This window comes from Macaca mulatta, chromosome 14 (genome assembly GCF_049350105.2).
Source record: "Macaca mulatta isolate MMU2019108-1 chromosome 14, T2T-MMU8v2.0, whole genome shotgun sequence".
Taxonomy (NCBI): Eukaryota; Metazoa; Chordata; class Mammalia; order Primates; family Cercopithecidae; genus Macaca; species Macaca mulatta.
The window spans coordinates 47,283,851-47,355,939 of record NC_133419.1 but is presented as its reverse complement, the minus strand read 5'-3'; the positions used below and the strand labels follow the sequence as shown (position 1 = coordinate 47,355,939).

General features: G+C 41.1%; 3 protein-coding genes, 1 long non-coding RNA gene and 1 pseudogene across 6 annotated transcripts in view; 2 read left to right on the top strand and 3 right to left on the bottom strand.

Annotated features, from left to right (window-relative positions):
• The window catches only part of SAAL1 (serum amyloid A like 1), a 26,503-nt gene extending 22,127 nt beyond the window's left edge, over positions 1 to 4,376 (bottom strand). For all 3 annotated transcript variants that reach the window (XM_001087433.5, XM_015114695.3, XM_028833579.2), the window contains exons 1-2: positions 4,206 to 4,376; positions 1,245 to 1,358 (exon numbers count right to left, since the gene is read on the bottom strand). In XM_001087433.5, the coding sequence (XP_001087433.3) occupies positions 1,245 to 1,358; positions 4,206 to 4,337 (246 nt within the window). In that variant the 5' untranslated portion in view covers positions 4,338 to 4,376. The remainder of the gene's footprint in view (positions 1 to 1,244; positions 1,359 to 4,205) is intronic.
• A 5,658-nt stretch (positions 4,377 to 10,034) lies between these two features.
• On the bottom strand, positions 10,035 to 22,505 carry LOC695134 (serum amyloid A-3 protein). The gene is made up of 3 exons (XM_028832904.2): positions 19,125 to 22,505; positions 15,400 to 17,250; positions 10,035 to 10,844 (listed from the first exon to the last, which is right to left on the bottom strand). Exons 2-3 carry the CDS (start codon positions 15,488 to 15,490, stop codon positions 10,702 to 10,704), a joined length of 234 nt encoding a protein of 77 aa, XP_028688737.1. The 5' UTR covers positions 15,491 to 17,250; positions 19,125 to 22,505; the 3' UTR covers positions 10,035 to 10,701.
• Positions 22,506 to 40,936: 18,431 nt separating this feature from the next.
• On the bottom strand, positions 40,937 to 54,124 carry LOC114672313 (uncharacterized). The gene is made up of 2 exons (XR_013403971.1): positions 52,388 to 54,124; positions 40,937 to 41,293 (listed from the first exon to the last, which is right to left on the bottom strand). It is a non-coding gene; the product is annotated as an uncharacterized LOC114672313 (long non-coding RNA).
• On the top strand, positions 45,331 to 47,536 carry LOC100423788 (mas-related G-protein coupled receptor member X3-like; annotated as a pseudogene).
• A 3,344-nt stretch (positions 54,125 to 57,468) lies between the features above and the next one.
• On the top strand, positions 57,469 to 58,437 carry MRGPRX3 (MAS-related GPR, member X3). The gene is given in 1 exon segment (NM_001040421.1): positions 57,469 to 58,437. A coding segment is annotated over 1 exon segment (969 nt).
• Positions 58,438 to 72,089: the final 13,652 nt, after the last annotated feature.

The following is a 72,089-nucleotide window of genomic DNA, read 5'->3' as shown; positions in this document are numbered from 1 at the left end:
CTGGAGAGGATGGAGGAAGGGAGAGGCAAGAGGAAGAGAGGACCAAGGACCATAAAGAAACTTTTAGGGGTGATGGATATGCTCTCTATCCCGATTACAGTGACAGTTTCATCTGCATACACATTGTCAAAGTTTATTGGCTGGGTGTGGTGACGCACACCTATAATCCCAGCACTTTGGGAGGCCAAGGCGGGTGGATCATTTGAGGTCAGCAGTTCGAGACTAGCCTTGCCAACAGGGTGAAACCCTGTCTCTACCAAAAATACAAAAATTCGCCGGGATTGGTGCACGCCTGTACTCCCAGCTACTCCGGAGGCCATGGCAGGAGAATCACTTGAGCCCTGGAGGCGGAGGTTGCAGTGAGCTGAGATCGCACCACTGCACTCCCGCCTGGGTGATAAGAGACTCCATCTCCAAAAAAAAAATTATCAGTGTCAATGATACTTCAAAACAATAGGCAGGTTTTTTTGTGTTAATTATACCTCAATAAAGTTTTAAATAAAATGACTGAAACAATGAATAGCCATTGACAATTTTTAAGAAAATGAGTACAATTAAGTCCGTATTTCTGGGAAAAAAGGTAACAGGGGTGGCAATGTAGAGGACAGAAGGGAGGTGAAAGAGACTAAAACAAGGATTTTAATCAGGAAGCTACCGCAAAAGTCCAGGCAATAAAACAAGAGAGATCACATAGGCCATTTAATCTCTTTTGGCCTCTATTTTCTTAACTGTAAAATAAGAGTACTACCTACATCACAGGGTTATTGTGAAGATCAAATAGAATACTATACATGAAAATGCTTTTGAGCTATAGAATAAAATACAGATATTAAAACAATGATTAATATTGCAGCTATAGACATATTATTTATTGTCCTTTCCTTCTAATACTATCATGGTATATTAGTGGTCTTCTAACTCCTAACCTGCTCTCAAATATATGGCCAGAGTTCTCTTTAGGTAGGTAAGTATCAGAACTTTCCTGGCCTCCACGTGTGTAGGAATACACTCATAAGAGCTATGTATTTAGTCCGAATCTATTGAGAGCTCAGATCCTCCAGCCTCAAAGACAGAAGTTTAGCACTATAGCTCATAGGATCTCATTCCCTGTATCATATATGAGTGTGATTACAGACAGGAGATAAAGCCTTTCCCCAGAGTGAAGGACTGAACCGTTTTTAAAACATCCATCCACCATCTCCTCACCCAACAGTCTTTTCAGAGTTTTGTTTCCAGCCTCATACCTCATCCATTGACATATCCCATACTCTGCAAATTTCATTCTCCATTTCTTCATCAAGCTCCGTCTGCTGATCCTCATCATCTGAGTTAGATTTGGTGTTTTCAGGGCTAACAATCTTCAGAAACACAAAGAAAGAAAACATGAATAAAAGTTGTCTACAATACTAACCAGGCACCCAAATACAGCAGGTGATCGAATAACATTTCCTTGTAACGTTGATGAGAAAAAAAATATTTGATTCCTGGCCAGGGCCACTGTCTGTGTGGAGTTTGCATGTTCTTCCCATGTGTGCATGAGTCTGTTCCAGATACTTCAGTTTCCTCCCACATCCCCCAAATTTGCACATTAGCATAACTGGTGTGTCTAAATGGTCCCGATCTGAGTGAGTGTGGGTGTGTGTGTACCTGTGATGGGATGGCATCCTGTCCAGGGCTGGTTTCTGCCTTGCACCTTGAGCTGCTGGTTTAGGCTCCAGCCACCCTCAACTCTGAACCAGAGCAATTGGGTTGGGAAATGGATGAATACAAATTATTATAAAACAAAAATCTGTAAAGAAGACAATAATCATGGAGATGTACGACAATAATTATGTGGTAGGAATGTGCTCAGTAAGCCTGCCTTATTTTTTTGTTTTTGGACTGTACGGTAGTAAGAGGTGGTCATTTTTGCTTTGTAAACATTTATTCCTTGATTTAACATAATCAAAGAATCACTACAACCACCATCACTCACTAACTCACCAAAATTAGGTAAATAGTTCTTGTGTTTATTAACCTTTCTTAAATGTATTTATAGCTCACATTTATTTCAATATTTAATACTAGACGTGTTTTGGGTCCTCATTTAGAAGTTTGGTGATGTTCTTCTGTCCAGAAATATGCCACAGGAACTTAACTCTTGTTTATATCAATTAGCTATGTAAAATTGGTTTCATTATCAGTAATTTTGCTTCAAGTCACAATTTCCAAGAACCTACTGATGTTAAGTGAGGACTTACTTTAATAATAACCCATAATTGTTTAGAAGACACAAAGAAGCTACCAGCAAAGTATCTTCTCTTGCAAAAATCTTCTTTTAAAAACTTAGTGCCTTGGGTAGATCTATTCTTTCAACATTCACAAAGTAAATACTGTTGCTAGGCACTGGGGTAGATATACAAAGACGAGTTAGATATAATCCCTTACTTTTAAGATTTTTTTTTTTTTTAACTTTTAGGATCTAGTGGGGAAAGACATGTAAAGGGATAGTCATATTAGAAAAGGCAAAGTGGGCAGGGCGTGGTGGCTCAAGCCTGTAATCCCAGCACTTTGGGAGGCCCAGACGGGCAGATCACGAGGTCAGGAAATCGAGACCATCCTGGCTAACACGGTGAAACCCCGTCTCTACTAAAAAAAAATACAAAAAACTAGCCAGGCGAGGTGGCGGGCGCCTGTAGTCCCAGCTACTGGGGAGGCTGAGGCAGGAGAATGGCGTGAACCCGGGAGGCGGAGCTTGCAGTGAGCTGATATCCGGCCACTGCACTCCAGCCTGGGCGACAGAGCGAGACTCCGTCTCAAAAAAAAAAAAGAAAAAAAAAAGGCAAAGTGATTCAAATGAATTGTGGACAAAAAGTTGTGGTAGCAAAAATGATGGACCAATGACCTATTCCTGGGAGAAGATGGGGAACTTTCTCTTAGGTGTTGATATTTAAGCTAAATTTTAAAGGAAGAATAGTAGTTTGTCATGTGAAGAAGGAGAGAAGTGAGTATTCAGAGGAAAGTACAAGAGTTCAGAGTTGAGAGAGGGCCTAGCATGTTTGGGGATGGTGAACAGTTCGCTGTTGATGGAACATAGTGTATCACGAGAAGATGAGGCTGGAAAATGTATAAACAGCCCTGGATCCCAAGCTTCAAGAAATATGCATTTTTCTCCTATGCAAAGGGAACTAAGCAGTGTCATGAATAGCGCTGTCTTTAAAGATTATTCTGGCAGCTGTGTAGAAAATTAACTGGAGAGGATAGAGAAGAGAAGCAGAGGAACCAATGAGGGAAACATGGGGAGAAGAAAACCCACATTTACTGACAGCCTCCTATAAGTCAAACACCATGCTAAGCACTCTATGGCCATTATAATCTCACTTAACCTACACAATGACCCTATATATAATAATATAAATATTATAATCCCATTTTATAGAAATTAAGAGAGAAATAGAGGTTCTGAGCCGTTAGGTGACCTGCAGCTAGTGGGTAATGAAGCTGTGTTTTTTGTTTTTTTGAGACAGGGTCTCCCTCTGTCCCCCAGCCTGGAGTGCAGTAGCTGGATCACAGCTCACTGCAGCCTCCAACTCCAGGCTCAAACGATCCTCCAGCCTCAGCCTCCTGAGTAGCTGGGACTACAGGTGTGCACCATCACGACCGACTTTTTTTAAGTTTGTAGAAACCAGTTCTGTGTTGCCCAGGCTGGTCTCGAACTCCTGGCTCAAGCGATCCTTCCGCCTCGGCCTCCCAAAGTGTTGGCATTACAGACGTGACCCATCGCGCCTAGTCAGAAGCCACGTTTTTTATATAAAAGTTGTATAACCCTAAAATCACCATTTATTATATTACAACTATAGTCCATGAAATATATAAACTAAGGACCTGGGCTTCAGAAATGACAGTGGGGATGGGGAGTAAAACCCGAGCAATGCAGTTACACGATCGTGTATTTTTGGAGAACTTGCGAAACTACAATAGAACCGCAAGTATTCCAGCATCCCTAACATTATACTTCCCTTTGTGTCGAGAGACCCCGAGGGGCCCCAGATAGTTCTGGGGTCCGCAGCGGCCGGCGAAACGCAACAAGCGAGGTCCCGCAGCGCACGCCTGGGGAGGGGTCTTTGTGGGGATGGCGGCTCCCGGGGCAGGAGGAGCCGCCAGAGGCGGAGCCCGGGTGCCTGGGGGATGTGGGAAGAGCCCACGCGTGGCGCGAGTTTCCACACCTGGATGAGTCCGCTGAGGACGCCGAAGAGCCAGTGTTTGCTGTAAACCGTGCTCCCTATGCAGTCTCCACCGGCCACCTCCTCCTCCTCCTGGTCGCGACCCGGAGGCGGCGGCGAGGGGTTGCGATCCATGACTGCCGCGTCCCGCGTTCGAAGGCCGTGCCGGAAGCTGCGGAGGAGACGACCGGCACCCTAGTGCCAGAGCGCCCGGCGCACCCGGCGGGACTCCCCCTACAGCGCCCCCTGCTGTTCGGAGCTTGGCCAGCCAGCCAAGATGGCTTGACCTCACCCACCCCATTCTACCCAGGACCCAGGCACGAATATACTCATAATTATTTGTCACCCTCACTGAATCAGGTGTTCCATTTCTCCAGGAGCTCTTAGCCTGATTGAAGAAGGAAGGGTGGGGGCAGGGAGGAAGCCTCAGGAACAGATGTGAATCTGAAAGCTAGCGAACTTACTCTATTCGCCCTCTCTTCCTACAATCCTCTGATCTCTGGTCACCATTGCCATTCCTAAAAATATCCGTGGGCGAAGCTGGATGACTTGTAAGGGATTCCAGGGATCCAAACTGATTTGTAAAGCTAAAGAGGCACCATTTGTCCTCATTGGAATGGCAGGTTTTGCAGTAGTTGCTGCATATGGATTATACAAATTGAAGAGCAGGGGAAATAGTAAAATATCGCATCACCTGATCCACATGCGTGTGGCAGTCCAGCTTTGTTGTAGGAGCAATGACTGTTGGTATGGGCTGTTCCATGTATCCGGATTTCTATGCAAAACCTAAACCTTAGAAGAAGAGATGTTGTCGTTGTCTTGTTGGAGGAGCTTGACTCATTAATGAGTCATCTCATTATTGAAGTTACATGTTTATATTGAAAATGAATTATTTGAGTAGGTTCAGATGATACTATGATATTTTGAGTTTTCACTTCCTTTCGTGTAGGCTTGATTTGCCTTGTGACCAAATTATTAGTGACTCTAGTTCACTAACTAGATCATTCAGGGGAGTCAAGTTAACACACAAGAAACACGTCACCTAAATGAACTTGATGGTGTTAAAATGTTCAAATTCTTAAACTGTTAAGATGAAATTAATACTAAAGAAGATAGCAGGCCAGTCCCAAAGTACTCCCAGTTTCCTCCTGAATCTTGCATGCTTTAAATGTTAAGAGTCCAATTTACTCCAGTTAATTTAACTTTTTTCTGTCTGTCTTGTGGACTGGCTGACTCTTTTAGAACTCTTTCAAAAAAGTTGCATGAAATATAACTTGTAAAGCCTCCCACAACTGGCAGTATTGTGTGCATGTGTTTAAACCAAATCTAGAAATCTTACAACAGACCTGCATAGTATTAGTATTGATTAAATAACCATAATTGTAAACATGAGAAAACCTTCATTATGAATTTCAGTTTTGCACTTTTATAATTGCAGAATTACATTTTTGCTGCTGTTATATTAGAATAATTTTTCAGTGTCATCTTGAAACAGAAATATGTATTTTAAGCACCTATGCAAAGGTAAATGAAAAACACTTTTTAAATGGTTGCATTGTTTATTTTCTCCATAAGAATCATAAACATTAAACTAAACAAATTACCTATGATGGAATTGATTTACAACTATCCACTTTGATTTAATGGAATTAAATTTATAGATGATATAACCTACTTCCAGATGAAATTTCAAAAATATCAATATAATGTCCAAACAGGAATGGAGACATGCAATTATTTAAAATAAAATAATGTCCACCTGAATATTTTAAATACTCAGTCATAACTATATTAGAAAACATAATGAAGGTGTCCAATGTTTGCCTAGAATTACTGTGATACTTATGTCAAAGTCAAATAAAACATAGAGGTGAATCTCTAAACTTAAAGCATTTTATTTAGGAAGTAAGAATTGCAATTCACGGCATACACACAGATGAGACAGGTGGTTGTCTTCGATATATAGGGAGAACAAAGAGAAGGTTGGGGGTTTTATAAAAAGGAGAAGTGTTACACATTGTTTTGAAAGAAATTTTATTGGTTTTAGTAAGGTCTGGGGGAGCTTGCAAGCTAGGATTGGTGAGAGATGGCAGCAGGTAAAATTAGTCTTAGAGGCACAGTAGGTTGTTTCAGCAGCTGTTAGATAAAACTGGTCTCCGTTTACAAGAGGCAGTTTCAGCAGCCAGGCTTGCAGAGAGTTACCTTTTTGGAGACAGAGGGTCACCCTATGTTGCTCAGGCTGGTCTCCAACTCCTGATCTCAAGTGATCCTCCCACCTCAGCCTCCCAAAGCGTTAAGATTACAGGCATGAGCCACCACACCCAGCTCATTTCTTTTATTATATACACACATATAGGTTATGTTTACCAACCATCATATTGATGTAAGTCCGCAGTTCAATACTTGCTGGTTTATGCTATATAATTTATGCTAAATGTTGACATATACTTGTGGTATATTATTCGTTTTATTCTTAAAAAAATTAAAATGAGTTTTTAAAAAAAGAGGCCTGGACTGGGCGCGATGGCTCACGCCTATAATCCTAGCACTTTGGGAGGCTGAGGTGAGCTGATCACTTGAGGTCAGGAGTTCAAGACCAGCCTGGAAAACATGGAGAAACCTGGTCTCTACAAAAAATATGAAAATTTGCCAGGTGTGGTTGCACACACCTGTATTCCCAGCTGGGAAGATGGCTTGAGCCTCGGAGGTGGATGTTGCAGTGAGCTGAAATCGCACCGCTGCACTCCAGCCTGGGTGACAGAGTGAGATCCTGTCTCAAAAAAAAAAAAAAAAAGAAGAGGCTAGTCTAAAATTCATTTATAAGTTGTTGACATTGCTGAGATAACCTCCCAATGTCTTCTCAACTTTTATTTGCGTCTGATACTCACAGCTAGGCGTCGTGAGTTTTTTTTTTTTTCTTTTCTCTTTGGATCTCAGGTGCAGAGAATTGGATTAATCATAATCCTTAGTTATTACAGAGTCTCGTATGTCATCAGTGTGCTAATGAAACAGAATTACATTTTATAACCAGAAATCAGTTTTTTTTTTCTTTTTTTTCTTTTGTGTGTGTCCCCAATGTCTCTCACTTTGATCCTGAACACAAGTCAATTCATACCTTCCCTAGTTACACAAAGGTTATTGAAAGTACTATACTGGCCAGGTACGGTCTCTCATGCCTGTAATCCCAGCATTTGGGGAGGCTGAGGTGGGAGGATCACTTGAGCCCAGGAGTTGAAGACCAACCTGGGCAACATAGTAAGACCCTGTCTCTACGAATATATATAGTTTTTAATTAGCCGGGTGTGGTGGGCAGCACCTGTAGTCGCAGCTCCTCGGGAGGCTGAGGTGGGAGGGTAGCTTGGGCCCAAGAAGTTGAGACTGCAGTGAGTGGTGATCATGCCACTGCACTCCAGCCTGGGCAACAGAGCAAGACTCTGTCTCAAATAACAAAACAAAACAAGAAAACAGTGTTACACAGGTAGTAATTTAAAGTCATGGGTTTGATGGCCTTTAGTTTATCTCAAAATGGTAACTAGAAAGTCCAGGTCCAAGTCATGATTTGAAGCTTCCAATTCATTTAAAATGAAAATTTCTCTCCCCTTTCCTAGTTCAGCCCACTATAGAGGGGTACTTCAGTCTGGAGGGGGGTGATGACTTTGTTTCTCTCCCCACTTTCTCCTCGCACAGATAGACAGCTGCTCTTTCTGACCTCTCCCCGATTAGCAGGGAAGGATTGGAAGTGAGAGGAGAGGGAAAGGAAAATGCTTACTTGACTGGTGTTTTCATAAGATGGTTTCATGTTCTTTGGACCCAGCAGGTGTTTAAAGCTGATTCTGTGTGTGTATGTGTGTTGTGGATTCTTCACATATACCACCTGTATCCCTGGAGACGCCTCTCCACAGCTCCCTTGAGTAGTGAGGCAACCTCCTCCATCTTGCTTGTTTTTTTCTCAGTTCCTTATTGCTCCCCACACATACGGATTTGATATGAGATTCATAGATTAGTAACTAGGGTAGTTCATGGAATATATTCATAGGAGGAGTGATTACATGAACTCATGTGCAAGTGTGTTTTATAAGTTCTAAACTCCAATGCAATTGCTAGTTACAGCAAATGGTTAAGAATGTTGACTCTAGCATCAAACTAGCAATGCAACTTGTGTATGTTATTTAAATTGTCTGTGCCTCAAGTTTCCTGAGCTCTAAAATAAGGATAATTAAAGTATGAGGATCCAGTGGATAACACAAGAAAACACTTAGACCAGTGCCTGGCCCCTGGTCACCGCATCATGAATAGTAACTGTCATTCTGCCACCTTTATCATGAGCACACTTTCTTTCACTGCCATTGACTAGTTTAGAGGAGCTTGAAAATCAACCAGCAGGAGGACTGCCATATTAACCACTGACTCTGACAAGGATGAACCTGGATTCTCAAGAAGGCATGAACAAAGTGCTACAGAGGCATTCATTATTACCCCAGGGTAAGGATTTAGGAGCTGACAGATCTGATTCACTGAGAAGATGACATTTTACCCTGGCACGAACCAAGGAGTAGGCAAAGAGAAGAGAAATAGCTTTGAAAGGTATTTCTTAGTACCATGGACAGGGACTGGTTGACACTGGGTTTGGCAAATGAAGTGGGGAAAGATTCCTAGGATTATGCCTCCGTGGCAGGGAAAGAGAACACTGAGGAATCCAGATTCCTGGGGGGAAGAAAAGAAGAAAAGACACAGCTGACTGGACAGAAAGAAGGCCTGGACATAGAGGGGCCTAGAAACAGTCCACTGTAACCAGAGATACTTGTGCTGGCAAGGCCCAGGAGAGAGGGTCCAACTTGGGAAATAAACTATGTGGAGTGTCTGAGAACACCCTTCTCCAAGAATCCAGGATTTTCTGGGATTATGAAAGGGATAGCCTCAGGCTACGTAGTGAACCTGCAGATGGTCGCTGCTGGGGCCAATTCATTGTAACTCCAGGTACTTTTGCTTTTTTTGCATTTTTATATGATTTCTTTCTTTCTTTCTAACTTTCTTCTTCCTTTCTTCATTTTTTCCTTTCTTCTTTTCTTTCTTTTTAGAGACAGGGTCTTGCTCTGTTACCTGGGCTGGAGTGCAGTGGTGTGATCATAGCTCACTGCAACCTTGAGTTCCTGGGCTCAAGCTATCCTCTGGCTTCAGCTTCCCAAGCAACTGGGATGATAGGTGCACATAACCACACCTGGCTGTTTTTTGTTTGTTTGTTTGTTTTTTGTTTTATAGAGATGGGGGTCTTCCTATGCTGCCCAGGCTGGTCTCAAACTCCTGGCTTCAAGCAATCCTCCCACCTCAACCTCCCAAAGTGTTAGCATTACAGGCATGAGTCACCATGTCCGGCCCTTATTTGCCTTTTTGAAGGCATATTATTTGTCTACAAAACCATCTGGGCCTGCTGTTTACTTTGTAAGACAATTCAATCTCTTAAAATAATTACAGGCTAATCTAGATTTTCATTTGTTCTTTAGTCAGTATTTGTAAATTGTATTTTTCTATGATTCGTTGATTTTTAATTTAGTTTTAGACTTCATTGCTGAAGTTGTTCATAGGATTCTCTTACTATCTTTCTATTTTATGAACCATATAATTATAGGCTTATAGTTGGTCCATATTATGGTCCATACAATGTGGTCCGTGTTTAGATATAGTTTTCTCCCCAATTCCCACTACTGTGCATTAGTGCCTTATGTTTTAAAACATGAAACAGTGATGTTTATTGGTCATCCCTGTGGTACTAAACAGGCCCATGATCCCAGGAAAACTGTCATATTCTGCTTCCAGATTCCAGTAACAAACTGAATTTCACAAGCATTTATTAAGCATTTTTATGTGTTCTGTATCAGGTACTAGGGATATAGAATTCAGTAACTGTAGGTCAACAAATGTCCCTGCCCTCAGGGCTCACAGCCAGGTCTCCTGAGAGCAGAGTGAAGAGGAAGCTCAGTATTTCTCAGGCAGGCCAGCAGGTCGGAAGTGATTGGGGTCTTTGCCACTCTGGCCCCATTTGTTGGTAGCGTGGCCAGCCAGCGAGTCCTCCTTATGGTCTCCTGTGAGTCTCTGGACATTCTCTCTGGCATTGCTACAGTCCAGGCAAGCAAAGAGATTAATCACCAGGCCAGTGAGCAACAGCCCACCTTCCCATTCTCCCTGTTCCAAGGGAAGACTCTGGGAGAAGCCCAGAAAGGCCAAGGAAGTGGTGGTGAAAACACTGACCCTGCCTGGACACCACCCCACTCAGCCAGGCTGGGCTCCCCTAGGCTGGATGAACAGCACCCAGAGAGGGAGGGTGAGGAATCACTCGCTCCTACCATCACTCAGACCCTCACACTGAGCACAGAGGCAAACAGAGAGCAAGAAGAGGAGGGTCTGCAGCCTCTAACTTATCTACAAGGAGCTTGCCTCTCTCCTGACTGTCCAAGGCAGGCAAGCTCTGCTCACCCATCCCCAGCAACATCAGGAATGTGCATTACTTGATCACTTCTGCAGCCCAGACACCCCCAGGCCCCCTTTGTACAGCGTCGTAGTTCCCCCAAGCATGGAAGTATTTGTCTGAATTTTTGTAATTGGCTTCTTTCATGTCAGAGTAGGCTTTCCACATGTCCGGAGACCCTGGAAAGGAAAGAAAATGATCAAAACAATTATGTCTGGGAAAATAGAGGAATGAGCAGTTTTCTTCTCACTAATTTCTTCCCGAAGATTTCAGCCTTTAACAAAGCCCTCCGAAATTATACTGGCTTGAAATAAATATTCTTCTACTTTTCACTTCCCTGGGTTAATGTAATGAGAATTGTACTTGGTGTAAGTTTAATTCTGTTTGATTCCATTCAAAGTTCTGTTATTACTTTTTTTTTTAACCATGTGTGATACACCTAAAGAAGAGATGAAATGGGCCTTAAGGGATGTTTCATTGTACAATGAACTTCTTCCTGGAAGGACCCAGGGAACCCTTAGACCAAGGTGTGAGAACACAGGGGATTGTGAGGGAGGCTGCAGACATACGGCACTCCTAATCTAGTCAATGGGAGAAATTCATGCCTGTAGTTAGAGTGAGGACTACTTGGTCCTGAGTACATCTGAATGTCCAGGCTATGTTTAGAAACTGACATCTGTCAAAATTCAGTCAACAAGTGATAACGGTGAGTTATTTAAGAAAGCTTTATACAACTGGGTAATCAAATTCAGAAAAAGGACAACTGACCCACTAGTTCAGAACCTCAGTGTCCTCCCCAGTGAAATGGAGGAGTATTGCCTGCCTCAGAGTGATTATGCAGAAGAACAGAGAAAATGCATGTATGATGCCTAAAACATTGTAGGTGGTCAATATATTATCATTTCACTTCTCTGGTCCTTAGGAAAGGTAGCATAAGAATAAAGAAGGGCTAAACTAAGATCAGGAGCAGGGAGTTATGGACCGAAGGGATCTGATCAAGCTAGAATTAAGTGACGAATAGTTTTTAAAAAATTAACTGATTACGGAAAAGGGGGAACTCAAATGTAGAGTTACAATCATGACTTATATAATTTCTCTATGAGATAATTCATCTTCATTTTATGCATTTATTATTCCTAGTGTCAAATTGATTGCTTTTATTCAGAGTTTATAACATTTTACTCGACTCATTCTTCTGAGTTACTAACTTAAATGGCTCCTTGATGTTCAGGTTGGCTTAATAAGTACTTCAAAAATTCCTGGCACATTTTATCACTTTGGGCAGCAAAACAAGAGGTAGTTGTTCTCAGCCCTTACTGTGTATAAAAATCTACTGAGGTGCTTGGTAAAGGCAAGATTTCTAGGCTCTATCCCAAGAGACTATGGCTGCTTGGGGTGGGGGGGTAGGGTATGGATCCAGGAATCTTCATTTCATTTCACAAAGCATCCCAGATGCCAGGTGAGTCTCAGGCAAGTGGTCCCAGAACAACCCTTTGAAAAATATTAACCTAAGGAATGAAAGATATTTGTAAGTGAGTGTGTGAACATGTAAATAGGATTAAAAGCAAATCCTTAAAACCATTTTTCAGAGGCTCAGAAAAATAATAATACCTGAAATTTAAAATACTGCATTCTGAAAACAAAATTTTGCCACTTTATTATGGCTAGGGGGGTATATTTCTCTCTCTCTCTCTCTCTCTCTCTCTCGACGGAGTCTTGCTCTGTCTCCTAGGCTGGAGTGCAGTGGTGTGATCTCGGCTCACTGCAACCTCCACCTCCCGAGTTCAAAAAAGTCTTCTCCCTCAGCCTCCCGAGTAGCTGGGATTATAGACGCATGCCACCACACCCAGCTAATTTTTGTATTTTTAGTAGAGACAGGGTTTCGCCATGTTTGCCAGCCTGATCTCGAACTCTTGAGCTCAGGTGATCTGCCCACCTCGGCCTCCCAAAGTGCTGGGATTACAGGTGTGAGCCACTGCGCCCAGCCTTGGGTTATATTTCTCTTGCTAGCAGTTTTCTGGCCACGTATAAGCCCCAACAGAACCACCATCAAGGTAATTCACTGTATCTTTTACTGGGATAAGTGTAGCTAGACTTACCTTCCAAAGGCATCACATCCTATTTGCCATTTCTTAGATAGAGGATGAGCTATGTGTTTACAAATGCAGAACTCTTGTTTTGAAAGCAGCAGAGTACCATGATTAAGAGCAAGGTCTGCAGAGCAAGACTGCCTGGGTTAAATTCTGCTCTGCTTTGGAACTTCGCTTGGTATCTTGGGTTGCGTGTGTGTGTGTGTGTGTGTGTGTGTGTGTGCGCGCGCGTGTGTGTATGTTAGCGTCTCTGTTAAGGGTTTACTTGCATCATAGGACTAAATGATGGAAACCAATTCATTAGTACATTTAAACAGTGCCTAGTAAGTATTAAAATCTCAGCTAAGCTTGGTTGTTTTTATGGGGACTGTTGGCTCCATTCTGCTTCCCCGTGGACTCGCCTCACACGATTCACACGATCGCCTCACACGATCAAAGCAGGTTTGATCTACCTGCTTCCTGGCTTCCCAGGAGACATAGACATGAGCTGTCCCAGATTTCCCACTAGGAGGCAGTAGAGCCCCACGGGTGTTATGAGAACATGCACCCCTGAACTCCGCATCTCTCACGCTCCTGCTGAAAAGAGGCAGCTCGATTGCAAAAATTTTCTCCCATTCTGTAGGTTGCCTGTTCACTCTGATGGTAGTGTCTTTTGCTGTGCAGAAGCTCTTTAGTTTAATGAGATCCCATTTGTCAATTTTGGCTTTTGCTGCTGTTGCTTTTGGTGTTTTAGACATGAAATCTTTGCCCATGCCTATGTCCTGAATGGTACTACCTAGGTTTTCCTCTAGGATTTTTATGGTATTAGGTCTAACATTTAAGTCTCTAATCCATCTTGAATTAATTTTCGTATAAGGAGTAAGGAAAGGATCCAGTTTCAGCTTTCTACTTATGGCTAGCCAATTTTCCCAGCACCATTTATTAAATAGGGAATCCTTTCCCCATTTCTTGTTTCTCTCAGGTTTGTCAAAGATCAAATGGCTGTAGATGTGTGGTATTATTTCTGAGGACTCTGTTCTGTTCCATTGGTCTATATCTCTGTTTTGGTACCAGTACCATGCTGTTTTGGTTACTGTAGCCTTGTAGTATAGTTTGAAGTCAGGTAGCGTGATGCCTCCAGCTTTGTTCTTTTGACTTAGGATTGTCTTGGAGATGCGGGCTCTCTGACAAAGGGCTAATATCCAGAACCTACAAAGAACTCAAACAAATTTACAAGAAAAAAACAAACAACCCCATCAAAAAGTGGGCAAAGGACATGAACAGACATTTCTCAAAAGAAGACATTCATACAGCCAACAGACACATGAAAAAATGCTCAACATCACTGGCCATCAGAGAAATGCAAATCAAAACCACAATGAGATACCATCTCACACCAGTTAGAATGGCAATCATTAAAAAGTCAGGAAACAACAGGTGCTGGAGAGGATGTGGAGAAATAGGAACACTTTTACACTGTTGGTGGGATTGTAAACTAGTTCAACCATTATGGAAAACAGTATGGCGATTCCTCAAGGATCTAGAACTAGATGTACCATATGACCCAGCCATCCCATTACTGGGTATATACCCAAAGGATTATAAATTATGCTGCTATAAAGACACATGCACACGTATGTTTATTGCAGCACTATTCACAATAGCAAAGACTTGGAATCAACCCAAATGTCCATCAGTGACAGATTGGATTAAGAAAATGTGGCACATATACACCATGGAATACTATGCAGCCATCAAAAAGGATGAGTTTGAGTCCTTTGTAGGGACTTGGATGCAGCTGGAATCCATCATTCTTAGCAAACTATCACAAGAACAGAAAACCAAACACCGCATGTTCTCACTCATAGGTGGGAACTGAACAATGAGATCACTCGGACTCAGGAAGGGGAACATCACACACCGGGGCCTATCATGGGGAGGGGGGAGGGGGGAGGGATTGCATTGGGAGTTATACCTGATGTAAATGACGAGTTGATGGGTGCAGCACAGCAACATGGCACAAGTATACATATGTAACAAACCTGCACGTTATGCACATGTACCCTACAACTTAAAGTATAATAATAATAAATAAATAAATAAATAAATAAATAAATAAATAAAAAGAAAAGAGGCAGCTCAGCCGGGCGCGGTGGCTCAAGCCTGTAATCCCAGCACTTTGGGAGGCCGAGACGGGCGGATCACAAGGTCAGGAGATCGAGACCATCCTGGCTAACACGGCGAAACCCCGTCTCTACTAAAAACACAAAAAATTAGCCGGGCGAGGTGGCGGCGCCTGTGGTCCCAGCTACTCGGGAGGCTGAGGCAAGAGAATGGCGGGAACCCGGGAGGCGGAGCTTGCAGTGAGCTGAGATCTGGCCACTGCACTCCAGCCTGGGCGACAGAGCAAGACTCCGTCTCAAAAAAAAAAAAAAGAAAAGAGGCAGCTCACACCTTATGCGGCCCCAGGCTGGGGGATCCTCGTAGAAGAGTGTCAAAGCTGGCCATAAAAGCATGAGGAACCACGCTTATGAAAAACCATGCCCCTTCTCTATCCATCTGTGGCATCACTAGCACCTTTGCCCAGTGGGGATGTGGCCTCTGCTCAGCTGAATTCTGGGGGCAGCCAGAAGCAGCCTCCTGCTCCCTATCCTGTGGACCTTACCTTGGCCAGCTTCCTTGAGGAATGTTAACCATCGTTGGCTGCTGATACCCAGTACCAGGGAGCAGAAAATGATGCCAATGGAGAGCTTCATCCTGCTGCAGGGCCAAGAAAACACAACCAAGGATAATACACGTTCTGTTTCAAGTTTTTATCTTTTGTAATGTTGTCCCATTCTTTCATTCCAAGAAAAAAAACCCACTCGGTTTTACACACACACACAGACACACACACACAGACACACAGACACACACACACACAGGTGTATGTGTATAGATAAAAGATAGAAGGTCAGAGGGTCTAGGGCTCCATTTCCATTTGTCTCACTGGAATCCCAGTGTCTGACAAAAAAGGAGCAGTGACCCAGGATAAAGCAAATCAGGCACAAGTTACACCATGTTTGAGAATCATTATTTTAGATTTAGAGCCTGCCAAAATGAGGAATTATGCCTCTTTCTGGGTTCTGAGCATATTTTAGGCACAGTAAAATGAAAGTTATAGGGCAGATAGCTGTCAGAGGGCTTCACTGTCCCTTTGGTTCTTATCTAAGGCAATGCTAAGCAACATTTGGATATTCCCTACACAACTTCCATTCCATGGAAAAGGTGAGGTTCCCTGTGGTCAGTGTAGTATCTGAGCTGGCGTGGCTCACTTTGTCCCAGGAGTAGACAGTAGAAGAGGGGGAAGAGTAGGGGAGTTGTCAACCATCCACAGCCACTGGTCACGTTGTACTTGGCGGAGCTGCTTCATAAAGCAAGGCATGTGATGTCCAGACCTCCTTTTTCCTACTCTTCTTCAGGCAGAAATTGCAGGCCAATGATCATACCCTGTCACAATTATTTTACTCCCTTTGGGACCATTCAATGCTGGAAATCTACTTTCTCGTTTCATTCAAATCATTCTCTTCTTTCATAGAAGTTGATATGGTTTGGATCTGTGTCCTCATCCAAATGTCATGTTCAATTGTAATTCCCAACATTGGGAGTGGAGCCTAGAGGGAGGTGATTGAATCATGGAGGCTGTTTCTCATGAAAGGTTTGACAGCATCCCCCTTGGTACTGTCGTCGTGATAGTGAGTGAGTTCTCTTGAGATCTGGTTATTTAAAAGTGTGCAGTACCTCCCCCCTTACTCTCTTTTGCTCTTGCTCCTGCCATGTGAGATGCCTCACTCCCCCTCTACCTTCTGCCATATTGAAAGTTTCCTGAGGCTTCCCCAGAAGCAGAAGCCAGTGTGCTTCCTGTACAGCCTAAAGAACCATGAACCAATATAACCTCTTTTCTTTATAAAGTACCCAGTTTGAGTCATTTCTTTATGGCAGTATGAGAACAGACTAATGCAGAATTATTAGAAAGCAAGTGGGGTGGGGACAGTGGCTCATGCTTGTAATACCAGCACTTTGGAAGGCTGAGGCAGAAGGATCACTCGAGGCCAGGAACTCAAAACCAGCTTGGGAAACACAGCAAGACCTCATCTCCACTATATATGTGTGTGTGTATATTTTTAATTAGCTGGGTGTGGTAGCATGCACCTGTGGTCCCAGCTGCTCAGGAGGCTGAGGCAGGAGGACTGCTTGAGCCCGGGAGTTGGAGGCTATGGTGAGCCATGATCACGCCACTGCACTCTAGCCTGGGCGACAGAGTGACACACTGACTCGTAGGAAAAAGAGCAAGAAAGCGAGTACAATTTCTAGATACCAAGAGGAACTCCTCACAGGGACTTTGACAAGCCTTGCCTGTTCTCTTCCTTTGTTACTTAATGTATTCTGCCTTCTGGGAAGGTACACACAGTTTCTTATGGAGCGAAGCTGAGAATAATAGACAATAGCGGCAGTCAGTTCTTTTCACTTGTTTCTCCTGAAAAAGAAAGATTTCCTGTCATCATGATATCAGAGTCCCCAGGCCTTAAAGGGATTTTCCAACAGTCTCTTATAAGTGACTACGTGTCCTGGTTTGCATGCGATCAGTGTCGATTGTCCAAGCTTAATAGTGGCACATCTTTTCATTGTCTACGATGGCCTGGGTTGAAGAGTAAATTAGATGGTAGCACTACTCTAATAACCTTGTGCGACCAGGCTGATTGAGAGGCCCAAGAGACCTCCATTCTTTTATGTTACAATTAATTTAAGTGGAAGAGGAGAATACCAAGGCTTAATTTTATTAAGAATTAGAAAAACAAAAATCAGAAAAGTCCAAAAGTCCACAGTCATGACTACGAATGACATCTCAGACCTAAGCCCCAGTCTTAGAAGACCAGGAGGAAGGATTTTATATTCCCTAAATACAAAATGAAGAAAATAATGATACAAAATCACTACCCTAAAAAAATTCAAGTTTAATGAATCCTAGTTATCTGAATAGTAGATATAGGAAGGATGCTGAAAAATACGACTAGAGTTGTTGTGAGGATTAAATGATTAATGCTGACAGGGGTTTGGATTAATTGTGGGCGTGTGTAAAGAATGTAATGAATTTTAGAGCTTCCACCTTAAGCAAGGAAACGCATAATAATTTATATTTTCCAGGAGACAGAAATATTAATTACAATATTATTACCAAGGCAACCTATTATTAAGACATTAGTAAGATTACCAGTTAGAGCTACAGTTATAAGAACCAAGGTTTATTTTCACATAGTGACAGAGACGTTTGAACCAGAGCGACTCTATTTGGCATGAGCGCTAGGAAAATGAGGCTGAGATTGCTAGGCTCCATTCTCAGAAAGTTAGGCCTTCCTAACCTATAGATGTTTACAGTTACAGGAACAAATTCATAATGTTTACTAAACAGACCCAGACTTGGGAATGTACAGATATCCCAATATCTGGAGAACAAAGACATTCCTAATTTTGCTTTAAAGATAATAGTATTGGCCGCGTGTGGTGGCTCATGCCTATAATCCCAGCACTTTCGAAGGCCGAGGTAGGTGGATCACGAGGTCAGGAGTTTGAGGGCAGCCTGGGCAAAATGGTGAAACCCCATCTCTACTAAAAATACAAAAAACAAAATTAGCTGAGCATGGTGGCACGCACCTGTAGTCCGAGCTACTCAGGAGGCTGAGGCAGGAGAATTGCTTGAACCCAGGAGGTGGAGGTTGCAGTGAGCCATGATTGAGCCACTGCACTCCAGCCTGGGCAACAGAGTGAGACTCCATCTCAAAAAAAAAAAAAAAAAAAAAAGATAATGATATTGATTCTTGCAAAATATAGTAATTAAGAAAACAGGGCTGGGCCCGGTGGCTCACGCCTGTAATCCCAGCACTTTGGGAGTCGACGTTGGTGGATCACCTGAGGTCAGGAGTTCAAGACCAACCTGCCCAACATGGCGAAACCCTGTCTTTACTAAAAATACAAAAATTAGCTGTGCGTGGTAGTGGGCACCTGTAACCCGAGCTGCTTGGGAGGCTGAGGCAGGAGAATCACTTGAACTTGGTGGGCAGTGGTTGCAGTGAGCCAAGATTGTGCCACTTCACTACCGCCTAGGCAATAAAGCGAGACTTCATCAAAAAAAAGAAAGAAAAAAGAAAAAAAGAAAAAAAAAAAGAAAAGAAATCTGTTATTACAAACCCTTGTAGCAGAACACATCTCCCCATATATATAAGCAATTGTACCTAGGGTGGACACGTTCCTCTTCTGACTTTCAGGAACATTCTATTCTGTCTATGGAGTAGCTGTCCTTTTGCCTCTTTACTTTCTTAATAAACGTGCTTTTACTTTGCACTGTGGACTCACCCTGAATTCTTTCTTGTGCGAGATCCAAGAATCCTCTCTTGGGGGTCTGGGTCTTGAGCCCTGTCCTGTAACAATAGGACATACAATCACCTTTGAAGTCTGGGTTAAAGACTTGAAGGAAAAATCTTTAAAGATTTTTTTTTGTTAGAAATAACTGTTGCAAGGATATGTTTATGATGCAAAAAACAAAACAAAACAAAACTGCATTGCTTGCATGCAAAAATAATATGCATTGCTTGCAGCTGCAAGAGATAACATTCCTTCAAACCTTGCTGAGACTTTTTAAAAATTATTATACTTTAAGTTCTAGGGTACATGTGCACAATGTGGAGATTTGTTACGTATGTGTACATGTGCCATGCTGGTTTGCTGCACCCATTAACTTGTCATTTACATTAGGTATTTCTCCTAAGGCTATCCCTCCCACAACAGGCCCCGGGGTGGGATGTTCCCCTTCCTGTATCCAAGTGTTCTCATTGTTCAATTCCCACCTATGAGTGAGGACATGCAATGTTTGGTTTTCTGTCCTTGTGATAGTTTGCTCAGAATGATGGTTTCCAGCTGCATCCAAGTCCCTGCAAAGGACATGAACTCATCCTTTTTTTATGGCTGCATAGTATTCCATGGTGTATATGTGCCACATTTTCTTAATCCAGTCTATCATTGATGGACATTTGAGTTGGTTCCAAGTCTTTGCTATTGTGAATAGTGCCACAATAAACATACATATGCATGTGTCTTTTTAGTAGCATGATTTATAATCCTTTGGGTATATGCCCAGTAATGGGATGGCTGGATCAAATGGTATTTCTAGTTCTAGATCCTTGAGGAATCACCACACTGTCATCCACATGGTTGAACTAGTTTACAGTCCCACCAACAGTGTAAAAGTGTTCCTATTTCTCCACATCATCTCCAGCATCTGTTGTTTCCTGACTTTTCAATGATTGCCATTCTAACTGGTGTGAGATGGTATCTCATTGTGGTTTTGATTTGCATTTCTCAGATGACCAGTGATGATGAGCATTTTTTCATGTGTCTATTGGTTGCATAAATGTCTTCTTTTGAGAAGTGTTTGTTCATATCCTTTGCCCACTTTTTTATGGGGTTGTTTGGTTTTTTTCTTGTAAATTTGTTTAAGTTCTTTCTAGATTCTGGATATTAGCCCTTTGTCAGATGTGTAGACTGCAAAGATTTTCTCCCATTCTGTAGGTTGCCTGTTCACTCTGATGGTCATTTCTTTTGCTGTGCAGAAGCTCTTTAGTTTAATTAGATCCCATTTATCTATTTTGGCTTTTGTTGCCATTGCTTTTGGTGTTTTAGTCATGAAGTCCTTGCCCATGCCTATGTCCTGAATGGTATTGCCTAGGTTTTCTTCTAGGGTTTTTATGGTTTTAGGTCTAACATTTAGGTCTTTAATCCATCTTGAATTAATTTTTGTATAAGGTGTAAGGAAAGGATTCAGTTTCAGCTTTCTACATATGGTTAGCCAGTTTTCCCAGCAACATTTATTAAATAGAGAATCCTTTCCCCATTTCTTCTGCCAGGTTTGTCAAAGATCAGATGGTTGTAGATGTGTTGTGTTATTTCTGAGGCCTCTGTTCTGTTCAATTGGTCTATATCTCTGTTTTGGTACCAGTACCATGCTGGTTTGGTTACTGTAGCCTTTTAGTATAGTTTGAAGTCAGGTAGCGTGATGCCTCCAGCTTTGTTCTTTTGGCTTAGGATTGTCTTGGCAATGGGGGCTCTTTTTTGGTTCCATATGAACTTTAAAGTAGTTTTTTCCAATTCTGTGAAGGAAGTCATTGGTATCTTGATGGGGATGGCATTGAATCTATAAATTACCTTGGGCAGTATGGCCATTTTTATGATGTTGATTCTTCCTAACTATGAGCATGGAATGTTCTTCCATTTGTTTGTGTCCTCTTTTATTTCGTTGAGCAGTGGTTTGTAGTTCTCCTTGAAGAGGTCCTTCACATGCCTGTAAGTTGGATTCCTAGGTATTTTATTCTCTTTGTAGCAATTGTGAATGGGAGTTTACTCATGATTTGGCTCTCTGTTTATCTGTTATTGTTGTATAATGATTTGGCTCTCTGTTTATCTGTTATTGTTGTATAGGAATGCTTGTGATTTTTGCACATTGATTTTGTATCCTGAGACTTTGCTGAAGTTGCTTATCAGCTTAAGGAGATTTTGGGCTGAGATGATGGGGTTTTCTAAATATACAATCATGTCATCTGCAAACAGGGACAATTTGACTTCTTCTTTTCCTAACTGAACACTCTTTATTTCTTTCTCTTGCCTGATTGCCCTAACCAGAACTTCCAACACTATGTTGAATAGGAGTGATGAGAGAGGGCATTCCTGTCTTGTACCAGTTTTCAAAGGAAATGCTTCCAGTTTTTCCCATTCAGTATGATATTGGCTGTGGGTTTGTCATAAATAGCTCTTATTATTTTGAGATGCATTCCATCAATACCTAGTTGATTGAGAGGTTTTAGCATGAAGGGCTGTTGAATTTTGTCAAAGGCTTTTCTGCATCTATTGAGATAATCATGTGGTTTTTGTCTTTGGTTCTGTTTATATGCTGGATAACATTTATTGATTTGCATACGTTGAACCAGCCTTGCATCCCAGGGATGAAACCGACTTGATCGTGGTGGATAAGCTTTTTGATGTGCTGCTGGATTCGGTTTGCCAGTATTATATTGAGGATTTTTGCATCGATGTTCATCAGGGATACTGGTCTAAAATTCTCTTTTTTTGTGCCTCTGCCAGGCTTTGGTATCAGGATGATGCTGGCCTCATAAAGTGAATTAGGGAGGATTCCCTATTTTTCTATTGATTGGAATAGTTTCAGAAGGAATGGTACCAGCTTCTCTTTGTACCTCTGGTAGAATTCGGCTGTGAATCCGTCTGGTCCTGGACTTTTTTTGGTTGGTTGGCTGTTAATTATTGCCTCAATTTCAGAGCCTGTTATTGGTCTATTCAGAGATTCAACTTCTTCCTGGTTTAGTCTTGAGAGGGTGTATGTATGTGTGTATGTATGTATGTATGTATGTATTTATTTAAGATGAAATCTCACTCTGTCACCCAGGCTGGAGTCCAGTGGTGCAAACTCGGCTCACTGCAACCTCCGCCTCCCAGGTTCAAGTGATTCTACTACCGCTGAGACTTCTTTCACAAGCAGTTAGGGGACCTGTAGTTTTTTAAAGGTAAGCCCTGGAATTCCACTGGGTAGCACTTAGAAAAAGAGATCAATTTGAGAAGCTCAAAGCTTACCACAAGGAAAAGAAAAAAACCAGAGTACAATTATTAACAGATGGAATACTGAGTATATAAACTTTTGCATCTAAATTCCTCGTTTTGTTATAAACAACACTTCAGCAGAATTTCTCTCTGCATGAGCTCCTTTTTCTCTTACTCTTAAGATTTCTCTTTTCAGTATGAACCATTCATTTGATAACCAGATGAGAATGTTTGTGGACATCTTTTAAACCTGCAATTCATGTGCTAAAACTATTGGCTCCGCACCACAGTGGCTTATGCCTGTAATCCCAGCACTTTGGGAGGCTGAGGTGGGAAGACTGCTTGAGCCCAAGAGTTCGAGACCATCCTAAGCAACATGGAGAATCCCTGCCTCTACCAAAAATACAAAAATTAGCCAGGTATGGTGGTGCATGCCGGTACTCCCAGCTACTTGGGAGGCTGAGGTGAGAGGATCACTTGAGCCCAGGAGGTGAAGTCTGCAGTGAGCCGTGGTCATGCCACTACATTCCAGCCTGAGTGACAGAGTAAGACCCTGTCTCAAAAATAAAATAAAATAAAATAAAATTTTATTAAACCTGACATGGTGGCATGCACCTATAGTTCCAGCTACTCTGGAGGTTGAGGTGGGAGATGGCTTGATCTCTGGAGTTCAAGACCGGCCTGAACAACATAGCAAGATCCCATCTCAAAATGAATAAATGAATAGAATAAAATGATATGGCAAGGCATGGTGGCTCACGTCTGTAATCCCAGGAATTTGAGAGGCCAAGGTGGGCGAATCACCTGAGGTCAGGAGTTTGAGACCAGCCTGGCCAACATGGTGAAACCCCATCTCTACCAAAAATACAAAAATTACTTGGACGTAGCGGCACGCACCTGTAATCCCAGCTACTTGGGAGGCTGAGGCAGGAGAATCACCTGAACCCGGGAGGCGGAGGTTGCAGTGAGTTGAGATCATGCCACTGCACTCCAGACTGGGCAACAGAGAGAGACTCCATCTCGAAAATAAACAGAAAAATAAATAAAATGATATGGAGTTTAAAAATTATTATATCCAGCATCATTAAAATGCCTTTTTTTTTTTTTGAGACGGAGTCTCGCTCTGTCGCCCAGGCTGGAGTGCAGTGGCTGGATCTCAGCTCACAGCAAGCTCCGCCTCCCGGGTTCACGCCATTCTCCTGCCTCAGCCTCCCAAGTAGCTGGGACCACAGACGCCCGCCACCTCACCCGGCTAGTTTTTTGTATTTTTTTTTTAGTAGAGATGGGGTTTCACCATGTTAGCCAGGATGGTCTCGATCTCCTGACCTCGTGATCCACCCGTCTCAGCCTCCCAAAGTGCTGGGATTACAGGCTTGAGCCACCGCACCCGGCCTAAAATGCCTTTTTAAAAATTTAAGTCAGGAAAACCTTAGCTAAAAGAGTATGTTAGGGCTGGGCACAGTGGCTCATACCTATAATCCCAGCACTTTGGGAGGCTGAGGCAGGCCAATCACATGAGGTCAGGAGTTCAAGACTAGCCTGGCAACAAGGTGGAACAACATCTCTACTAAAAACACAAAAATTAGCCGGGCATGGTGGTGCACATCTGTAATCCCAGCTGCTCAGGTGGCAGAGGCACGAGAATCGCTTGAACCTGGGAGGCAGAGATTGCAGTGAGCCAACATCTCGCCACTGCACTCCAGCACTGGAGATGGAGCAAGACCCTGTCTCAAAAAAAAAAAAAAGAAAAAAAGAAAAGAAAAGAAAAAAGAAAAAAGAAAAAAAAAAGTGTGTTAGTATTGTAGATAAAATCATCCCCCCAACTTCACACCAATTCCAAAGATGTTCATGTCCTAATTTTTGGAACCTGAGAATATATTATCTTGCATTGTAGAAAAAAATTTCAACACTATGAAATTTTTGAGACTATACATCATCTCAACTACCTTTTGAGACTATACATCATCCAACTACTGTCAATTTGATGGCCAAGTCGTTGGAAGAAGTATACATGTTTCTTCTTGTCAAATCAAGACAGAGAATGGGGCATGACTTCACTAATGACATCAGTGTCAAACACACACGCCAACTAAAAAAATCAACAAATTATTTAGAAATTATAAGAATATTTGAGGAATAATTTGTGCTATAACCATACCTTTTGATAAGCAGTTTTATATTTATGTGTTCATATGGTGGATCAGTAGTCTAACTTGTAAATTTAATACGTTCACCTCTAATATATTAATTTGTATTACTTTACTAGTTAAAATTTTTGAACTCTCATCCCCCTGTGAGCTCTCCAAGCAATCCAAGAAATAGAAATGACTAACACTGCCGAAGCTCCTTACGCTCCTCTCTCTGGCTGCATGCTCCTGCCTGCTTTTTCTCCAGGGTAACCCCCATCCTAAACTTTGTTCTTATTCCCTTGCTTTGTTAAAATTGTTTTTGTCACATGTGTTTATTCATAAACAATATTTTTACAAAACAATCAACGGGCTCATGGTCTGATGCGTATAGAAGCCAACAGCATGGCACTGGCTTTTGGGAAAAGAAAAGCTTCACTGCAAGTTGACTGGCAAGGAGATGGGAGGAAATACTCAAATCTGTCTTCTTGAGCTGGGGGCTGGGTCAGGTTTTATAAGCATAGGGTAATGAGACATGATCTGATTGGATCTTCCAATGAGGTGATACTGATAGGCATGATCTGACTGGATCTTGCCATGGGTGATACCAGGGCTCAATCTGATTGGATCCTCAATTCTGACATGCATTGTCTGCTTCTTAATTCAGCTCCCATTCCTCATTCTGAGGACTTAGGTTTCATCCATGGCTGTACCCTTAGTTCTTCTGGATATGCTTATCTGGGGGTCCATAACAACTGAAAAACAACTCACAACTTTGTTAGATAAAAGTTGAACCAGACTGGTCTGCTGCGGTTACAGTACTATTTAGGTTTTTGCCTGTTTTTGAACTTCCTGTAAACAGAATTATATTATACGGATTCTCTGGTGACTGACTTATTTTGATGAACAATATGTTCTTTAGACATAAGCATGTTGATGTCTGTTATAGTAGTTCTTCATTTTCAGTGCTACATAGTATTCCAAAACATGACTAGACCACAACTTGTTCCAATATTTGGGTTGATTCTGTTTTTGCTACTAAAAACAATGGTGTTTTAAACAGTCCTACACATGTGTCCTGGTACAAGAGTTTCTATGGGTACAGACCCAGGAATGGAATAGAATATGATTGTGTTGAACCAAAGTTGGTAATGCCAGATTGTTTTTCCAAAGTGATTGTACTAATTTATATCCCCACCCGCAATGGATAAGTGGCATCCTCACTCCGTATTCTAGACCATACTTGTTTTTTATGTCCAATTGGTTAGTGGCAAGTAGTATTGAAACTACCTTTCCAGAATTATAACAGTGAGAAAATTATGATAGTGAATGAGATCTGATCTAATCAAGCCCCATCTTGCCTTTAACCTCCAAACTGTCCTTAATCATTCCTAGGCTTAGGCCAAACTAACTTTGGGAGACATTTAGTTTATAGTTTAATCAATACTAGCACTTCCTCCAAACTAAATTGCCTTTATAAAGCTAATAGAAAACCACCATGTTAGGAGGATGAGAGGAGCCTGAATTCTGCTAAGGCATAGACATACATGATTACCAGCCATTATTCCAGAAGCCACAAGATTTGCAACTTCCCCGATTACTCCTGAAGATAACACCACTATTCTACAACCTAAGATTGGCTTTTGAGATGTCTTTTCAGGTTTTTGCATTTCAGGTGATGTTGACTCTACCAGGACTGGCCAACCAGTCCTGTGATCCCACCCAGAAGAACACTTTCCCACATCTCTATTCCCTTGCCCACCAAACTATTCTTGAAAAGCCCTAGCCTCCCAATTTTTAGGGAGATTGATTTGTGTAATAACACTGTCTCCCATGTGGTGTGGCCGGCCTTATGTCAATTAAACTTTCTTTTTCTTTCTTTCTTTCTTTCTTTCTTTTTTTTTTTTTTGAAACAGAGTCACTGTCTGTCACCCAGGCTGGAGTGCAGTGGTGAGAATATGGCTCACTGCAGCCTTGACCTTCCAGGCTCAAGCAATTCTCCCACCTTGGCCTACTGAGTAGCTGGAACCACAGGCACGCACCACCACGTGCAGCTAATTTTTGTATTTTTTGTAGAAACGAGGTTTTGCCATGTTGGCCAGGCTGGTCTCGAACTCCTGACCTCAAGTCATCTGCCTGCCTTGGCCTCCCAAAGTGCTGGGATTACAGGCGTGACCCACCATGCCCAACCTTCAACTCTTTGTTTATTACAATGCCCCGGTCTCCATGAATTGGTTTGTGCGATGAGCAGGGAGAACCCGTCTGTCAGTTGCAGTATCACATTATAGTTTACATTTGTATTTTCTTGATTATTACTTAGATTGATCATTTCTATACATTTATGAGCCATTTGTGCTTCCTCTTCTGTGAAATTTCTACTTGTTCCTTTTGCCCTTTTTTAAAAAGCTGATGTTTAGGAGTTTTGTTTGTTTTTGAGACAGGGTCTCACTCTATCATCCAAGTTGGAGTGCAGTGGTACACATGGCTCGCTGCAGCCTCAAACTGCTAGGCTCAAGTGATCCTCCTGCCTCAGTCTCTTATGTAGCTGGGGCCACAAGTGCATGCCACCGTGCCCGGCTAATTTTTTTTATTTTTATTTTTTTGAGTCTTACTTTGTTGCCCAGGCTGGTCTCAAACTCCTAGGCTCAAGCAATCCTCCCATCTCATCCTCTCAAAGTGCTGGGATTACAAGTGTGAGCCACTGTGTCCAGCCAGTTCTTCATATATTTTATTATGTGTGTTGCAAATACCCCAGTTGGTGGCTTTTATTTTTCACTCTATTGTCAATCATTTTGTTAATGGAAGTTGTGGGGATAGGAGTGACTATATTTTAGATGCTAAGCCACCATGCGACTCCTGACTAGCCTCGAGTCCAGGGATGCCTCCAAGATGTCCAGTTAATATGTTATTCTTTATGTAGAAACACCTATTCACTGTAAGTTTTGCCTTTCCCCCTCAAACAACCCTGATGTTGTTGCACACGCTGGCTGTGAAGCCTGTAAGCACCTACACATTTGTTCCAGAGCACATTTACGTCTTCCCCCAGATGTAAGCTCTGTGTCTGGGGAATTGCAATGAGGAAATATACCTGTTTTATGGCAGTCCAAGACTATGTGGCAGCCCATACATTCCCCACATAAAGTGTCTTTTACCAACAAACTGGATTTTTCTGCCTCATTCGTTGATGTCTTGGCTCCTTCTGTGTTTGGGAGCCACTTTGCAAATACGGCCGTTTCACAGGTCAGGAATAAATATGTTTGATTTTATATTTAACAAACTCATAATTCAATAAAATTATAATTTATAGCCAAACACTAATGCTTTTTAGTGCTTTTTTTCTCTTTTTTAAAAATCAATTTTTAGAATAATGGGTTGTAATCCTATAAGCAGATAGGGAAGGTCTCCAGGGACTATCATGTTGTTAGTGGACCAGTTCAGGTTCTTGACTTCACCACACAAGAGAATTTGGGAGCAAGTCCAAAGTAAGAGTAGTCAAAGAAGTTTATTAGAAAGCAAAATATACTCTAAGAGGCAGAGTGGGCTGCTCAAAGCTAGAGACAGCAGCTAGTGCCTCAAGAGGAACTTGTTTTATGGAACTTGTATATACATACTCATAAAATACTGGTGAGGGGTAGGCACGCCTCTAATCCCAGCACTTTGGGAAGCTGAAGTGGGTGGATTACCTGAGGTCAGGAGTTCAAGACCATCCTGGCCAACATGGTGAAACCCTGTCTCTACTAAAAATACAAAAATTAGCCAGATATGGTGGCACAAGCCTGTAGTCTCAGTTACTCAGGAGGCTGAGGCAAGAGAATCACTTGAAGCCAGGAGGCAGAGGTTGAAGTGAGCTGAGATCATGCCACTGCACTCCAGCTTGGGCAACAGAGTGAGACTCCGTCTCAAAAATTTAAAAAGTAAAAAGTAAAAAAATAAAATACTGGTGAGTGCAAGTATGCAGAGGTGGAGCTGTGATTGGTGTATGTGCTCAGCATCTACATGCTTTAACATGGACTGCACATATCATTAGCATATAAAATCTCAACCTAGGGACATGAACAGACACTTTTCAAAAGAAGATATACATGTGAACAACAAGCACGTGAAAAAAATGCTCAGCATCACTGATCATTAAAGAAATGCACATCAAAACCACAATGAGATATCATCTCACCCAAGTCAGAATGGCTATTATTAAAACATCAAACAACAACAGGTGCTGGTGAGGTTGTGGGGAAAAGAGAACACTTACACACTGTTGGTGAAAATGTAAATTAGTTCAGCTATTGTGGAAAGCAGTTTAGTGATTTCTTAAAGAACTCAAAGTAGAATTACCATGCGACCCAGCAATCCCATTATTAGGTATATACCCAAAGGAATACAAATCATTCCACCATAAAGACACAAGCATGCATATGTTCATCACAGCACTATTCACAATAGCAAAGGCATAATGTCCATCAGCAGTAGACTGGATAAAGAATCAACCTATATGTCCATCAGTGGTAGACTGGATAAAGAAAATGTGGTACATATATACAATGTAATACCATACAGTCATAAAAAAAATCTTGTGATCATATCCTTTGCAGCAACATGGATGAAGCTGGAGGCCATTATCCTGAGCAAACTAACACAGGAGCAGAAAAGCAAATACCATGTGCTCTCACTTATAAGTGGAAGCTAAACACCAGGTACAAATGGACACAAAGTAGGGAACAACAAACACCAGGGCTTACTTGTGGATGGAGAAGGTAGGAGGGTGAGGATCAAAAAACTTTCTATCAGTTACTATACTTATTACCTAGGCGATGAAATAATTTATACGCCAAGCCTCTGTAACATGCAATTTACGTATATAACAAATCTTCACATGTTTCCCTGAACCTAAAAGTTAAAAAAACAGGCCAAGTGTAGTGGCTCACACCTGCAATCCTAACACTTTGGAGGCTGAGGCGAGCGATCCTGACCTCAGGATCACCTGAGGTCAGGAGTTCAAGACCAGCCTGGACAACATGGTGAAACCTTATCTCTACTAAAAATACAAAAACTAGCTGGGTGTGGTGGCAGGTGACTGTAATCTCAGCTACTTGGGAGGCTGAGACAGAATCGCTTGACCCCAGGAGGCAGAAGTTGCAGTGAGCCAAGATTACACCACTGCACTCCAACTTGGGTGACAGAGACTCTGTCTCAAAATAAATAAACAAATAAACGGCCTGGCGTGGTGGCTCATGCCTGTAATCCCAGCACTTTGGGAGGGCAAGGTGGGCAGATCACGAGGTCAAGAGATCGAGCCCATCCTGGCCAACATGGTGAAACCCCGTCTCTACTAAAAATACAACAATTAGCTGGGCATGGTGGCATGTGCCTGTAGTCCCAGCTGCTCAGGAGGCTGGGGCAGGAGAATCACTTGAACCCGGGAGGTGGAGGTTGCAGTGAGCCGAGATCACACCACTGCACTCCAGCCTGGCAACAGAGTGAGACGCTGTCTCAAAAATAAATAAATAAATAAATAAATAAATATTTAAAAAAATAAACATCCACCTAGGGGTGTGGCTTTTACTATTAAAATGAGGAAAAGATGACTATAAGCTAAACCTTGAGCCTAGCTGAGCATGCAGGCCCCTGGAGAAGTCCCTAGCCCCACCAAGGCAGGAATTTGTAGCTAATAGCTTCTTGGGCTTTGGTGCTGGTTGCCTGGACAGTGGGGAAGCTACATTAGGAATAAGGAGCTTTCGTTCTCTTCCCTGGGCTCTACTAGGTATCAGGAACTTGTAACCATCTGGCAGTTGGCTGGTATCCTGCATGACTACTCATCTTGCAAAAGGCAGTCTAGGCCATAAGGACTGCAATTCATAGGCCAGTCCTAGGGCTGAACTAGGCCAAGAGGCCGTGAACTTGGGGGCTAGAACACACAACCTACTCAGACGCTAGCTAGGGTGGCTAATGCAGTGTTAGAATCAACCCTCTCCTAACCCAGGCTGCACAGCCTGTGGCTCCAAAAGAGACCCCTTCCTTCTGCTTGAGGAGAGGAGAAGGAAGAGTGGGGAGGACTTTGTCTTGCATCTTGGATACCAGCTGAGCCACAGCAGGATAATGCACAGGTCGGAGTTATGAGACCCCTATTCCAGGTCCTAGATCCCAGATAACATTTCTAGACACACTGTGGGCCAGGAGGAAACCTGCTGCCTTGAAGGAAAGGGCCAGTCTCACCAACATTCCTAACCTGCTAACTGAAAAGCCCTTGGGTCCTGAATAACCAGCAACAATACCCAGGTACTACATCGAGGGCCTTGGTGAGCCTCTGAGACTTGCTAGCTTCAGGTACCCATACTGCCACAGGCTGGAGAGCACCAAGCAGACTCTTGGGGTCCCCAGTTCCAGGAATTGACTCTTAGATGGCATTTCTGGATGTGCACTGGGCCAGAGGGGAGTCCATTTTCCTGAAGGGTTAGTCATGGGCCAGGCAGCATTTACCACAAGCTGATTTAAGAGAACTTGGGTCTTAAGGGAACATCGGTGGTAGTCTGGGAGAACTCCTTGTGGCTAGGGATGGCTACAGTAGCTGCAGTGTGAGGCACCTCTGCCTTTGGAAAGGGGAGGAAAGAGTGGCAAGGACTGTGTCTTGTGGTTTCAGTGCTAGCTCAGCTGCAAGACAATAGAATACCAGTTAGACTTCTAAGGCTGTTAACTCTAAACCCTGCCTCCCAGATGATGCTTCTGGACTCACCCAGCGCCTAGGGGACCACACCTCCCTGAAGGGAAGGACACAGGCCTGGTTGAATTTGCCACATAGTAATTGTAAAGCCCCAGGACCTTGAGGGAACATAGGCAGTGGCCAGGGAGTGGTTATAGTAGGCCTTTGGGTGAGACCCAGCACTATGCTGCCGGTTTCAGGTCAGACCAAGCTCAGTCATAGTGGTGGTGACCACTGGGTGCTTGTATCACTCCAGCCCCAGCTTTAAGTGGCTCAGAAGAGAGAGAGAGAGAGAGAGAGAGAGAGAATGATTTTGTATGTTTTAAGAGAAGAGGACAAGAGTCTCTGCATGGTATTCCTGAGAATTCTCTCAAATTTTGTCCAAGACCCTCAAGGTGATACCTCTATAAGTCTGCAAGAACCACAGCATTACTTGGCCTGGGGTGTCCCCTAAAGCAGAAACAGCTTAGATCACAACACCCAAGTCCTTTTGAATGTCTGGAAAGCCTTCTTAAGAAGGATGGTACAAATAAACTCAGACAGTGAAGACTACAATAAATACTTAACTCTTGAATGCTCAGATGCTGAAGAACATCTACTAGCATCAGCAACATCCAGGAAAACATGACCATCAAATAAGCTAAACAAGTCACCAGGGACCAATCCTGGAGAAACAGGGATATGTGATCTTTTAGACAAAGAATTTGGCTGGGCACAATGTCTCACGCCTGTGATCCCAGCATTTTTGGAGTCTGAGGCGGGTGGATCACTTGAGGTCAGCAGTTCAAGACCAGCCTGGTTAACATGGTGAAACCTCATCTCCACCAAAAAATACAAAAATTAGCCACAAAAAAGAGTTGGCACACACCTGTAGTCCCAGCTACTCAGGAGGCAGAGGTGGGAGAATCGGTTGAACCGAGGATGCAGAGGCTGCAGTGAGCTGAGATTGGGCCACTGTTCTCCTGCCTGGGCAACAGAGTGATACCCTGAGAAAGAAAGAAAGAAAGGAAAAGGAAAGAAAGGAAGAAAGAGAAAGAAAGAAATAAAGAAAGAAAGAAAGAAAGAAAGAAAGAAAGAAGGAAGGAAGGAAGGAAGGAAGGAAGGAAGGAAAGAAAGAAAGAAAGAAAGAAAGAAAGAAAGAAAGAAAGAAAGAAAGAAAGAAAGAAAGAAAGAAAGAGAAAGAAAGAAAGAAGAAAAGAAAAGAAAGGGAAGTGAAGGGAAGAAGAGAAGGAGAGAAGTAGATAGATCATTCAAAATAGCTGTGTTAAGGAAACTCAAAGATATTCAAGATAACCCAGAAAAGGAATTCAGAATTTTATCAGATAAATTTAACAAATGGATTGAAATAATAAAAAAGAACCAAGCAGGAATTCTGAAGCTGAAAATTGCAATTGGTTTACTGAAGAATGCATCACAGTCCTTTAATAGCAGAATGGATCAAGCAAAAGAAAGAATTAGTGAGCTTGAAGAAAGGCTATTTGAAAATACACAGTCAGAGAAGACAGAAATAATAATAATAAATGAAACAGCTACATAATCTAAAAAATAGCTTAAAAAGGGCAATCTAAGAGTTATTGGCCTTAAAGAGGAGGTAGAGAAAGAGATGGGGTAGAAAATTTATTCAAAGGGATAGTAACCGAGAACTTTCCAAACCTAAAGAAAGATATCAATATTCAAGTACAAGAAGGTTATAGAGCACCAGGCAGATTTAACCCGAAGAAGACTGCCTTAAGGCATTTAGTAATCAAACTCCCAGAGGTCAAGGATAAGGAAAAGAGTCTAAAAACAGCAAAAGAAAAGAAACAAATAAAATATAATGGAGCTCCAATATGTTTTGCAGCAGGCTTTTCAGAGGACACCTTACAGGCCAGGAGAGAGTGGCCTGTAAAGTGCTGAAAGAAAAAACTTTTACCCCAGAATTGTATATCTGTGAAAAATAATCCTTTAAACATGGAGAAATAAAGACTTTCCCAGACAAACAAAAACTGAGGGATTTCATCAATACTAGATACATCCTTCAAGAAATGCTAATGGGAGTCTTTCAATCAGAAAGAAAAGGGCATTAATGAGCAATAAATAACCATCTGAACATACAAAACTTACTGGTAATAGTAAGTACGCAGAAAAACACAGAATATTATAACACTGTAACTGGGGCATCTAAACTTCTCTTATTCCAAGTAGATAGACTAAATGACGAACCAATCAAAAATTACTACAACTTTTAATATATAGTCAGTACAATAAAATATAAATAGAAACAACAAAAAGTTAAAAAGTGGAGGGATGAAGTTGAGTTTTTTTTTAGTTTTCTTTTTGCTTCTTTGTTTATGTAAATCGTGTTAAGTTGTTATCAGGTTATAATCATTGGTTCTAAGAGAGTATTTGCAAGCCTCTTGGTAACATCAAACCCAAAAACATACAATAAATGCATAAAAATAAAAAACAAGGAGCTAAATCGTATCATCAGAAAAATCATCTTCACTAAAGGATGATGGGAATAAAAGAAAGAAGGAAGAGAAGACCACAAAAACCACCAGAAAATGAATAGCAAAATGATAGGTGTAAGTTCTTACTTATCAATAACATTGACTGTTACTGAATGGACTAAGCTCTCCAATCAAAAGATATAGAGTGGCTGAATAGATGAAAAAACAAGACCCATTGATCTGTTGGCTATAAGAAACACACTTCACCTATAAAGACACATATAAACTGAAAATAAAGGGATGGAAAAATATATTCCATAGAGCAGGAGTAGCTATACTTATATCAGACAAATAGATTTAAGACAAAAAGTGTAAGAAGAGACAAAGAAAGTCACTATATAGTGATAAAGGGATCAGTTCAGCAAGGGGATATATCAATTTTAAATATATATGCACCCAAAACTGAAGCACCCAGATATATAAGCAAATACAGAGCTAAAGAGAAAGATAGGTACCAATATGACAATAGCTGGAGACTTCAACAGCCAATTTTCAGCACTGGACAGATCTTCCAGATGGAAAATCACCAAAGAAACATCAGACTTAATCTACACTATAGATCAAATGGATCTAATAGATATTTACCGAACATTTTATCTAAGAGCTGCAGAATACATACTCTTTTCCTCAGCAAATGGACTATTCTCAAGGATAGAGCATATGTTAAGTCACAAAGCAAGTCTTAAAACATTCAAAAAAATTGAAATAATATCAAGCATCTTCTCTGATCACAATGAAATAAAACTAGAAAGTAATAACAAGAGGAATTTTGGAAACTGTACAAATACATGGAAGTTAAACAACATGCTTCTGAATGATTCATAAGTCAATGAAGTATTTAAGAAGGAAATTGAAAAATTTATTGAAGCAAATGATAATGGAGACACAACATACAAAAACTTATGCGATACAGCAAAAGCAGTGCTCAGAGGGAAACTTAGAGCCATAAGTGTTTGCATTTAAAAAAGAGGAGGCCAGGCGTGATGGCTCATGCCTATAATCCCAGCACTTTGGGAGGCTGAGGCAGGCGGATCACAAGGTCAGGAGATCGAGACCATCCTGGCTAACGTGGTGAAACCCCATCTCTACTAAAAATGCAAAAAATTAGGCAGGCATGGTGGTGTGCGCCTGTAGTCCCAGTTACTCGGGAGGCTGAGGCAGGAGAATGGCGTGAACCCAGGAGGTGGAGCTTGCAGTGAGCCGAGATGGCACCATTGCACTCCAGCTTGGGCGACAGAGTGAGACTCCATCTCAAAAAAAAAAAAAAAAGAGGAAAAGCTTCAAATAAACAAACAATGCAACATAAAGAACTGGAAAAGCAAGAGCAAACCCAATCCAAAACTAGTAGAATTAAAAAAAATAGAGAAATAAATTAAATTGAAATAAAAAAATACAAAAGATCAATGAAACTAAAAATTGCTTTTTTGAAAAATTAAACAAAATTGAAAAAAACTTTAGCCAAACTAAGAAAAAAGAGAGAGGACCCAAATAAATAAAATCAGAAATGAAAAGGAGACATTAAACTGATATTGCAGAAATTCCAAGGATTATTAGTGGATACTATGAGAACTGTATGCCAATAAATTGCAAAATCTAGAATAAATTGACAAATTCCTAGAACATACAAACTACCAAGATTGAGCTGAGAAGAAATCCAAAAGCTGAAGAGACCAATAACAAGGAATGAGATCGAAGCTGTAAGGAAAAGTCTCTCAGTAAAAAAAAAAAAAAAACCCAGGACCCAATGACTTCACTGCTGAATTCCACCAAACATTTAAAGAACCGATGCTATTCAAATATTCAAAGAAATAGAGGAAGAAGGAATACTTCCAAATTCATTCTGTAAGGCCAGTATTAGCCTGATACTAAAACCAGACGAAGACACATACAAAAATGCTACAGGCCAATATCTCTGATTAATGTTGATGTAAAAATCCTCAACAAAATACTAGCAAACCAAATTCAATAATACATTAGTAAGATTATTCATCATGACCAAGTGGGATTTATCCCTGCAATGAAAGAATGGTTCAACATACACAAATCAATCAACATTAATACATCATACCAACAGAATGAAGGACAAAAACCATATGACCATTTCAACTAATGCTGAAAAAGATTTTGATAAAATTCAACATCCCTTCAAGACAAAAACACTCAAAAAACTGGATATAGAAGGAACATAACTCAACATAATAAAAGCCATATAAGATAGACACACAATTGGTATCATACTGAATGGGAGAAACCTGAAAATCTTCCCTCTAAGAATGGAATACAGCAAGGATGCCTACCGTCACCACTGTTACTCAGTGTAGTACTGGGAGTCCTAGCTAGAGCAATAAAACAAGAGAAAGATATAAGGGGCATCCAAATTGGAAAGGAAAAAGTCAAATTATCCTTGTTTGCTGATGATATGATTTTATATTTGGAAAACACTAAAGATTCCACAAGGAAACTATTAGAACTGATAAACAAATCCAGTAAAGTTATAGAATACAAAAACAGCATGCAAAAATCAGTAGCATTTCTAGAAAAAGAAATAAAAAGGTAATCCTATTTACAATAGCCCATAAAATTAAATACCTACAAATTAATCGAACCAAAGAAGTGAAAGTTCTCTATAATGAAAACTATAAAACACTGATGAAGGAAATTGAAGATAGAAAAAATTGGAAAGATATTTCCTATTCATGGATTGGAAGAATTGGTATTGTTAAAATGTTCATACCACCCAGAGCAATTTACATATTCAATGCAATCCCTATCAAAATGCCAATGACATTCTTCACAGAAATAGAAAAAAACAATCCTATAATTTACATGGAACCACAGGAGACCAAGAATAGCCAAAGCTATCCTGAGCAAAAAGAACAAAAGTGAAGGAATCACATTACCTGACTTCAAATTATACTATAGAGCTATAGTAACCAAAACAGCATGGTACTAGCATTGAGAACAGACACATACGCCAGGCATCAGTGGCTTATGCCTGTAATCCCAGCACTTTGGGAGGCTGAGGTGGGCGGATCATGAGGTCAAGAGATCAAGACCATCTGGCCAACATTGTGAAACCCCATCTCTATTAAAAATACAAAAATTAGCCGGGCATGGTGGCATGCACCTATAGTCCCAGCTACTCAGGAGGCTAATGTAGGAGAATCGCTTGAACCCAGGAGGCAGAGGTTGCAGTCAGCTGAGATCACACCACTGCACTCCAGGCTGGGTGACAGTGAGAGGGTCCGTCTCAAAACAAACAAACAAACAAACAACAACAATAAACAAAAAAACCAACCAAACACATATACCAATGGAACAGAGCAGAGACCCCATAAACAAATGCACACACCTACAGTGAACTCATTTTTGACAAAGGTGCCAAGAACATACACTGAGGAAAAGATGGTCTCTTCAATAAATGGTGCTGGGAAAACTGGATATCCTTATGCAAAAGAATGAAACTAGACCTCTTGCCATATTCAAAAATCAAATCAAAAAAGAGTTAAAGACTTAAATCTAAGACCTCAAACTCTGAAACTACTACAAGAAAACATTGAGGAAAATCTCCAAGACATTAGTCTGGGCAAATATTTCTTGAGCAATACCCAACAAGAACAGGCAACCAAAGCAAAAATGGACAAATGGGATCACATCAAGTTCAAAAGCTTCTGCATAGCAAAGAATGCAATCAACAAAATGAAGAGACAACCCACAGAGTGGGAGAATATATTTGTAAACTACCCATCTGACAAGGAATTAATAGCCAGAATATTTAAGAAGCTCAAACAACTCTACAGGAAAGAAATCCAATAATCTGATTTTTAAAATTGGGAAAATATTTGAATAGACATTTCTCAAAAGAAGATATACAAATGGAAAACAGACATATGAAAAGGTGCTCAACTTTATTGATCATCAGAGAAATGCAAATCAAAACTACAATAAGATATCACCCCCCCCCCCTTAAAGTGGCTTATATCAGAAAGACAGGCAATAACAAACGCTGGTGAGGGTGTGAAGAAAAGGGAACTCTTGTATGCTGTCGGTAAGAATATAAATTAGTAGGACCATTATGCAGAACAGTTTGGAGGTTCCTCAAAAAACTAAAAATAGAGCTAGTATATGATCCAGCAATCCCACTGCTGGGTACATACTCAAAAGAAAGGAAATCAGTATATCAAAGAGATAGCTGCACTCATATGTTTGTTGTGGCACTATTTACTATAGTTAAGATTTGGAAGCAACCTAAGTGTCCATCAACAGATGAATGGATAAAGAAAATGTGGTAGGTATACACAATGGAGTATATTCAGTAATAAAAAAGGATGAGATCCAATCATTTGTAACAATGTGGATGGAACTGGAGATGATTATGTGAAGTGAAATAAGCCAGGCACAGAAAGACAAATGTCGCATGTTCTCACTCATTTGTGGGATCTAAAAATCAAAAAAGTTGAACTCATGGGCATAGGAGAGTAGAAGGACGGTTACCACAGCCTGGGAAGGGTCGCGAGGGTGTGTGCGAGGGAAGTGGGGATGGTTAATAGGTACAAAAAATAGTGAGAAAAAATGAATAAGGCCTACTATTGATAGCACAATAGTGCGACTATAGTCAGTGATAACTTCATTGTATATTTTTAAATAACTTAAAGAATGGAATTGGATTGTTTGTAACACAAAGGATAAATGCTTGAGGGGATGGGCACACCATTCTCCATGATGTACTTATTTCACATTGCATGCCTGTATCAAATCATCTCATGTACCCCATAAGTATACACATCTACTATATACCCACACAAATATAGAACAATAAAAAATTATAAATAAAATAAAATGAGATATGACACTACTATGTTTCCATATGTATTAGGGTTAGTTTTACAACTTTTTCACTGATTAGATTTTCTATATGTGAGTGTAACTACTACAATATTGTGCTTATTCAGGCTTTACACTATGTTTTAATCATCCTCATTACCTTTCTTTTTCAGAAGATGTGGTTGGGGTTCATTTTTCTTATTTCTTCCTACTCCCTGTTTTGTATATAGAAACACTGTTCGTTGCTTATACAGTAATATGGCAGGCAACCACCTGCCTGAACTGTATTTTTTTTTCTTTTTTTTTGAGACAGAGTCTTTGCTCTGTCACCCAGGCTGAAGTGCAGTGGCGCGATCTCGGCTCACTGCAAGCTCCGCATCCCGGGTTCACGCCATTCTCCTGCCTCAGCCTCCTGAGTAGCTGGGACTACAGGTGCCCGCTACCACGCCCGGCGAATTTTTCGTGTTTTTAGTAGAGACGGGGTTTCACCATGTTAGCCAGGATGGTCTCGATCTCCTGACCTTGTGATCCTCCCGTCTCGGCCTCCCAAAGTGCTGGGATTACAGGCGTGAGCCACCGCGCCCCGGCCTGAACTGTATTCTTGTCTGTGGTGTTTCAGAGAGTTCTCATCTGCAGTGGCCAGGAATCCCATCATACCACCTGCCATTCTCTAGGACCCCTGCTCCCCTTAGTCTTCAGGCCACTCTGCAAACTTTGACAATATTGGCAATGACTCCTCATTGCTCAGCCAAAGGTCAATTTTGCAACCACATAGCTGCTACTGAAACTATTTACTCACCAGTCACTCCATGGCTTGGAATTCTGGAAAATCATAATCTTCTTGTTCTTCTCTTTCTTCCACAGTTTCTCCTTTTCATGTGTTGCCCACAATTTTAATATGCAACCTTTATCACAAAGTAATTTCCCATATACACTCCTGTATAAGACCTCTGCTCCATTGGTCAGTTTCTCTATGGATGGTTTGCTGGATCCAACTTCTCCAGAGCTTAAATGGATGGAGACTCTTCAGACCTTTTTTCTTTTCATTTACTTTCTGAGGACTCACCTTCAACCCTTTAATGATATGCTCCAGAAGGTCATGGTCTAGTTTTATTCACACTGAAACTCAAATGTCTGAAATTAAGCCTGGGGCATGATACATCTGTATTAGTTTTCAAGGACTACCATGACAAAGTACAACAGACCAGGTGGCTTAAACAACACAAGGTCATTTTCTCATAACTTTGGAGGCTAAAAGCCTGAGATCGAGGCATGGACAGGGTTGAATGGTGTCTTCTCATGCCTGTGTCTTCACATGGTCTTCCCTCTGTGTGTCTAAGTCGTAACCTTCTCCTATTATAAAACCACCAGTCCTGTTGGATTAAGGCCCAGGCTAAGAGCCTCTTTTAAACTTAATAACCTTTTCAAAGTCCCTGTCTCCAAATCCTGTACAGTAAGACTATGACTTACTGGGGATTGGGACAACAACATATTGATTATTGTAGGGGGAAAAAAATTCAGCCCATACAATGTCCTTATTAAATATTTGCTGAAAGATTCAATTGAAGGATTTTTCTCAATTGTTGATAAGCAGTCTAATTCAAAAGGTATTTTTTAAAAAGATAAGCAGCATAATTTGGTTGTAGCATGAGGCACATGAATGGAAGCATAGGATAAAACATAACATTTTGAGTATCTACCCGAAAGAAAAATTTTAGAATAACAAATTTCACGAAGTGGCAGAAAAAAGAATATATTATATATGTTGAACTTTTTATACTTTAAAAGATAAATCAATTGATCCACTGGTTCGTACTGATGAAGTAAAATTAAACACACATTTACTATTCAGAATTGATAATAACAAAAGAAGTAAGAATGAAAAGTGCAGAAAGTGGTAGCCTCGGACAATGGGATTCTATATTTTCCTCTTTGTATACACTTCTCTATGATTTGGAAAGTATACTCGTAAATATATTACCACTATGATAAAGAAAACACCCAAAAAATGGTGTCAGGCCATTGTCAGCTTTGAATGAACCTATGACCTACTTTTTTCTTTTCTTTTCTTTTCTTTTCTTTTCTTTTCTTTTCTTTTTTTTTTTTTTGAGATGGAATCTTGTGCTGTCACCCAGACTGGGGTTCAATGGTGTGATCTCAGCTCACTGCAACCTCTGCCTCCCAGGTTCAAGCAATTCTCCTGCCTCAACCTCCTGAGTAGCTGGGATTACAGGCACGTGCCACCACACCGACTAATTTTTGTATTTTCAGTAGAGACAGAGTTTCACCATGTTGATCAGGCTGGTCTTGAACTCCTGACCTCGTGATCTGCCCACCTCGGCCTCCCAAAGTGCTGGGATTACAGGCGTGAGCCACCGCACCCGGCCTACTTTTTTCTTTAGTTACAAAGCCTCACAACAAAAGCTCACATTGCTTAATGTTGATACCAGTGCCCATAACTGATTTTAAATGTTCAAGACAGCAATTACATTCAGGAGATGGGATGTGATGGGAGAGGCCGATATGTATTGGACATGGGACACAGGTCAAGAATCATCTTGGTTAGGGTTTGTGTCTCAAACACCTCTGGCCTCTGTTGGTCCGTAGTTCTTATACAGGAAATTACAAAGCTGTCCAGCATCTTCATAAACCTGGATTGACAACCAGCTTTCATTCCTGCTCCTGTAGGCATCTCCTGAATTAAGCAACACAGAAGGGTCCTCAGAAGTCACTGAATCCCAGAATGGCTCTCCACCTTTAGCACAAAGGAGGTCTTTACCGCTTCCACTGGACAAAAGAAAAAGGAAAGATAAGGGTAAATACCAAGAACTGTCTTCTTTCATAGTCAGTTATCATTTTTGCTATAAGGTCACGTCCCTGTGTTTCCACCTTGGGGTCCTACATGTAGGAGGTCATGAGCTTGTCTCAGGAAAAGGCAAGAGACATGAAGCTTCCCTCTGGAAATACTGTGCTGGCAGACCAGAGTGTGGCAACTCCAAATGGGTTTGGGCAGAACTTCCTTCTGATTTATCTCCCAATATTACACCCATTATTCCAACCATTCAATCTGCCCTCGTGGAGAGAATGCTGCCTCTTACATTCATTTAAGGAGCAAGGGGACATGCAGGCATTGCTTCTCAGAGTTGAACTGCTGTAGGAGCAGGTTTTGTTTTACTTGCTTTTCAAAGTTATTCTTCTTTGCCTATCTGGAAAGGCCCAAGGAGGAAACAGATAGTCCAAATTGAAATAATTGAGGAGTGTTTCATGAGACAAGTATTTACAAAGATGTGCTGGGTTAAGGGATAGAGACAATGCATGGGGCAGCACCCTAAGTAGCAATGGTGGAGCACTACGTCTTCCCCTAGCCTGAAAGGGACAGGGAAGGAGCAGTTACCAACGACAGCATAACCATAGCTGTAGCTATAGGGATGAAAGAGGCTGACTAGGCAGGTGGAAAAGCCCTGCATGGCCAACACACAGCCAAATAGGCTGTTTGGATCTGTGTCTCCACCCAAATTCCCAATGTGGGAGGTAGGGCCTGGTGGGAGGTGATTAGATAACGGGGACAGTTTCTCATGAATGGTTTAACAACATCCCCCTTTGGTATTGTTGTCATGAGGGTGAGTGAGTTCTCATGAAATCTAGTTGTTTAAAAGTGTATAACACCTCCTCCCTCTCTCTCTTGCTCCTGCTCTCACCATGTGAGATGCCTCGCTCCCCCTTTGCCTCTGACATGATTGGAAGCTTCCTAAGGCCTCCCCAGAAGCAGAAGCCACTATGCTTCCTGTACAGCCTGTAGAGCCATGAGCCAATTGAACCTGTTTTCTTCATCAATTAACCACTCTCAGGTATTTCTTTATAGCAATGTGAGAACAAACTACTACACAGTGAAGAGCCAGGAGGTAGGAATCCCAAATTGCTTCCCTACTGCCTGCCAGTCTCCCGCCGGTATCTCAATTCAGGCAGAAACCAGAATAAAAAGAACCCCACTGATGAGGTACATAGAAACCACTCTCTTAGGATGTCAGACAGGATAGAGAAGAATGGAAAGCAAATCCTCATGGCAAATGAGACGCTCCCTCTCACCTTCTTATAGCCTCCTAATTCCTGGTGCTTTCTCTATCTAAACGTCATTGATTCTTATCTCATTTCAGCTTTACCAGACTGTTATATGTTTCATGCATCTTTCTCTACTGTCACTTTTATGCAGAAACATTTGCATTTATCAAAAGTGCATAAAAAATAAAATGTAATTTTAAAAAGAGAAAACATGCCTTTTGTTTAGAATCTATGTTTGGCTGCTCTAATAGAGACACAAACTAGAAATATCTTAAAGAAGGAAGTACTGTTGTCCCTCTGTGTCACTAGGTTCTGAACCTGCAGGCTCAACAAACCACATGTCGAAAATATCCCAAAAATAGAGATATGGTGGATTTGTGTATGTACTAAACAGGTACAAACTTTGTTTCTCATCATTATTTTCTAAAAAATACAGTATAACAAGAATTCACATAATGTTTACATTTTATTAGACATTATAAATAAACTAGAAATGACTTAATGCATAAGGGAGAAAGTACACACGAAATATATAAATACTACATTATTTTATATGAGGAAATTGAGAATCTGCAGATTTTGGTGTGTGCAGGGGTTCTGGTAACAATCCCCTGTGAATACCCAGGGATGACTATATTTAAGATCTGAGCTGGAATCTCCAAGGCATCAGATAATTAGGACTCCAAAAATTGTTGCTCCCAGGTCCCTAGAGTGACATCCTCATCCATGTGGTCCTACAGGGCTCCCAGGCACCTCAGCATCCCAGCCTGATGGAGAAGGAAGAGGGGAAGGAGACGCTATACTCCTTCTATTGATCCCATGAGCCAGGACTTCCTTACATCACATCTGCTCACCTCCTATTGACCAGAACCTGGTCATACGATGTCATCCAGCATCAAGGTAAATTGAGATGCAGATCCTTGTGCTACTTTTTTTCTTTTTAATTATACTTTAAGTTCTAGGGTACATGTGCACAATGTGCAGGTTTGTTACATATGTATACTTGTGCCATGTTGATGTGGTGCACCCACCAACTCATCAGCACCCATCAACTCATCATTTACATCAGGTATAACTCCCAGTGCCATCCCTCCCCCTTCCCCCCTCCCCATAATAGGCCCCGGTGTGTGATGTTCCCCTTCCAGAGTCCTACTTTTAAACCCTCAGAATTGTTATGTGACTGAAGAGGAAAATGGATATTGTAGCCACTTAGTAGTTTCTTCAGCCCCTGATTGTCTCTGATTCTGTGCTCACATCAAGATTTTTCCAGAGCTCCTCAGAAATAATGATTGTGGGGTAGAGAGCAATAGGCAAGTCTCATGCAGGGCTTCAAGGACCAGGGGGTGCTATTGGGTTTGCTCTTCATGGTGTGATCTTAGGAAGACTCTTTAATTCTTCAAGTTTCAACTGCTTCTTATGTTATATGAGGATATTATAATAGATAGTCTTTAAGGAATATATGCTAAAACTGGTGATATTGCAGTGAACAAAAACAGGCATGGCTTAGTCCTTATGGAGCTTCAGGTTTCATGAGAAAGACAAATATATCATACCCTAAATGTAGATGGATAAACAGTTTAGAGCCCTGAGTGTGGATAACAGAGATTCTCCTTTTCCTCCCATTTCCTTTTCTGGCCAAGTAAGGCTGTGGCAGATTTTCTCTCTAAGAGAGCTCATGATGGACGCACTCACTCCAGATGCTCTTCTGTACTCCTAGAGTAGGGTATGTCTTCTTTCCACCTGGAGGCCTCCTGCCCCTATGCATCCTCAGGATTCCAGAGCAAAAGTGGCCTTTGATAGGCAAAAAGGAACTCCTGAATTTATTCCTAAATAGCATTCACTCACCTCTGTTTTGTTCCCCATTTCATTCGCTTCTCATCCTCTATCTGGAGTTTAAGGGACAAATACTTTCCTCTCTTAGTGCTCTAATTCATTATCTCCCATACAGGAATAATACTAATTCTTACCTCCTAGGCTCTTCAGATAATTAAAAGAGACAATACCCTAAAAACTCTCAATCAGCTGCTATTATTCTCCCAGAGGAGACTCAGTCCTCATTCTCCTGTCAAAATCTGCATGAATATCTCTCTTTATACTCCAAGCCCTACACATCTCCTGTTTCCCCTTATGGACATACAGATGTTTGCATCAACAAAGAAACACTACCAAAGATCTCCTGAAAGAGAGAATGAAATAGGTTTACATTGTGTATACCCAGCAACACTTAGTAGTGCCTCATAGATATTCTCACACTTCAATTACCTGCTTCAGTGGCACTCAGACCTCACCCTCACTTACTCTTTCCTCTGCTCTATTGCTGAGCAATTCAGCTGAGACCCACATCTGACCCAAAACATTGTGTACAAAAATGCTTCTAGGTGTTCGGCAAAGCCACACTGGGTCCTCATTTCAAAGTCACATCAGTGGTCAATTTCAGGTTTTGGGCACTCATCAATAATTCTTCTCTCAACACAGATAGAGCTGTCCATTCTGATGAATGAAATTTTCTTCATCTAATTATATGTGTGTGTTTTAATGTTTTATATTGTGCTTTCATTTTTATTTTCCACTTCATCTAAATCTACCATTACCATTAGGCTCCTCATGCATGCATCCCTCCATCGAATGAATATTTATGAAGAGCATAGTGTGCGGCTCATGGAAATAGGCACTGGGGGTATAAAATGTAAAATGTGGTCCTGTCTGCAATGACTGACACACTGAGTTATTTCTCACTCACCAGGCCCAGCCATTTTCACACTTACCATAGCGAAGGCCACATTTTCCTCTGATTCATAATGCACGGTCTTCTTTCCTGTCCCTGGATGAGCAGTACTGGTCATGAGGGTGTCACAACCACCTCTTTGTGTATCTGAATTCCTCCACCTGAGAGAAAATGTCAGGCCCAGGATACAGTAATGATCGGGTCCACAGCCCTGGCCGGATGAGTTGGGGGTGTTTTGATCCTAATGTTATTCCCATGTCAGCACAGAACTTGTGTGCAGTAGAGAGAGGTCAGGCTTCAGAGTCAGCAAGAACTGGATTTCAAACTGGATTTGAGGACCCCCACCTTTTGATAAGTGACTTATTCTCTGCGAGTCTCTGATCTCTCCTCTTTAAATGAGGGCAGTAAAAATACCACATGGCAGGGTGGTGGGGAGAATCAGAGATCATACAGCTGGTGATCACATCTGGTTTATGTTCCCAGGGGCACCAGACTAGGGTTTCTGAGCATGGATCCAACCATCCCAGCCTTGGACACAGAACTGACACCAATCAACGGAACCGAGGAGACTCCTTGCTATAAGTAGACCTTGAGCCTCACAGTGTTGACATGCATCATTTCCCTTGTGGGGCTGACAGGAAACATGGTTGTACTCTGGCTCCTGGGCTTCCACATGCGCAGGAACGCCTTCTCCATCTACATCCTCAACCTGGCCACCACCAACTTCCTCCTCCTCAGCGGCCACGTTATACTTTCCCAGTTACACCTCATCAATATCCTCGATCCCATCTCCAAAATTGTCAGTCCTGTGATGACCTTTTCCTACTCTGCAGGCCTAAGCATGCTGAGCGTCATCAGCACGGAGCGCTGCCTGTCCGTCCTGTGGACCATCTGGTACCGCTGCCGCCACCCCACACACCTGTCAGAAGTTGTGTGTGTCCTGCTCTGGGCCCTGTCCCTGCTGCGGAGCATCCTGGAGTGGATGTTCTATGACTTCCTGCTTAGTGGTGCTGATTCTGTTTGGTGTCAAAATCAGATTTCATCACAGTCATGTTGCTGATGTTTTTATCTGTGGTTCTCTGTGGGTCCAGCCTGGTCCTGCTGGTCGGGATCCTTTACGGGTCCCAGAAGATGCCACTGACCAGGCTGTACGTGACCATCCTGCTCACAGTGCTGGTCTTCCTCCTCTGTGGGCTGTCCTTCGTCATTCAGTGGGCCCTGTTTTCCAGGATCCACCTGGATTTTGATGTTTTATTTTGTCATGTTCATCTAGTTTCCATTTTTCTGCTCTCTCTTAACAGTAACGCCAACTCCATCATTTACTTCTGAACATGGATCACATCACAGGACCCTTTGCAGACACTCCCCAGTACCGGCCAGGAGCCTAATAACTCCCCTAGCTGGCTAGACTCAAAAGAGAAATAACAGTCACTGCAGTCTGGCTCTCAGGAAGCCCCATACCTAGGGGAAGGGAGAGAGCACCACATCAAGGGAGTACTCCCATGAGACAAAAGAATCTGAACAGCAGCCCTTGAGCCACAGGTCTTCCCTCTGACAGTCCATCCAAATGAAAAGGAACCAGAAAAACAATTCTGATAATATGACAAAACAAGGTTCTTTAACACCCTCAAAAGATCATAGTAGCTCATCAGCAATGGATCCAAACCAAGAAAAGATCTCTGAATTGCCAAAAAAAAAAAAAAGAAAAGAAAAAAAAAAGTGAATTCAGTAGGTGGATTATTAAACTACTCAAGGAGGCACCAGAGACAGGTGAATACCAACTCAAATAAAATTTTTAAATATTACAGGATATGGACAAAAAATCCTCAGAGAAATAGACAGCATGAATTTAGAAAATTACAACTTCTGAAAATGAAGGACACAGAGAAATGCAAAATACACTGGAAAAATCTCAATAATAGAATCAAACAAGTAGAAGAAAGAAATTCACAGCTGGGAAACAAGGCTTTCAAATTAACCCAGTATGACAAAGGCAATTAAAAAAGAATTTAAAAAAATAAACAAAGCCTCCAAGAAATTTGGGATTATGTTAAACGACCAAATTTGAGAACAATTGGAGTTCCAGATATGTTAAATGACCAAATACAAGAAAAATCGGTGTTCCTGAGAAAGAAGAAAAATCTCAATGTTTGGAAAACGTATTTGAGGGAATGATCAAGGAAAAGTTCACCGGGCTTGCTAGAGATCTAGATACCCAAATATGAGAAACTCAAAGAACACCCGCAAAATTCATCAAAAAAGATCATCACCTAGGCATATACTCATCAGGTTATCAAAAGTCATGATGAAGGAAAGAACCTTAAGAGCTGTGAGGCAAATGCATCAGGTAACCTATAAAGGAAAAGGTATCAGATTAACAACAGATTTCTCAGCAGAAACCCTACAAACTAGAAGGGATTGAGGCCCTATCTTTAACTTCCTTAAACAAAACAATTACCAGGCAGGAATATTGTGTCCGATGAAACTAGGCTTCATAAACGAAGGAAAGATAGAGTCTTTTTCAGACAAACAAATGCTGAGAGATTTTGCCACTACCAAGCCAGCACTATAAGAACTGCTGAGAGGAGCTCTAAATCTTGAAATAAAACCTTGAAATGCACCAAAATAGAACCTTCTTAGACATTAAATCTCACAGGACCTATAAAACGATAACAGAATTAAAAAATAAGGTATTTAGGCAACAACTAGCATGATGAATAGAATAGCACCTCACATCTCAATACTAACACTGAATGTAAATGGCCTAAATGCTCCACTTAAAAGATACAGGATGGCAGAATGGATAAGAATTCATCAACCAACTATCTGCTCTCTTCAGAAAACTTGCCTAACACATAAGACTTACAGAAACCTATAGTAAAGGAGCGGAAAAGGATAGTCCATTCAAACGGACACTGGAAGTGAGCAGGATGAGCTATTTTTGCATCAGACAAAATGGACTTTAATGCAACAACAAAGAGAAAAAACAAAGAGAGATATTATATAACAATAAAAGGTCTAGTCCAACAGGAAAATATCACAATCCTAAATATATATGCACCTAACACTGGAGCTCACAAGTTTATAAAACAGTTACCAGTAGGCTTAAGAAATGAGATAGGTGGCAACACAATAATAGCGTGCAACCTCAATAGTACTCCACTGACAGCACTAGACAGGCCATCAATTCAGAAAGTCAACAAAGAAACCATGGATTTAAACTATACCCTAGAACAAATGGACTTAACGATATTCACAGAAGGTTCTACCCAACATTTGCAGAATATACATTCTATTCATCAGCACATGGAGCATTCTCCAAGATAGACCATACTATAGGCCACAAAACAAGTCTCAATAAATTTAAGAAAATTGAAATTATATCAAGTAGTCTCTCAGAGCACAGTGGAATAAAATTGGAAATCAAATCCAAAAGGAACCTTCAAAACCATGCAAATACATGGAAATTAAAGAACCTGCTCCTGAATTATTATTGGGTCAACAATGAAATCAAGATGGAAATTTAAAAATTCTATAAACTGAACGATAATAGTGACACAACCTATCAAAACCTCTGGAATACGGCAAAAGTGGTGCTAAGAGGAAAGTTCATAGCATTAAATGCATACATCAAAATGTCTGAAAGGGCACAAATAGACAATCTAAGGTCACATCTCAAGGAACTAGAGAAGCAAGAACAAACTAAACCCAAATCCAGCAAAAGAAAATAAAAATAAAAAAATAATAAAAACTATCAGAGCAGAACTAAATGAAACTGAAACACACAAACAAAACAAAAGAAAAATGAAACAAAAGGCTGGTTCTTTGAAAACATAAACAAAATTGATACATCATTAGCGAGGTTAACCAAGAAAAGAACAGAGAAGATTCAAATAAGCTCAATTAGAAATGAAACAAGAAATATTACAACCAATACTACAGAAATACAAAAGATCCTTCAAGGCTACTGCAATCAACTTTACATGCACAAACCAGAAAACCTGGAGGTTATGCATAAATTCCTGGAAATATGCAAACCTCCTAGATTAAACCAGGAAGAAACAGAAAATCTGAACAGCCAATAAAATGCAGTGAGATTGAAATAAAAAATTTTTTTAAATTGCCAACAAAAAGTACAGGATCAGATGTATTCACAGCTGAATTCTATCAGATATTCAAAGAAGAATTGGTGTCAATCATACTGAAGCTATTCCAAAATATAGAGAAAGAGGGAATCCTGCCTGAAGCATTATATGAAGCCAATGTCACCTTAATACCAAAACTAGGGAAGGACATATAAAAAAGAAAACTACAGACCAGTACCCTTGATGAATATACCTTCAGAAATCCCCAACAAAATACTAGCTAACCCAATCCAACAGCATATCAAGAAGATAATCCACCATTGTCAAGTGCGTGCCAGGTATGCAGGATAGGTTAGCATACACCAGTCAATAAATGTGATACATCACATAAACAGAATTAAAAACAAAAATCACATGATCATCTCAATAGATGCTGAAAAAGCACTGGACAAAATCTAGCATTTCTTTATGATTTAAAACCTTCAGCAAAATTGACTTAAAAGGTACATACCTTAATGTAATAAAAGCCATCTATGACAAACCCACAGCAAACATTATACTGAATGGGGAAAAGTTGAAAACATTATCCTGTTGAAAACATTGTCCCTGAGAACTGGAACAAGACAAGGATGTCACTTTCACCACTTCTATTCAACATAATAGTGGAAGTTTTAGCCAGAGTAATCAGACAAGAGAAAGAAATCAAGGGCACCCAAATCAATAAAGAGGAAGTCAAACTGTCCCTGTTCACTGATGATATGATTGTATACCTAGAAAACCCTAAAGACTCATCCAGAAAGCTCCTAGAATTGATACCTAAATTCAGTGAAGTTTCAGGATACAAATTCAATGTACACAAATCAGTAGCACTGCTATACACCAACAGTGACCAAGCTGAGAATCAAATCAAGAACTCAAACACTTTTACAATGTGACCAAGCTGAGAATCAAATCAAGAACTCAAACACTTTTACAATAGCTGTAAAAAAAATACTTAAGAATATTCTTACCCGAGGAGGAGAAAGACCTCTACAAGGAAAACTGCAAAACACTGCCGACATCATAGATGACACAAACAAATGGAAACACATCCCATGCTCATGGATCTACAGTAGAATCAATATTGTGAAAATGACCATACTGTCAAAAGCAATCTACAAGTTCAATGCAAATATTTTCCCACCAAAATATCATCATCATTCTTCACACAACTAGAAAAAAAATTCTAAAATTCATATGGAACAACAATAAAAAAAACAAAAACAAAAACAAAAAACAACAACAACAACAACAACAACAACAACTGCATAGCCAAAGCAAGACTTAGCAAAAAGAACAAATCTGGAGGCATCACATTAGCCATCTTCAAACTATATTGCAAGGCTATAATCACCAAAACAGCATGGCACTGGCATAAAAGTAGGCACTATTAGACCAGTGGAAAAGAAGAGAGAATCCAGAAATAAAGCCAAATACTTACAGCCAACTGATCTTTGACAAAAGCAAACAAAAACATAAAGTGGGGAAAGGACACCCTGGTTAACAAATGGTGCTGAGATAATTGGCAAGCCACATGTAGAAGAATGAAACTGGATCCTCATCTCTCATTTTATACAAAAATTGACACAAGATGGATCAAAGACTTAAATATAAGACCTAAAACCATAAAAATTCTGGAAGATGACATCAGAAAAATGCTTCTAGACATTTGCTTAGGCAAAGACTTCATGGCCAAGAACCCAAAAGTAAATGCAACAAAAACAAAAATAAATAGATGGGACTTAATTAAACTAAAAAGCTTTTGCACAGCAAAAGCAATCATCAGCAGAGCAAACAGACAACCCACAGAGTGAGAGAAAATCTTCACAAACTATGCATCTGACAAAGGACTAATATCCAGAATCTACAAGGAACTCAAACAAATCAGCAAGAAGAAAGCAAACAATCCCATGAAAAAGTGGGCTAAGGACATGAATAGACAGTTCTCAGAAGAAGATATATAAATTGTCAATAAAGAGGAAATAATGCTTAACATCACTAATGATCAGGGAAATGTAAATCAAAACCATAATGTGATACCACCTTACTTCTGCAAGAATGGTCATAACTTAAAAATCTAAAAATAATAGATGTTGGCGGGTATGTGGTGATAATGGAACACTTTTACACTGCTGGTGGGAATATAAACTAGCACAATCACTATGGAAACCAGTGTGAAAATTTAGTAAAGAACTAAAAGTAGATCGACCATGTGATCCAGCAATCCCATTAAATATGTATAAATATATATATTTATATACCATGGAATACTACTCAGCCATAAAAAGGAATAAAATAATGGTATTCACAGCAATCTAGATGGAATTGGAGACCCTTATTCTAAGTGGGGTAACTCAGGAATGGAAAACCAAACATCATATGTTCTCACTTACAAGTGGGGGCTAAGCTGTGAGGACGAAAAGGCATAGAATAATATAATGAACTTTGGGGACTTGTCAGGGAAGGATGGAAGAGGGGTAAGGGATAAAGACTACCCATTAGGTATAGTGTACACTGCTTAGGTGATGGGTGCACCAAAATCTCAGAAATTACCACTAAAGAACTTACCCATGTAAGCAAACACCACTTGTTACCCCAAAACCCATTGAAATAAAACTAATAATAATAAATGATTTAATTTCACCAAACTTAAAAAGTTCACTGTTCAGAGTTGATAATAATAAAAGAAGTAAGAATGAAAAGTGTAGCAAGTGGTAGCCTCTGGACAATGGGACTCTAGATTTTCACCTTGCATACACTTTTCTAGCATTTGGAAAGGAAGTATACACATGAATATATCACCACTATAATAAAGAAAACATCAAAAAATGGTGTCAGGCCATTGTCAGCCTTGAATGACCCTATGATCTGCTTTTTCATTTGGATATAAAACCTCATAATGGTAGTTCACATTGCTTAATGTGATACCTAGGCCCATAATTGATTTTTAAAATCAAGACAGCAATTACTTACAGGAAATTGAACAAGATGGGATCTGATGGGAGAGGCTGATATGTATTGGATATGGGACAGAGGCCAAGAATCATCTCAGTTAGGATTTGTGCCTCAAATACCTCTGGCCTCTGATTTGTCCATAGTCCTCATACAGGAAATAACAAGTCTGTCCAGCATCTTCATAAGCCTGTATTGCTAACCAGCTTTCATTTCAGCTCCTGTAGGCATCTCCTGAATTAAGCAACACAGAAAAGTCCTCTGAAGTTACTGAATCCCAGAAAGGCTCTCCACCTTTAGCACAAGAGGAGTCTTCACCTCTGGACAAAGAAGGGACAATAAGGGTAAGTACCAAGAACTGTCTTCTTCCATAGTCAGTTATGGTTTTTGCTATAAGATCATGTCCCTGTGCTTCCACCTTGGTGCTACATGCAGGAGGTCATGAGCTTGTTTCAGGAGAAGACAGGAGACATGAAGCTTCCTTTTGGAAACTGAGTGCTGCCAGCCCAAATTGTGTGAGTTCCAAATGGGGTCCCCCTTCTGATTTATCCCCATATCACCTCCTTCATTCCAATCATTCAATCTGCTCTCCTGGCGAGAATGCTGCCTCTTACATTCTTTTAACAAGCAAGGGGACATGCAGGCACTTCTTCCCAGAGTTGAACTGTTATGGAGCCAGTTTTGTTGTTTTACTTACCTTTCAAATTTATTCTTCTTTGCCTATCTGGAAAGATCTAAGGAAGATATAGATGGTCCAACAATTAAGGAGTGTTTCATGAGGAAAGTATTTACAAACATGCACAGGGTTAAGGGAAAGAGACAATGCATGGGTCAGCACCCTAAGCAGCAATACATAGGGGAGCACTACTTCCTCGCTTAGGCTGAAAGGGACAGGGAAGGAGCAGTTACCATTGTCGCCATAGCCATAGCTGTAGCCATAAGGGTGGGAGAGCAGGAGCAGGCAAGTAGAGAAGCCCTGCATGGCTAACACACAGCTACACAGGTTGATATCGTTTGGATCTATGTTCCCACCAAAATCTGATGTTGACCGTAATTCCCAATGTTGGAGGGAGGGCCTGGTGGAAGATGTTTATTAGATCATGGAGATGGTTTTGCATGAATGTTTTAACACCATCCCCTTTTGGTATTGTTGTTGTAATACTGATGAGTTCTCATGAAATCTAGATGCTTAAAAGTGTGTAGCAACTCCTCCCTCTCTCTCTTGCTCCTACTCTCACTATGCGAGATGCCTCGCTCCCCCTTTGCCTTTCACCATGATTGGAAGCTTCCTGAGGCCTCCCCTGAAGCAGAAGCTGCTATGCTTCTTGTACAGTCCGTAGAACTATGAGCCAGTTAAACCCATTTTCTTCACAGATTTCCCAGTCTCAGGTATTTCTTTTTAGCAATGCAATAAGGAACTAATACACAGTCAGAGAGCCAGGAGATGGAAATCCCAAGGTGCTCTCCTGCTGTCTTCCAGTCTCCTGTCGGTGTCTCCCAGTGTCTCAATTCCACCAGAAACCAGAAATAATAAGAATCCACTGATGTGGTACATAGAAGCCACTCTCTTGGGATGTCAAACAGGATAAAGAAGAATGGAAAGCAAATCCTCATGGCAAATGAGACTATCCCTCTCACCTTCTTGTGTCCTCCTAATTCCTGGGGCTTTCTTTATTTGATTGATTCCTGTCTCATTTCAGCTCTATCAGACTACTTTAATGTTTGGCATGTCTTTCTCTACTGTCACTTTTATGCAGAAATGTTTGCATTTGTCAAAAATGCATAGAAAATAAAATGTAATTTTAAAAAGAGAACATATTTATTTTGTTTAGAATATAAGTTTGGCTGTTCTAATAAAGACACGAAGTAGAAATATATTAAACAAGAAAGTATAGTTGAGCCTCTGGGTCACTAAGTTCTGAATCTACAGATTCAACAAACCACAGGAGGAAACTTTTCCAAAAATAAAGGTGTGGCGGAATTGTGTATGTACTGAACAGGTACAAACTTGTTTTTCCTTGTCATTATTTCCGAAAAACTACAATGTAACAAGAATTTACATAGCATTTGCATTTTGTCAGTTATTCTAAGTAATTTTAAATGATTTAATGTATCTGGGAGAAAGTGCATAGAGTATATACAAATACCACATATAAGGAAATTGAGCATCTGCAGATTTTTGTTTGTGCTGGGGTTCTGGAAACAATCCCCCATGAATACTGAATACACAAAAATGACACTCTTTGAGATCTGAGCTAGAAGCTCCAACACATCATACACCAGAATTCCAAAAATTGCTGCTTCCAGTTCCTAGAGAGTTGCCCTCATCCTTGTGATCCTACCTGGTTCCCAGCAACATCAGCATTCCAGTCTTATGGAAAAGGATGAGGCTTTGCTCCTTCTATTAATCCCATGAGCTGGGACTTGGTTCTATCACTTTTGTGATTCTTCCACTTAACAGCACCTGATCATGCAATGTCATCCAGCACCAAGGAAAACTGGGATGTGGGTCCTTGTGCTGCTTGTGCATTCTCAGAATTGTTACATGACCACAGAGGAAAATGAATGTTGGGGCAACCTAGCAGTCTCTTCAGTCCCTGACTGTCTCTGATTCTGTGCTCATATCAATATTTTTCAGGAACTCCTCAGAAATAATAAATGACGGGGCAGAGAACAGAACTGGTCTCATGCAGGGCTCCAGGGACCAGGGGCTGGTATTGGACCTGCTCTTCATGTTGTGAACTCAGGAAAACCCTTTAATTCTCTAGGTCTTGGCTTCATCTCATGTTATATGAGGAATAATACCATAGATGGTCTTTAAGGAACACATGCTAAATGTTGGTGATACCACAGTGAAAAAGATAGGCATGACTTACTCCTTATCGAGCTTTGGGTTTCATGAGGAAGACAAACATATCATACCATAACTATAGATGGACAAACAGCTTAGTGCCCTGAGTGTGGGTAACAGAGGTTCTCCTTTTCCTCTCATTTCCTTTCTCAGCCAATCAGAGCTGTGGCATCTTGTCTCTCTAAGAGAGCTCATGATGGACGCACTCACTCCTGATGCTCATCTGTACTCCCAGAGGAGGCTGCGTCTTCTTTCCACCTGGAGAGCTCCTGCCCATGTGCATTCTCAGGATTCCAGAACAAATGTGGCCTCTGATAGGCAAAGAAAAAAAAAAACTGAATTTGTTCCTAAATGGTGTTCACTGACCTCTATTTTGTTCCCTATTTCATTTGCTTCTCATTCTCTACCTGGAGTTTGTTTAGGTTAGTTTTTTTTTTTTCAGACCACAATTTTGACTGATAACTTGGATTTAACTTGAGAATCACTCCTCTACTTTACCCCGTCTAACATGTATAATTGACACATAGTGATGCTGGGTCCAAAGGGCTGGTAAAAAACTGGATCGTAGCCGGGCACGGTGGCTCAGGCCTGTAATCCCAGCACTTTGGGAGGCCAAGAAGGGCAGATCACGAGGTCAGGAGATCGAGACCATCCTGGCTAACACAGTGAAACCCCATCTCCACTAAAAATACAAAAAATTAGCTGGGCGTGGTGGCGGCTGCCTCTAGTCCCAGCTACTCGGGAGGCTGAGGCAGGAGAATGACTGAACCCAGGAGGCGGAGCTTGCAGTGAGCCGAGATCATGCTACTGCACTCCAGCCTGGACTACAGAGCCAGACTCCGTCTCAAAAAAAAAAAAAAAAAGACTGGATCGTGAGTCAGCCCTGCTGGGCTCACATTCATACTACATAATATATAACTCTCAGGACAAATAATTCCCTCTCTTTGTACTCTAATTGCATTATCTGCAGTAGAGGAATAATGCTAATTTTTACCTCTTAGGCTCTTCAGATGATTAAAAGAAGCAATACCTAATAAACTGTCAATCAGCTGCTGTTATTCTCCCAGATTAGACCTAATCCTCATTCTCCAGTTGAAATTTGCATCAATATGTCTCTTTACAACCCAAGCCCTACACTTCTCCTATTTCCACTCATGGACTCCTCTCATATAAATGTTTGCATCAACAAAGAAAAGCTACCAAAGATCTCCCGAAGGAGAGAATGAAATAGGTTTACATTGTGCATACCCAGTAGAACATTTAGTAGTGCCTCATAGATATTCCCACACTTCAATTACCTGCTTCAGTGGCACTCAGACTTCACCCTCACTTACTCTTTCCTCTGCTCTATTGCTGAGCAGTTCAGCTCAGACACACACCCTACCAAAAACATTGTGTACAAAATGCTTCTAGGTGTTCAGCAAAGCCACATCAGTGGTCAATTTCAGGTTCTGGGCACTCATCAATAATTCTTCTCAATACAGATAGAGCTGTCCAAAAACAGAATTCTGATAAATGAAATTTTCTTCATGTAATTATACATGTGTGTTTTAATGCCTTACATTGTGCTTTCACTTTTATTTTCCATTTCATCCAAATCTACCATTACCATTAGCTGCTCGTGCATGCATCCCTTCATTGAACGAATGTTTATGAAGAGCACAGTGTGCTGGTCATGGAATAGGCACTGGGAGTAAAAAATGTAAAATGTGGTCCTGTCTGCAATGACTTGACACACTGAGTTATTTCTCACCCACCAGGCCCAGCCATTTTCACACTTACCATAGCGAAGGCCACATTTTCCTCTGATTCATAATGCATGGTCTTCTTTCCTGTCCCTGGATGAGCAGTACTGGTCATGAGGGTGTCACAACCACCTCCTTGTGTATCTGAATTCCTCCACCTGAGAGAAAATGTCAGGCCCAGGATACAGTAATGATCGGGTCCACAGCCCTGGCTGGATGAGTTGGGGGTGTTTTGATCCTAATGTTATTCCCACGTCAGTACAGAACTTGTGTGGCAGTAGAGAGAGGTCAGGCTTCAGAGTCAGCAAGAACTGGATTTCAAACTGGATTTGAGGACCCCCACCTTTTGATAGGTGACTTATTCTCTGCGAGTCTCTGATCTCTCCTCTTTAAATGAGGACAGTAAAAATACCACATGGCAGGGTGGTGGGGAGAATCAGAGATCATACAGCTGGTGATCACATCTGGTTTCTGTTTCCAGGGGCACCAGACTAGGGTTTCTGAGCATGGATCCAACCATCCCAGCCCTGGGTACATCACAGACACCAATCAATAGACGCGAGGAGACTCCTTGCTACAAGCAGACCCTGAGCCTCACGGTGCTGACGTGCATCATTTCCCTCGTGGGGCTGACAGGAAACGCGGTTGTGCTCTGGCTCCTGGGCTTCCGCATGCGCAGGAACGCTGTCTCCACCTACATCCTCAACCTGGCCGCGGTAGACTTCCTCTTCCTCAGCGGCCACATTGTACGTTCGCCGTTAAGCCTCATCAGTATCCGCCATCCCATCTCCAAAATCGTCAATCCTGTGATGACCTTTCCCTACTTTATAGGCCTGAGCATGCTGAGCGCCATCAGCACTGAGCGCTGCCTGAGCGTCCTGTGGCCCGTGTGGTACCGCTGCCGCCGCCCCAGACACCTGTCAGTGGTCGTGTGTGTCCTGCTCTGGGTCCTGTCCCTGCTGCGGAGCATCCTGGAGTGGATGTTCTGTGACTTCCTGTTTAGTGGTGCTGATTCTGTTTGGTGTGAAACATCAGATTTCATTACCATTGCGTGGCTGATTTTTTTATGTGTGGTTCTCTGTGGGTCCAGCCTGGTCCTGCTGGTCAGGATTCTCTGTGGATCCCGGAAGATGCCGCTGACCAGGCTGTACGTGACCATCCTGCTCACAGTGCTGGTCTTCCTCCTCTGTGGCCTGCCCTTTGGCATTCAGTGGGCCCTGTTTTCCAGGATCCACCTGGATTGGAAAGTCTTATTTTGTCATGTTCATCTAATTTCTGTTTTCCTGTCCTCTCTAAACAGTAGTGCCAACCCCATCATTTACTTCTTCGTGGGCTCCTTTAGGCAGCGTCAAAATAGGCAGAACCTGAAGCTGGTTCTCCAGAGGGCTCTGCAGGACACGCCTGAGGTGGATGAAGGTGGAGGGCGGCTTCCTGAGGAAACCCTGGAGCTGTCGGTAAGCAGATTGGAGCAGTGAGGAAGAGCCTCTGCCCTCCATGAGACTTTGAGAGCAAGGCTGCCCTGCCACTCTTGACAATTATATGCATTTTTCTTAGCCTTCTGCCTCAGAAATGTTTCAGCGGTTCCTCAAGGTCTTCGAATAGATGTTTATCTAACCTGACAGTTGCAGTTTTCACCCATGGAAAGCATTAGTCTGACAGTACAATGTTTAGAGTCTCCTTGATGTTACCAACACATTTTCCCTGTTATCTTACACCAAATCTTTCTTACTGAATACTTTTCCTGAAATTTTCATTGTAATAAAAGGAGTTCCTGTCCACAATCCTAAAACTCTTCTTTATGTTTCTTTTCTACCTGATAGTATCAAAAAAGAGGATTCCTTATTAATCTCTCAGATTATGTTCCCCTGAAAGTCATGTTCTCTTCGATAACTAGAGGCATTACTGCAGTTAGAATCTTGATTCTGAATAAGTGAGTTCTGCTACCTCTAAATTCCATTGAATTCTCAGATATAAAGCAAAATAATGTCCTTAGAGACAGACTCTCTCTTCATAAAAACACTCCCACAAATTGGTTTTATGAAAAGTCCTCTCCTGTCATTTGTCCACAGCATGGTGACATGTTGGCCTTGGTTTCTAGTAAAAACAACTGTGGCCCCTTCCCCTTGAGAACTGGCAAGTTCTTATTTAGCTATTCCTGGACTAGTGGACCCATGAGGAGCCTATAAATATGTCCGACCAGTTTCATTTTGGCCACTGGAAACCTCAATATTGATTTTAAAGTGGAAATTATCTTGAAAACCATTTATTATTCACTTATAGATTCTTTCAGTTGTAGGAGAATTCTTCATACTTCCAGGTTTTGTATAAATTGTTTTGACAGTAATTTTCAGTTAGTTTTATGGCTGTTTACATGAGAAGCAAAACTGAAAACATCTGACTTCTCCATGCCAATCTCAATTATGGGATCTGGATAATAACTTACAGTTGGTACAGAATTCTGATACATGCTGTGACATAGATGCACCTGGAAACATTGTGCTAAGGAAAATTAGCCAGATGCCAAACAATATTGTAAGTTCAAATTCTATGAGGTATCCAAACTAGGAAATTCTTGAACACAGAAAATAAATTAGGAGGATCCTGGTGCTGGAAGATGGAGGGAATGTGTAGCCATTATTAAATGAGCACAGGATTTCTGTGTGGAATAATGAAAAGTGCTTAAAAGGGACAGTGGTAACGGTTACAACTTATTGTGAATGTACTTACCTACACAGAATTGGACAATTAAAACGGTTAAAGTTATAAAATGTATGTTATGTAAACTTTACCACAATTTAAAACATTTAATTATAAAAACGAGATCAGTACAAAATTCAGGACTATGCTCCACCAGTGTTTAACCCTTGCACAGATAACTCAAGCAGACAGAAGAGACCACCAAGAGAAGATGTGACATCACTGCGGGCTCTGTGCTGCTCACAGACAGTGAGGCTGCCCCTCAGATTGGCCCTCACTGAGGGGAGCTGACACATGCAATTTGAGTATGCAGGAGGCGGTACAAAGCAGTTATGAAAGTAATAAAGAGGTCTATACTTTTCATTTTTCAAACCATATTTATTGGTGGCTCTTATCACACTGTTCACAATGTTGAACTCAGGTCCCCTGAGTCCAGATCCATTGCTCTTCCAGGCCCAGCATTTTGCTGATGCTGAATCCTATCTGTCCACCCTCGATTTCCAAATGCTGTAGTAGGACGTAGCTGTAGGTGAGGGTTTCCTACAGGCAAGAGGAAGCAGAAAGCAGTGTTTGCAGCCAGTGCTCTGGGCCAGGAGTTTGCCGTGATGTCTTTAGTTCAGACTGAGGGCTATTGAGAGAGTCCACTCTGGAAGTCTGTGATATCAATTGCACCATTTTGGCTAAAGATGTCTGTCGTAAGGAATTCTGTAGAGAATTTTCACCTGGCAATTGACTCAAATAATGTTGGTTCTCACCTGGGATTCTGCTTATTTTGATGTTAGTGACGTTCTTTTTCTTTTGATAGAAGAAAACTTCAACTCCATGAAGGCTTAGATTCTGTCCCTGAAGCCCATTCTGAACTCATTTGGCCTCACACATTGCTCCACTACAGCACTTAAAACAGTGTACTTCAAATATTTGTCCTCACATCTTTCTCTTCAACCGCAGCCTGGGGTCTTTAAGAGCAGAGAACATGTCTTTGAATTTCTGGTGCAACAGACTAGGTGTGGAATTTAGAAGAGTGTTGGCAACTATTTTTCTCAAGCAGCTTCCACCTGAAAATCTCATGGTCATCCAGAATCTTGCAAAGGCTGGCTCAGTCACCAGGTCTCACTGGAACTCCTACAGGCACCTCCCACTCAACAGAGTGTCCTCTGCAGTTGGTCGTTCTGAGAACAGCTGTTCCCTTTCATTGCAGGTCTGCTCACTGCCTCTGGGAAGAAGAATGGAGGGGATGTGGGAGTCTGCTCATGAGCTGCCTTCTTTCCAAGGCCAATGATGTTTCCTCTCGGTTACATGTCAAGGAAGAGCATGCAGGACATCCAGGAGTGTTCTCCAGAAACTGAGAAATGATATGAAACTCTCACATGGTACTTTTTGGGAGCTACTGTTCATGAATATTTTTTTTTGAGATGGAGTTTTGTGCATGCATTTATTTGTTTATTTATTTATTTATTTATATTGCCCAGGCTGGAGTGCAATGGCATGATCTTGGCTCACTGCAACTTCTACCTTCTGCATTCAAGCGATTCTCCTGCCTCAGCCTCCCAAGTAGCTGGGATTACAGGTGCCTGCCACCATGCCCAGCTACTTTTTTGTATTTTAAGTAGAGACGGGGTTTCACCATGTTGACCAGGATGGTCTCAATCTCTTGACCTCATGATCTGCCTGCCTTGGCCTCCCAAAGTGCTGGGATTACAGGCGTGAGCCACTGTGCCCGGCCCATGACTACTTTTTAGGCATGAATTCAACAAACATTCAAACCTAATTCATCAAGCACTGTGCTAATTCTACATAAAAGCAAATAGGTCTTTCAAATAAGTTTCTCACTAATACATTCTATCTCTATATCCAATCCTTTCCACTTCATGAAGAGAATATATTGATTGATGCTGAGCAAATGCTGAGCCTTTGTGGTCATTCACTTATGCTCTAGTACACCTGGGCTCAAGGGTACTGAGTCATCAGCCACACAAGAACCAATTGGATCTGTTTCTTGTCCTGGTTTTTCCAATTAGGCTTGTCAAAATAATTACCTGATTTATCAAAATACAGCACAAATCAATGAAATACGAGTATGAAAGAAGAACAGAGGTTTCCATACAAACTAATGTGAATGCTTAAAGGGACAATAAAAGCAGGTTCCAAAATTATTGTTAGTTTAATAGGTGTGAGTCTGCCTACTCTATCAGATTAAACAAAAATGAACAATATGGAACAATATCCTCAGAGAGAATGCTATGCATCTGATGCTAGGATCTACACTTAAACTAATCCACACTGCAAATCATAGACAATGAATGATATATGTGCTTTCAGCAAGATAGAGTAGAATTCTATTTGCAAACCCCGCACAAAGCAATGTTCTGTAGTCTAGTTCTATTACAGTCAGTGAATTCTAGGTAAAAATGAAATATTCATGTTACAAACGTATCCTTTTTTATTAATACTGATTAACAGACATTTTCAATTAATCTCTCTACTTGCATTTCTGAATATATCATTAAGTGGGCTCTTCATAACAGTATCTCTCACTTATTCTACTGTTTATTGTATAAATACATACTGAGAATCTCCTATTCTCTAGCTTGCATGCCAGACACTTGGGAGTCAAAGTAAACATACCCACATTCACAGAACTCACAGCCTGTGAAGGAAGGACACTAGTGCAGGAAAGACTGCCTCCCAATGTCACACATGCTATCCAAATATTGTGTTTGTGCCTCAAGGGTGCTCAGAGGAGAGGCTATCTAAAAATTCCCAGTTATCTTGCTGCCATCCTGAAGAGGAATGCCACCCCCAAGCACCCAGCTGAAGCAGGACAATACGATTCCAGTAAATTAGAGAATGTTCACCAGGTGACTGCTCATGCAAGACAACAATCTTAGCAACGGTTTTATAGTTGATGACATCAAAAGATTAATAGGCTGAATCTTACAACAGCCCTCAGTTGATAGTCCAACATCACACCAGTGCACAATTCCTGAAAAGATTTTTAAGAGACCCTGCAAGTGCTTAGGTCACGGGCATTGCGGAACTATCTACCACCATTACCGTGTGTTCCAGCAGAAGAAGCCCTTACCTCCAGGCAAACCCAAATCAAAGCATCTAGAAATCTTAGGATACGGAAGGATGCAGAATATGCAAGTGCCAAAATGGGAAGAACATGGACCTGGTTTCAGGGATTTGGGATTCTCAAGCTGACTGCATGGCCGACATGGGTCACATGCTCATTCCAGGGGAACCAAGCAGAAGTGAGGTTATGGGATTGCCCCAGTCTGAAACTGTGCCTTTTGTGCATTTGTGCTCAGGTATCTCTTTTCAGAATATGTGGGTAAAGTGTGACTTTACCATAACCATGGACTGAATATAAGTACTGTTATGATCCAGGCCACCTGAGAAATTCATGTCTCTACACAGTGACTATAAGCACAGTAAGTGTGTGTTCTTCTCACCTATGTGGCAGCAACCTAGAATCCGAAGAGACTGCTGTGGTACTTGTTCTGTATGATGGTGTGGTAACCATTGGGCACCTTTATTGTCAATGTACCAATGCTGACCATAGATATAGATGACATTTGTTTGCTGTTATCTAACAACAACAGCAGAGTATAGAAGAAGAAATCTCAATGCTCATGCACATCGTGTTGGTTCAATTGTTCTGAAACCTTGCAGGATGCAAACGCAAGGAAGGAGAGCAGAGATAGAGCAGATCTCATTCCTAAGTGTGTATATAGAAGTCAGTGGATCATTGAAGGCTTTGTGTAATAGGTAGAATTTTAACCGATGACTACAATTTACCCAGCATTATTATTAATAATTATACTCTCTGTAAATTTTGCCAGTCACACAAATTTTTGTATTGCACAAGGAGAGATAAATAGGATCTGGACATTTGGAAATAGAAGAAGAGATAATTTATACTGACACTGCTAATAAAAGCATAGAGTTTTTTAGGGAATGGTGAATAATTCATACATGAGTTTTATTCCTTGTGTTCCCCCCCTCACATGTATTTGGTCACGGTGGCAAGATCCCTCTTAAATAGAATCACGAGGCTGGAGTGCTCTGAATAATGAGCATTATCTTTTGTGGCCTGGAAGTGATAGGGGTTGGTGTTAATTTTGTGATATTCATAGGAATGAACTCCATAATAATGTAAAGTTCAGAGCAGGCCAGGCAGGTCAGGCCAACAGGACAAGCTACAAAGTCAAAACTCTGCTATCCATACCCTCCTTCAGCCCTCCAGAGTCAGAAGGCATATTTCCAGCCCTCCAAGGTCAGAAGGCATACATAAAAGATAAGAAAAAGTGTGGGGGTTAGGGGAGAAGACAGAAACAGTAGAATGCAGCCCCTTCTCTGGAGCAGCATTTTTACCTGCAAAACGCCCACACTTAACTCTAAACTTTTGCATAGCCTTGATATGGATGCTAGCTTAAGAGTTGGTAACCAGTTCTCAAAAAAATCCCTATTCAAATTCTGTGTGTCACCTTGCACCTTTTTTGTAATGTAGTATCTACAGTGTCTTGATATTTGGCTCAGTACTCCTGGTTTAACATCCTGATACACATGTGAAAGAATAATACATACCAACCTGAGACGTTCTAAAGAAGTTGATGAGAATTGTCATTCCCTGTCCAGGTCCTCAGGCTTCCTTACCTTCTTATCAATTCATATACAGTTATTAATAAGTAGAAATGCAGGATTCAGCCTTTAATTGTGTCTGTAAAAGTTTATATATTCATTGCGAGAGAGATTGGAAGCAAATATGATAAAAATTTAATATGTACTCAATTTTGTGGTAGGTGTGTGACTGATTATTATAACATCTTCTAGCCTGTGTCCCTGGCTTGCAAACTTCCTTCCAGTATACCCCCGTGTTCTCATTCTTGGTGTATTAGTCTGTTCTCACACTGCTAATAAAGGCATACCCAAGACTGGATAATTTATAAAGGAAAGAAGTTTAATTGACTCACAGTTCTACATAGGTGGGTAAGCCTCACAATCGTGGCGGAAGGCGAATGGGGAGCAAAGTCACATCTTACATGGTGACAGGCAAGAGAGCATATGGAGGGGAACTCCCCTTTACAAAACCATCAGATCTTGTGAGACTTACTCACTACCATGAGAACAGCATGGGAAAGGCCCACCCCATGATTCAGTTATCTCCCAACAGGTTCCTCCCACGACACGTGGGAATTATGGGAACTACAATTCAAAATGAGATTTGGGTGGGGACACAGCCCAACCATATCACTTGGTGACTTCAATATCTATGGAGGTAGTCCGTACAAGAAAAAGGCCTTTCAGTTGTTTTTTAAGTTTTCATTCTCAATTAATTGTAGACTATGAAGAAGTTACAAAAACAGTACAGAGAGTTTCTGTATGTCTACCACCCAAACTACAGCAATAGTAACATGTAACATAAATGTCTTATCAAAACCAGAAAATTGACATTGGTATCCTCTAATTACTACACTTCAGATCTTACCAGATTTCACCAAATATCTACAGTAAAATCTTACCAGATTTTACCAGTGTTTCCATGCACTCATTTGTGAAGTGAGCTATGCCTCTATGTTTCATTCCATAACATTTTGTCCCATGTATAGATTCATGTAACTAAAACCACATAAACCACATTGAAGACCTAGAAGTGTTTATTCACCACAAAACAACTGCCTTGGGCTCCTCCTACTGTCTTATCCACACTATGTTTCTTCCCAAATTCCTTTAATCACTGATCTATTTTCCATCTCTATAATTTTGTCATTTCAAACGTGTTACATAAATGGAGTCATACAGTATCCAATCTTTTGACTTTGGCTTTTTTCATTCAGCACAATGTTTTCAAGATCCACTCAAGTTGTTGCAGGTATCAGTAGCTTTTTGCTGATTTTTTTTTAATACTACCGAGGTACAGATGGACTGTGCTTTGTTTCACTATTCATAAGTGGAAGGACACTGTCATTTTTTTCTAATGTTGCATTTAAAAATAAAGCAACTAGAAACCTATGTGTACAGATTTTTAAGTGAACTTAATTTTCCTCTCCATATGATAAAATCTAGAGCTAGATTTCTGGGTTGTATGAAAATAGGATTTCCCAGCATAGCTCTATCATTTTACTTTCTCACTGGCAATTCCTCCAAATCTCAGCCAATATTTGAGATTTTTTATTTATTGCCCGAAATATTAGTGATGTTCAGCATCTTTCATGCATTTATTTGCCATGCATACATCCCCTTGCTGAAGCATCTGTTCATCTTTTGCCCTGGTTAAATCAGCTCTCCACTAACTCCAGGCCTGCTCCCATAGAACTGAATGTGGCTGGAGCACAGTAAAGAACCATGCCCCATTGTTTTACTTTATATTTATGTCTTTCAACCCGAAATGTCCATTTATTTCTCCTGAACAATCATCTAGCATTTCCATAATTGCCTCTCACTCTGCAAGCAAAGCTCTTCACACCATCTCTCTCTTGAAACCACTTCCTCATTCTTTTTATCATTCTGAAGTGATGCACTGCTGAGAATTATCCACCTCCCCACACAAGCTACCTGCCCATCTGCCTCTGAGCCCGTTGCTCTGCCTTTTCTCTCATCCCAGGAAATGGGCTCTGTGTGCTCCTGTTTGAAACCATCCTTTCCATTTGAATGAGTTTCCCCTGCTCCCTCGCCCTGGATCGTTTTATAAAATCATTGGCTCTCCCTCCCACATCTTCCATATTTTCTTCTCTAATGGATCCTTCCATTATAGTTGAAACCCACTATCCTATTCCTGGCTTAAATCACCACCCATGTCCACATTTCCCTTCATCTACAGCCTGATTTCTTTTCTTAACTTTAGAAAAAAATCTCTTCCAAAGAGTTTTCTACACTCATTATCCTCATTTCCTTTCCCATTCATATCTTCTCAAATCTCTATCTCCCTCTTTTAACTAGATCATTAAATTTATTTTCCTTGTTTGAAAATTTATTTTGTCAAAGTAATAAAGTCACAGGTTTCAAAAAAATTTTAATGCACGCAGTGAAAATTGACATCCCCGTTCCAGGTCCTCAGGCATACCTGCATATATATATTTGTTTCAACTGTAATGGAAGAATCCAACAGAGAAGGAAACGTTGCAGGTGCGGGAGGGAGATTCAATAATTACATAAAAGAATTCAAGGGGAGGGGGCAGGGAAACTGCATTCAAGTGGAAAACAACTATATATATGTAGTTGTTTTAGTATGACAAAGAATATATATGTATTCTTTTATATATGTATTCTTATATATATTCTTTTACGTATATTTATTCCTTGTCATACAAAATATAAATTGGTCTGTATTTTTTAATGTTTATTTTTATTTTAAGTTCAAGGGTACATGTGCAGGATGTATAGGTTTGTTACACATGTAAACATGTGCCATGGTAGTTTGTAGCACCTATCAGCCCATCACCTAGGTATAAAGCCCAGCATGCATTAGCTATTTTTCCCAATGCTCTCCCTCCCCCGACAACAGCCCAACAGGCCCCAGTGTGTTTTGTTCCATTCCCTGTGTCCATGTGCTCTCATTGTTCAGCTCCTACTTAAAGTCAGAACATGTGGTGTTTGGTTTTCTGTTCCTGCATTAGTTTGCTGAGGATAATGGCTGTATTCATGTCTCTGAAAATGACATGACCCCATGCTGCAATGAACATATGTGTATATGTATCTTTGTAATAGAATGACTTATATTTCTTTGGGTATTTATATTTCTTTGGGCATATACCCAGTAATGGGAATGTTGGGTCAAATCTTATCTCTGGTTCTAGATCTTTGAGGAATTACCAGACTGTCTTCCACAATGGTTGAACTAATTTACATTTCCATCAACAGTGTAAAAGCATTTCTTTATTTTTAAAAAAAGAGAAGAAAACACTAAAATAAGTGGTGTCAGTCCATTATGAGACTTAGATAACTCTATGCTATACATTATTATTTTGGTTAAAGACTCACATCACAAGCTTACATTGCTTGACACTGATACCTAAGCTCACAGTTGGCAATTAAGTGCTCTAGAACAACAATTACTAACAAAGCGGTGGACCAGATGAAATGGGATGGGAGAGGCTGATATGTGAGTAAAAATACGACAGAGGCTAAGAAACACCTCAACTAGGGATTATGTCTTAGCTGGCTGTGGTCTCCAATTTGCACCCATTCCCTGTAAAGGAAAACACAGGGCTGTTCAGCATCTTGATAAGCCTGGCTTGGTCACCAACTTTCCCTCCAGCTCCTGAAGGCATCTCTGGAATTACAGGACACAGAAGGGTCCTCTGGAGTCACTAAATCCCAGAAAGGCTCTTCTACTTCAGCACAGGATGGCTGTCTACTTCTGGATAGAAGAAGGAGCAAAGGTAAGGGTATATACCAAGAATTGTCTTCTTTCCAAAGTCAGTTATGGGTTTTTGCTATAAATTCACATTCCTGTGTTTTCATCTTGGGGAGTGTATTAGTCTGTTCTCATACTACTAACAAAGTCTTACCTGAGACTGGGTAATACATAAAGAAAAAGTTTAATGAACTCATAGTTTCACAGGCCTCACAATCATGAAGGAGGAGCAAAGGCACATCTTACATGGCAGCAGGCAAGAGAGCATGTGCAGGAGAACGGCCCTTTATAAAACCATCAGATCTTGTGAGAGTTATTCACTATCATGAGAACAGCACAGGGAAGACCCAACCCATGATTCAATACCTCCCACTGGGTCCCTCCCCTGACATATGGGGGCTATGGGAGCTACAATTCAAGATGAGATTTGGGTGGGGACACAGCCAAACCATATCAGGATGCTACATACAGGGAGTCATTAGCTTGCTTGAGGAAAAGTCAGGAGACATGAAGCTTCCTTCTGGAAACTGAGTGCTGGCAAACCCGACTGTAGGAGTTCCAAATGGGGTCAAACAGACTTTTCTCCCTACTGATCTGTTTCTCCATGGCTTCTCCTCTATTTCAACCATTCAAATCTTCTGTCATGGAGACAATGCTGCCTCTTACATTCATTATGGAGCAAAGAGACATGCAGGCGTTGCTTCCCAGAGCTAAACTACTATTAACCCAAGTTTCATTGCTTTGCTTGCTTTCAAAGTTATTCTGAAATAATAATAATAGTTATCCAGGAAGAAACAAATTGTCCAACATTAAATAATTGAGGAGTATTTTATGTCAGGATTACTTACAAAAAATTCTGGCTTAAAGGAAAGTGACAACGCATGGTGATGCAACCTAAGGCAAGCAATAAACACTATTTCCTCCCCTAGGCTTAAAAGGACAGGAAAACTGCAGTTACTATTGAAAGCATAGCTGTAGCTGCAACTGTAAAGGTGGGAGAGGATGAGGCAGGTGGAGAACCCTGCATCACCATCACACAGCATCACAGGCAGAGAGCCAGAAATCCCAAAATCGCTGTCCTCCTGCCCTCCAGTCTCCTGACAGTGTCTCCTAGTTGCTCAGTTGAACCAGAAACCAGAAGTAAAAGAATCTCACTTATGAGGTACACAGAAGCCACCATCTTGGAATGCCAAATAGGGTAGAAAAAGAGGGACAAAAAATCCTTAGGGCAAATGAGACTATCCCTCCCACCTTCTTATATCCTCCTACTTTCTGGGGTTTTTCTCTATCTAAATGTCATTCAATCGTATATCATCACAGCTCCATCTATGTTATTTTTTTTCTATTTCCACCTTCTCTCTCTAGTGTCAATTTTATGGACAAACACCCACATTAATTAAAAATGACTGATTGGAGCCGGGCGCAGTGGCTCAAGCCTGTAATCCCAGCACTTTGGGAGGCCGAGATGGGCGGATCACGAGGTCAGGAGATTGAGACCATCCTGGCTAACACGTTGAAACCCCGTCTCTACTAAAAAAAATACAAAAAACTAGCCAGGCGACGTGGCAGGCGCCTGTAGTCCCAGCTACTCGGGAGGCTGAGGCAGGAGAATGGCGTAAGCCAGGGAGGCGGAGCTTGCAGTGAGCTGAGATCCGGCCACTGCACTCCAGCCTGGGTGACAGAGACAGACTCCGTCTCAAAAAAAAAAAAAAAAAAAAAAGACTGATTGGAAGGTAATTTTTAAGAGAAAACGTATTTCTTCTTTTAATTTAAGTATAAGTTTAGTTGTCCTAATACAGATATCTTTATTAAATCAAGATATCTTCAACAAGAAAGTACAGTGGGTTCTCCATATACATAGTTTCCACATCCGGGGATTCACCCAATAGCAAATCAAAAATGGTCAGAAAAGGAAAATTAAAAAAAGATAGTGGCATCTGTACTGAATAGGTACAGACATTTTTATCCCTTCTTTATTCCCTAAAAGAACCCAACTATTTATATAGCATTTACATGGTCTTAGGTATTATTAGTAAAGTAGAAATCATTTAAAGTATATTGGAGAATGTGGGTAGGTTATATATAAATGTTATGCCATTTTCTATAAGGAAACTGAACATCTGAAGATTGTGGTGTATGCAGGGGTCCCAGAATGAATCGCCTGTAATACCCAGAAATGAGTATATCTTAGACATAAGTTGGAGGCTTCAAGGCATCATACATTAAGACTCCAAAAACTGTGGCTTCCCAGTCCATAGAGTGGAATCCTCATTCTTTGTGGTCTTACTGGTTCCCATCCACATCAGCATTCTATCCTTATGGATAAAGAAAGAGGGAAAGGGGAGCCTGTACTCCATCCATTGATCCCATGAGCCGGGACTTGCTTACATCACATCTACTCACCTTCCACTGATCAGAACCTGGTCATACGATGTCATCCAGCATCCAGGAAAACTGGGACATGTTTTTAACATGCTTTTAAACGCTCAGAATTGTTATGTCACTAAAGAGGAGAATGGAGATTGGGGCAACCTTGCAGTCGCTGAAGCCCCTGATTATCTCTCAGACTTGTTGCTCACATCAAGGTTTTTCAGGAGCTCCTCAGAAATAATCAATGATGGGGCAGAGAATAGTACATAAGTACAGGGATGTTGATATGGGATCTGCTCTTTGTGATATTGGAAAAACAAGTCTGACTCTTGTAGCCTTAACTCCTTCTTACATTAAATGAGAATAGTACAATAGATGGCCTTTAAGGAACACATGCTGTATTAGTCCGTTCCCACACTGCTATAAAGATACTACCTGAGACTGAGTAATTTACAAAGAAGAGAGATTTAACTGACTTACAGTTCCACATGATTCGGGAGGCCTCAGGAAAATTATAATCATGAAGGAAGGTGAAAAGGAAGCAAGGCATGTCTCACATGGCAGCAGCAGAGAGAGAGAGAGAGAGAGAGAATGGGGAAGTGGGAGACACTTAAACAACTAGATATCGTGAGAACTCACTCACTATCATGGGAACAGCAAGGAGGAAATCTGGCCCCATGATCCAATCATGTCCAACCGGCTCCCTCCCTCCACACATGAGGATTACAACTCAAGATGAGATTTGGGTGGAGACACAGAGCCAAACCATATCACATGCTAAATGTTGGTGATACTACAGTGAACAAAAACAGGCATAGCTTAGTCCCTATGGAGCTTCAGGTTTAATGAGGAAGACAAATGTTTCAAATATTAAATAGGGTATATCAAATATATACCCTAAATATAGATGCACATACTGTTAAGTTCCGTGGGTGAGGATCACAGTTTTCCTTCCATTTCCTTTTCTGGCCAACCAAGGCTGTGGCAGCTTGTTTCTCTAACCCGGCTCAGGATGGACGCACTCACTTTTGATGTCCCTCTGTACACCTGAGGAAGGACGCATTTTCTTTCCACTTGGACGCTTTCTACCCCTGTGGCTCCTCAGGATTCCAGAGGAAAGCCCACCTTCTTGAGGAAGGAAAGGGTGCCTGAATTCCTTATTTTGCTCCTAATTGGTTTCCCTTCACTCTCATTTGCTAGATATTAGGTTCGCTTCTCATTGTCTCCAGAGTTTGCTTAGGTTAATTCTTTTCAGTCCACAGTTTTGACTACCATCTTGGGTTTATACTGGGAATTACAGTCTCCTCTGCTTTCCCACACAGTGATGTGTAACCAACACACAGTGGTGGTGGGTCCAAAGGGCTGGCAAAAAAGATAAACTCTGAGGCAGCCCTGCTGGGTTCTAATCCACATCGTGTGAGACTAAGAAATAATTACATATCCTTTATGTCTTCCTTTGTCATCCCCTGTAAAATGGGAATATTACTAATTCTTACCTCCTAGGCTCTTGAAAAGATTAAGAGGAACAGTACCTAATAAATACTCAATTGGCTACTGTTATTCACCCAGATGGAAGCTAGTCTTCTTTCTTCAGTTAAAATCTGCATGAGCATCTCTCTTTACATTCGAAGCCCTGAAATTTTTCTGGTTCCCCTCAGGGACTCCTCTGAAACAAAAGTTTGCATTAGCAAAGGAAATTCT

Bases quoted from the DNA above. Each gene is read 5' to 3' on its own strand.
- LOC695134 (XM_028832904.2), bottom strand. From the start codon at position 15,490: ATGAAGCTCTCCATTGGCATCATTTTCTGCTCCCTGGTACTGGGTATC. The intron at 10,845-15,399 runs GTAAGGTCCACA...TTTCCTTTCCAG, and splicing joins CCTCAAGGAAGCTGGCCAAG to GGTCTCCGGACATGTGGAAA.